Source organism: Apium graveolens, chromosome 7 (genome assembly GCF_009905375.1).
Source record: "Apium graveolens cultivar Ventura chromosome 7, ASM990537v1, whole genome shotgun sequence".
Lineage (NCBI taxonomy): Eukaryota > Viridiplantae > Streptophyta > Magnoliopsida > Apiales > Apiaceae > Apium > Apium graveolens.
In genome coordinates, this window is record NC_133653.1 from 117216919 (window position 1) to 117289007 (window position 72089).

Genomic DNA, 72089 nt, shown 5'->3' on the forward strand with positions numbered 1-72089 from the left:
TTGACGAGAATCAAACTCGTAAAACAGTGTTTACGGAAATATCGTAAATAACAATAACAAGAAACAATGATTATGGACTGAATTATAAACTTTATTCAAAACCGAACTCTTGATATTAATACTCATTTTATTGTCATATCAAATTAGATATTAATACGAACTTTGATGCTCACAACATCCCATACTGAAGTCAACATCAATCATCTATACTAATACCACCTTTGATATTTAACAATAAAGTAAGTATCAGCATAAATCAGAAACTGAATCAAAACTACATCTCACATTTAATCTAAAACAGAAACAGTTGATAAACCATTTATTCTATGATTATCAAAACAATTTAGAAACAACAATTTAGATGGGAACCAATTATATTTCATGTTGTTTCTGATGATCAGTAATGAAACAGCACTGGTATCCCGTGGCCATACTGTAAATATAGGTTCTACCCGTATCCCGCAGTCATACGGTACCTATAGGGCGCCAGAAAAGGTATATATTCGCCTTGAAAGATATTACAGCTGGACCAATATCTCGATCACTTTCGGTGTAACCAATAACCATTCCATCTTAAAACCTTTTTTATTAAAAAGAAGTCGACTCAATCGACATCCTAAATAAATTTATTCCCCCATTCACTTTGGCAGGAATACTCGCAACAAAATCATCTTTCTCAAAATCCAAAATGTTTATAAATCCAGTAATTTGATAAGTAAAAACATTTAACTATTCTGAACACAGAATAGAAGAGAGTACTTGCATAATAAACATTTAATTCAGCGATATGTAAAACATTTATCAATTCTGAACTGAGAATAGGGAAAGCAATACATGCATAATTGGATCTGCATCTATAATTAAAATATACAATTTTAATCATCTTGTCCAATCCTATTCTATTTCACTCTTTATCCATCGTCTTGTCCCGATCAACTCGAGCGATCCGCTTCCATAATTAAAGTATACAATTTTAATCGTCTAAACGATAATTACTCGACGAACTACGTGTCAAAACCCTATCGTCTACCCATGCGATAGCCCGCACATAAAGAAGACAGACAAATACAAGTCTCTTGACCCACGTACACACGTATTTCACATAGCATATAATCATATAACTCATGTATGACATAATTCATATCACATATGACTCAGTTCGTTTAAAACATTCGACTCGGTACGTTTAAAACTGAAATCGGGTCAAAATATGATTTATTGATCAATAATCGACTTAGAATGACTTGTAAAAAAATTGACCTTTCGAAACAAAAGGATTTGGGTCTCGAAAGTATTTTTAATGAAAGCGGAATATTTTTCTGAGTCTATACGCGCTCATTTCGCATTAAACGGACGAATAGTTTATTTATTACGATTAAATTAAGAATAATATGAATAAATCAATTAATAATAATATTAATTGATTTTTAAATACCAAAATATGATTTTTAAAAGTTTAAAATTAATTTTTAGGAATTATTTGAATTAATTAGAAATAATTTACATTTTATTTAATTATTTATAAATAAAATCAATTGATTAAATGATTTAATCAATTAATTAAATTCATAAATAATTAACTAAAATAAATTAGAAATAATTAAATCAAATTTTGGATTTTTGAAAATAATTAAATAATTAAAGAAAATAATTTTTGGAAATTAAAAATAAATAACTCAATAATTTTTTTGAATTTACAAATACTAACTAAATAGTTTTGAATTAAAAGAAATGAATTTTAGGAAATAAAATGAATTTTTATTTATTTAAAAACAGAATTCTGAAAAAACAATTGAGGATTTGGGGTTAGGGTTTATAAAGATTAAACCCGAGTCTGGATTAAACCCAACCGGGTCGGGCAAGAACAGGAATCCGGGTCGGGTTGAACACCACCGGATTCTGGGAACATCACCAGTTTCCGGCGGGTTCTTCGATCCCGGTGAACTCGATTCTGACCGTAACCACAGCTGTTCGAACAGGATTATCAGCCTTAACAGTTCACAATCATCCCGGCAACACGCCTGAATCAATAAACACACACAATCGTGCACGAGCTGTGATTTCCGATCGAAATTCACCACCATCGCAGGTGAACTCGAAGAAATCCGGCGAAAATCCGATTTTGACCAATACCAAACCAAACAACACCATTTTAGTGTCAAAACAAAGCTACAGATGCATAAAATCAATTACAAAAAACCAAATAATCAAACAATCCTCAACAAATTCGGAAAAATCAAAACAAAAATCCAAAAACCGATGAACTCGACTTACCTTAAATTGGACTTAAACATCAATAAAATCTATGTAATTCGATTGATATAAACTTGTTAAAGCTAATACTAACATCGAAATCATCCACGAATCCACACAACAGAAATACCCAATTATTGACGATTTTGAACAAAAAAATCGAATTAAAGATTCGGTTAACCTCAGATAAAACGGGTAACAGCACAAGGTAGAACATATCACAGCTTCAAATCGACTATATGAGCGTCACAAACGGATATCAAAATCACCTTCAATCTTTAAGTTTAATTCTCACCCTCAAGAACACCCCCACCTTTGTTCTTGATTTTTCTTTTTAATTTCTGAATTTTAATGAATTTAATGAATAAAATAAAAATAATACAGCTATTTATATTTACAGAAATTATATCCCCAAAATAAATTAAGGGTATTTTTATTCCCATAATTAAAATAATTAGGCCCAAAAATAATAATTGATGGGGAGTAATTTTAAAAGCAATAAAATACAAAATTTATACCAAAATTTCCCAAAAAAATGTGAATAATTCAAAAATGCAAGAATACTGGGTATTTGAAATACGTATAATTCTATAAAAATAAAAACATGAATTTGGTGGGCTTTGACGTCCCGGTGGGGTCCCGGTCCGTTGATTTTTTTGAAAAACAAGAATGATTTCTAAATTAACAAAATATCCCGAAAACACATAAAATATATTTAACACACATAAATGAGATAAAACGAGTAATTCGATAAAGATGCAAATAAGCATGCATTCAAATTACGGGTCGATTCATATAAATGCATATTAAACATGTAACGAGTATCCCATTGGATCCTATCGGATCCGAAAATAGATTACTCAACCGCTAAGTAACTATAAAAACGATACAATTTAATATCAGATTTGGATAATTATCAAAACTGGGCTTCTTATAAAACACTTTACACGAAAATAATGTAATAATATCCCACCTTTCGAGAATACGGGTTTTGTTGATTTATCAAAACGTTTATCGTATAGAAAATTTTGCGTCGGGACACGTACGGGTCAAACCGTAATCCGGTTCGAAAAAGTTAAAACACGGAAAATGTTCATAATATCCAGATTAGGTTAGGAAGGAGTTTTCCGAAGAGTTCCGGGTTGTAAAAACACATTAAAGTTGGACGATTCCCGGCTTTATAAAATAGTTTTATAATTACTTAGAAAATAATTATTAAATCTATAAATCCTTATAAAATCATATAACAATCCAAAAATTACCAGAGGAATACCATAATTATCTATACCTTATTCTGGACATATAAAAATTAGTATACTCAAAGAATATCTTATATAAACATCCAAAACATCAACTCCAATTATCATATAATTCACTGAAATTCACATAAAAATCACATAAACAACTTCAAATAATAATAATAATATCTAAAAAAATGGGATATTACAATCTACCCCCATTATAAGGATTCCGTCCTCAGAATCAGCAGAAGAAAGTACTAAGGGTTTTCTTACCAACTTTCCAATCTTGCATATGCAACTTTTCTCAAAATCTCAAATAACACTGAAATTCCTTATGCCACACAGTTATCATGTGAGCTTCACTCCGCATTATTGTTCCTTCCACTTAACTTTTTGACCAATTCTTCAATAGAATCACTTTTACTGATTGCGAGAAAGAAGAATAGAGAGAAAGATAGAGAGAAAGAAAAAGAAAGAGAGATAGAGATAAATAGAGAGAGAAATAAAGAAACAGACCGACTTCGGTATACGCCACTGATATTATAACCGCATCGCAGTCCACTATTGCTCTTGGTAATCCCATCACATAGCCTTATTTTGACTCGACCGGGATAACCCAGTTTACCTTGATTGGCATACCTTCGAATATTTGAGATGATAAAATCATGGAATTTCAAAGAGAAAAGAATTTCATATCATAACAGGAACAAAATTTGAATTTATGAAAAAGTAATGTTGAAATAAAAAAATAACTGAGAGATCAATATGATCAAATGAACTTGGTATTGCGTGCCCCTATTAATACACTACTAAAGGTTGTAATCCTTCTTGTAGTCACAACACACACACACACACAAGTGATGCGTTCCATCCAACTCCTATCACATTGATAAGTATACCTTGTGTCCCCTGTAGTTAGGGTTGCTCATCTCAGTCAGAGTAAAAGAATATGAAAGGAATTCAAAATCAAGTGAATAATCAAGGGTTTTTGAGAAATGACTTGTTAATGCAATCCTTGGATCAAAATTGAAAAAGTTTCAGAGCTAATATATCTGGAGAAAAATATCTTAAAAACAAGATTCTGGAATAAAATGATTAAACGGGTGTTGGGGATTATATCCTCTAACAGATACCTCTTTTGAGAGAGGTCAAAAGAAGTTATAGAAAGAGAAGGTATTTCCAAAGTCTTAATACTTATCTTCTATTTGAACTCTTTTATTAACTTATCACCCAATTCTAAACATTTCTTCACGTTCCAAGGATATCGATAATCTCCATCGTCGTCGAATCGTAGTCTTGGAAGATTACACAATAAAGGTTTGCAGCTGCTACGAGTTCTATCCAGCTCAGCACAACCAACTCAACCGAATATGCATTATCTTAACTTAATCGTTGGTACTATATCTGATAGTCCAACATGAACTCAATATGAGTTCAAACATCCTTACATAACTATACCCACTCCTACATACTCTCGTTTCTAGTTTACTATAACCTCGGCTCTAATACCAACCTGTAACGCCCCCAAATCCGGGGTCAGAGGATTTAGTCGTCACTATGAAACCTCAATCCAAAATAACCTATTAAATCAATGCATAAATACGAGCGGAAGATATTTAGTATCTATGCCCCAAACTAATCCAAGATCTTTTATGGTTACAGTTCTAGAAATAAGAGATCTAAATTTCAGAAATAAATTTTCACTTTCTTTTAAAACTCTTTTCAACAAATTCCAATTAAATACTAACCCGCTAGTATAACTTCGAAAAGAAGTATACTAGGCCCAACTATAAAATAACACAATTATAATATAATATAATATAAACAACTTTTCATAACATAACTTACACTAGCCCGCATACCCTGGACCAACCATCTTCTAAGAGCTTCTTCTTTGCTTCTTCGAATTACGCGGCTAAACAGTACCATCTAATCCTCACTAGAGGTTAAATTTAAAAACAGGCAAGTATGAGTGAAAGAAATGCTCAGCAAGTTCATTATAACATATATAGGGTCTTTTTGATATAAAACTGACGTCTGCAATAAAGCAGAACCTTTAAAATCATAATTGCTGAATCAGAAAATTTGGATAAGGAACCCCAGAATTGGTTCCTAAATTGTATTCAAAACCATTTTGATATTTTTGAGCGAAATGCTTCAGCAATACTTTGAATCTTGACGAGAATGAAACTCGAAAAACAGTGTTTACGGAAATATCGTAAACAACAATAACATGAAACAATGATTATGGACTGAATTATAAACTTTATTCAAAACCGAACTCTTGATATTAATACTCATTTTATTGTCATATCAAATTATATATTATTATGAAATTTGATGCTCACAACATCCTATACTGAAGTCAACATCAATCATTTATACTAATACCACCTTTGATATTTAACAATAAAGTAAGTATCAGCATAAATCAGAAACTGAATCGAAACTACATCTCACCTTTAATCCAAAACAGAAACCGTTGATAAACCATTTATTCTATGATTATCAAAATAATTTAGAAACAACAATTTAGATTGGAACCAATTATATTTCATAATGTTCCTGATGATCAGTCATGAAACAGCACCGGTATCCCGCAACCATACCGTAAATATAGGTACAACCCGTATCCTGCAGCCATACGGTACCTATAGGGCGCCAGAAAAGGCATATATTCGCCTTGAAAGCTATTACAACTGCACCGATATCTCGATCACCTACGCTGTAACCAGTAACCACTCTAATCTTAAAACTTTTTTGTTAAAAAGGAGCCGACTCAGTTGACATCCTAAATAATTGTATTCCCCCATTCACTTGGGCAGGAATACTCGCAACAAAATCATCTTTCTCAAAATCCAAAAAGTTTATAAATCCAGTAATTTGATAAGTAAAAACATTAAACTATTCTGAACACAGAATAACAGAGAGTACTTGCATAATAAACATTTAATTCAGCAATATATAAAATATTTATCTATTCTGAACTGAGAATAGAAAAGCAATACGTGCATAATAGGATTCAAAATAAATATCACTTGAATAATAAGTGATGATTGGAATACTTGCCTTTGGGTTTTTAGCAGTTAGTCACACTCGCAATAACACAATCCCTCATTCTGACATCTTATGGCCTCATCATCTTTTATTCCAACAATTCACTGATGTGCTGCTCCTGCAATTGCTAGAAGTCAGATATCCAAACCTATTCCATTTCACTCTTTATCCATAGTCTTGTCCCGATCAACTCGAGCGATCTGCATCTATAATTAAAATATACAATTTTAATCGTCTAAACGATAATTACTCGACGAACTGTGCGTCAAAACACTATCCTCTACCCATACGATAGCCCATGCATAAAGAAGACAGTCAAATACAAGACTCTTGACCCATGTACACACGTATTTCACATAGCACATAATCATATAACTCACGTATCACATAATTCATATCACATATGACTCAGTTCGTTTAAAACATTCGACTCGGTATGTTTAAAAGTGAAATAGGGTCAAAATATGATTTATCGATCAAAAATCGACTCAGAATGACTTTTAAAACAAGCGACCTTTCGAAACAAAAGGATTTGGGTCTCAAAAGTATATTTAATAAAAGCAGAATATTTTTCCGAGTCTATACGCGTTTGTTTCGTATTAAACGGACGAACGGTTTATTTATTACGAATAAAATAAGAATAAATAGGAATAAATCAATAAATAGTAATATTAATTGATTTTTAAATACCAAAATATGATTTTTAAGAGTTTAAAACTAATTTTTACGAATTATTTGAATTAATTATAAATAATTTATATTTTATTTAACTATTTATAAATAAAATCAATTGATTAAATGATTTAATCAATTAATTAAATTCATAAATAATTAACTAAAATAAATTAGAAATAATTAAATCAAATTTTGGATTTTTGGAAATAATTAAATAATTAAAAATAATAATTTTTGGAATTTAAAAATAAATAACTCAATGATTTTTTTGAATTTACAAATACTAACTAAATAGTTTTGAATTTAAAACAAATGAATTTTAGGAAATAAAATGAATTTTGATTTATTTAAAAACAGAATTCTGGAAAAACAGTTCAGGATTTGGGGTTAGGGATTATAAAGATCAAACACGGGACAGGATTAAACCCAACCTGTGGCCCCCCAAAATCCGGGGTCAGGGATCTCGGAGGCCACGCCATTTTAATCACTATATACCACATACCTCGTATCACAATATATAAATACTCACTATTTACGACCCCACACTTATCACACACACACACTTTTAGGTTATTGTCTTGAAAACGAACCATTCATTACTAGAGTAAATCAAACCACAAAGTGATAATTATTAAAACCCAAAAGTAATTTAGTCTTTTCGGGGAATAACCTTTAAGTAAGGCTAGTCCGTCGGCCAAATATTTGTTTCTTATTCATTACCTTACATAAGTCCTTACATAAGTCATACTTATAAAACAACTGGAAACCAATCCAGCTTATTCGGTCTACCTGTGGTACAGCACCAAACATCCTACGGAACAGCTAGCCATTTCCTACCCATTTCCTGGCTGTGAGTTTCATGATAGGCATCTTGATTCACTGTTGTGTTGTGTCAATTTTAAAAAACAAGTGTGAGCTATGATGCCCAGTATAATAATGTACAGTATGAAATGACTGTATGATAAACTCAAGTAAAACGTCATATATGATATTTATTTTTTATTCAAAAATAGTTTTCATTTGTGATACACACCTTCTTTTGAAAACAATTCTTTAATGGATTTATTATCCTGCAAATACCTTAATGGTAAACCCAGCACCTAGGCTTGGGTTACGGTATTGCATCACAATCCCAATTGGAAGAATTGGACATTCGTTGGAGCCACCGCATACGATGATCAGTCGTACTACGGAAATGGTAACCTTTTATGTCACACCCCCAACTTAAATAGCAAAATAATTATAGCTATTACATCATTTTAATGAGTATTACACAACCAAAATCCAAGATCTTACAGTTTAGGGTTTGGAACAGCCCAACACTACCAACTATTACATCTGATTACAAATACCGAGTCCTCACACAACTATTATTACTTATTCTACCTGAGCTCGAACATAAACATCAGCATCACAGGTCTTACGGGCAGTCTGCTTGAATCTAACCATGGCTGCTAGCTGTAATATCAGGGTAAAGCAAGAAGTGAGCCAAAAGCTCAACAAGTGCTAACAATACAACGCAAAGCATAAATCGAGATATACCTTTAGGAATGACAATGGAATGACATAATCAATGATAATCGAGAGATAAAACTTATGTGAGTTGGCATCATTTTGCTTACATCAAAACAAATTTTAAAACCATTCTTAATCAAAATCATTTTATGACGCTACGGATTACAGCCGGTGATCAGCCGCGAAGTAATCCCGAACCTCGCTGGGTTCTAAAACATTATTGGGAATCCCTAGGCAACTTTTAAGCCTAATATAAGTGTGGAAAGGACTCGCGTCTCAGTCCAGATCCACCATTCAAGAAAACATTTGTCCCCCTTTGGGACTGAAAAATCCACCTTTTATTCATTTCGAAAACTGATGCCGATTTATGACAAAATCTCTTTTGACTGAAATCATTTTTATCAGGGGATTATAGATCAACTTGAAACACTGGAATTCTGACTCTAAATCTCAGGGCCATGATCTACTAGACTTTACTATATTAGGGTAATCGAGAGATTTCCATAAACAAGAATTTTGACAAGGAAATTAAGCAAGGCTATTGGATAATATGAAAGAGTAATGCCAAACTAGGCTTAAAGCAATGGTTGTAGACAAGGTATAGGTATTAGAACATCAAGGAGATAAGCATCACTGGTTCCAATAGGATAGAGGTGCTAAAATATAAAGGAAGTGATCATCAGCTCAAGATATAACAGGGCATCAAGCTTTAGGGTAAGGATAGGGTTATCAAACAATCATGAATGAATTTAAGAAAAGATTGGCTTTTAGATATCAAGATAAAGTTTCTATCGAGGTTATTTCAAGAGTTGAATCAAAGCATCAGGGTGCAACATCAAGATTTCTCAGGGATCAATAGCATGATAATCAAAAGGATCAATAAGGTATTATAACACATCTCTATTTTATCATGGCATTAAACTATCATGAAAGACTTTTGAACTACTTGCAATACGTACTCGAGGGTTCATGGCATCTCTATGTAACTCAAAGATAAACAAAAGATACTCTTGATTTAAATATATCAAAATGACTCAGGATAATTGCATCGATATATATATGAACTGGTTACAGTAAATGCGAAGGTCAAGTTGAATCACTTGCCTTGAGATAGACTGGTCTGGTCTGACTGGTAGGAGCAACAACTGGAGCTTCACTCGAATTTTATGGCAAGTTTTCCCTCGTCTCGAGATCCTACATAAATAATAATAATCCTCATTATAATATATTCTTTCCATCTTAACCTATTTACAACCCGAAATTAAACATGGATGGCACTTAGGCCTATACACACTTAATTCATATCCACCATTTATATTTTCAAATGTACACTCGTAGCCACATAATCACATATCGTATATTAATACCAAATAACATCATATACACCATAATGCCACACTAGGCTTGGATGATCTCGACTCACCACTTAAGTTACTTGGTCGCTAACTAAACGAAGTCTTCGAATTTGGGCTTCCTAACTCAATGTGCCTTTCCTAAATTATCCAAAACCTATTGACCCTCACTTGTGCCTTTTGTTCTACTGACCTTATACTATCTTACAACTATGGTGGTCGACCTAATACTCACTTCTAAGTGTCCTAAAACTATGTGATAAGTGAAAGTGCTCACTGGTGCAAATTTCAGAATGGTAACTAAGGTTTCTTGAGTGCATTAGACACTCTTAAACTACAAGTTTTTCTTCAAAATTTTTACACAAGACTCTCCTGACCTAAGGGCATCTCTCAAGCTTGATGTGGCTCAAAGGCCTGGCTTGGGCCTTCTTGGGCCTAAGCTAAAAGTCCAAGGTTCCCCTGTTTTTCTGGGCAGAAAATGCCCTGACTTGAGTTAACTTGTGACACATGGTTCTAGCTCATATCCTATGAACTATGGTTGGATAAACTTCTCTGACATACCCTCTAACTAAGGCCCAATTGGGCCTAATGAGGGCCTACCCATGACATGGCCAAATCTCCCTATTTCTAAGTTGCAACAAAACTGTCCCCTGCTGGACAGATTTTGTTATTCTACTTGTGCACCTAACCAAATGACATGCAAACCTCCAACCAACTCCTAAAACCTATTATATACTCCCCATACTAACTTCTGGTGGCTTGGGCCTCAAAGTGCACATCAATGACATGGTCAAAACTCACTCTAAACTCAGGGTACTAAACTGATTTTTCTGCAGAAACTATAACTCTCATTTTCCAAGGTTTTGACTTGACAAACCCAATTATCAACAACTAAATACTTAAACCAAGACCTATACTTGGTGTTCTACTGAACTAACTCCCTTTTTCTCAAAATACCCTTGGTGAGATCATCCTTACCTATGGTGCAACTATGGCAAAATAAAAGAGACTACTCTTAACAAATCATAAACCTTTATGCTTTTGAAACAACAAGATATATATTTTTATAAAAGATAACCACAAATTATTACCATGCAACAAGAAGCATAAATCCATATTATCACATTATTCCTACTGAAATTAAGGCTCACTAACAAAATCTTTTCCAAATGGTCAAAATCTTACAACAAACTAAGAGAATTCCACATGCATGCATGCCTTCGGGTTTTTCAAACCAAAACAACATATTTTCTACATATATTCCATCTTAAAATTGACATGCAAGCCTAGCCTATGGTATACCTAGATGATCACTTAGCATGCAAGGAGTTTTATCAAATTTTCACCACCAAATTCAAGTCATTATCACATAAACATGCAAAAATTGATCAAAACTACAAGAATGATTTCAAGGACCATTCATTCGGCTCCCATATGGTCATGGCCGAATGAAATGGATGGAAATGGCCATTAAATCATCAAGATTTTCCTTCTCATGACTTGGCACTTATCCATTCATTGTAGTCCTCTCAAAAACAACCTTAAATCCATAAGAATCAAGATTGTATTTTGAGTTTCACTAAAACCTTTACATGCAACTTTAAAACTTAAACTTTTTACTCAAAACTCTTTGGAATATATGTGATCATGATATAGGAAGTAATATTTACTTGTATGGGAGGTGGGAACTTGAATGTGGAATGAAGAAAAGGGGAGGGGGTAGGATTTCGGCAAAAAAGCCGAGAGGAAAGGTGGGAGGAGGGAGAGGAGAGGGAGGAAAAATGTAGAAATGGTGGAGTGATCATCATGATTGTTTGGTTTTTATTTGCCCACAAGTGAGTGGATGTGAGAAGTTACAAGAGTAACCCTCTAGCCAAAGTTAGGCAAGTTTGCATGCAAGGTCAAGGAGGTAATTTGGCTAGCAAATTGTGAGTTAGTGGGGTGGTTATTGACTCTTTAGCCCTTTGGTTAAATAGAAGAGAGTTTGCATGCAAGGTTATTCATGTAATTTGATAATTATTAAGCAACTAATTTCCAAAGATTTATTTTTATATAATAAAGTACAAGTTCAAAAATTATAAAATTTATACCATAAAATAACTTGGATTTTTAGAGACTTTATAAAATCATTTTCAAAATTTGTGTACAAAATGTCTTTTAAAAGAAAATTTTTTTCCAAAGCTTAGAATATTCCTTATAAATCAAAAATAAAGAAATTAAATAAATTCTTGCTTTGAAAAAAAATCATATACTACCCAGAGCAAATTTAAAATGCAGAAATTTTCACTCACACAAACGTACAAGCATTGAATATATTTTTATTTAACTTAATATTATTCACAAATAATATTACATAAAATGCCGGTCGTAACATCCTCTCCCCCTTAAGGGATTCTGTCCCCAGAATCTAAGAGAACAGATGAGGATACCGGGAACGCATATCAGACTCTAACTCCCAAGTCGACTCTTCGACCTTAGGGTTCCTCCAAAGTACTTTTACTAACTTTACGGATTTATTTCTAAGACTCTTTACTTGCCAGTCGAGTACTTTAACCGGTTGCTCCACAAATGACAGGTCTGCCTGAATTTCTACAGGTTCATATTCTATCATATGGCTAGCGTCAGGATTGTACTTCTTAAGCAACGACACATGGAACACATTATGCACATGCTGATACTGAGGTGGTAAGGCCAACTCGTAGGCCACCTTTCCTACTTGACTCAAAATCTCAAAAGGACCTACGTATCTAGGTGCTAACTTTCCTTTCTTGCCAAATCTTATCAACCCTTTCCTAGGTGACACTTTTAGTAACACAGCTTCGCCAATTTGGAATTGAACATCCTTACGCGCTGGATCTGCATACTTCCTCTGTCTATCTTGAGCAGCAAGCAACCTTTTCTGAATTAACTTGACTGAGTCATGCAACTGTTGTACCAATTCTGAGCCGAGAATTCTTCCTTCTCCTACTTCATCCCAACTTGTTGGTGATCTACATTTTCGCCCGTACAAAGCTTCATATGGTGGCATGCCGATACTGGAATGATAGCTATTGTTATATGAAAATTCAATCAATGGCAGGTGGTCGTCCCAACTTCCAGCAAAATCGATTGCACAACTGCGCAACATGTCTTCAATTGTTTGAATTGTTCTTTCACTCTGGCCATCAGTCTGCGGGTGATACGCCGTGCTCATATTCAACTTCGTGCCAAGACATTCCTGGAATTGCTTCCAGAATCTTGAGTTAAATCGGGGATCTCTGTCTGAAACTATTGATACAGGTACTCCATGCCTTAATACGATTTCGTGCACATACAGATGAACCAACTTGTCCAGTGACGACTTCTCATTTATTGGAAGGAAATGCGCCGACTTCGTAAGACGATCAATTATAACCCATATTGCGTCATGTCCGGACTTTGTTCGCGGTAGTCCTACTATAAAGTCCATAGCGATATTTTCCCATTTCCATTCTGGAATCTTCAGGGGCTGAATTAATCCGCTTGGTCGTTGATGTTCTGCCTTTACTTTCTGACAGGTATAGCACTTCGCAACCCATTCTGCCACGTCTCTTTTCATATTTGGCCACCAAAAGTTCTTCTTTAAGTCTTGATACATCTTGGTGCTTCCCGGGTGGATTGAAAATTTCGAATGGTGGGCTTCATGGAGGATCTCATTCTTTAATTCAGATACATGGGGAATCCATATTCTGGATGAAAACCTTAGTATTCCTTGCTCATCCCTTTTAGTATTAATCTCTTCTCCAGATAACTGATTTTTCTCTTTTTCCATTACTTCCTCTTGATACTTCTTTATCTTTTCCAGTAGTGTTGGCTGAAAGGTCATTGCATGACAAACTTCTTTGACTTTCCCATAAGCACAAAGTTCCAATTCAAATTTTCCGATTTCTTCAGATAACTCTTTTGATGTTATCTTTGCATTCAATCTTTCCTTCCGACTCAGCGCATCGGCCACTACGTTCGCCTTTCCAGGATGGTAATTTATCGAACAGTCATAGTCCTTAATCAATTCCAGCCATCTCCTCTGCCTCATATTGAGCTCTTTCTGAGTAAAAATGTATTTTAAACTCTTGTGATCCGTGTAGATTTCACACTTTTCTCCATAGAGATAGTGTCTCCAAATCTTGAGTGCGAACACTATGGCGGCTAGTTCCAAGTCATGCGTCGGATACTTTAACTCGTGTGGCTTCAACTGTCTTGACGCATATGCTATTACCTTACTGTGTTGCATCAACACACAACCCAAACCCTTATGTGAAGCGTCGCTGAATATTACAAAATTCCCTTGATCATCTGGAAGTACTAACACCGGAGCTGTTACCAACTTCTGTTTTAACTCTTGAAAGCTATTTTCACATTCTGCACTCCATTCAAACTTTTGATTCTTTCTGGTTAACTTAGTCAATGGTGTGGCGATTTTCGAGAAATCCTTGACGAATCTTCTATAGTATCCGGCCAATCCTAGAAAACTTCGCACTTCCGTAGGAGTCCTTGGCCTCTCCCAACTCATAACTGCATCAATCTTCGCCGGATCCACTTTAATTCCATCATTTCCAATAACATGCCCCAAAAATTGAACTTCCTTTAACCAAAACTCACATTTGGTAAACTTGGCATACAACTTCTCTTGTCGGAGTATCTCCAAGGCTATCCAGAGATGCTGCATATGTTCTTCTTCCGATTTAGAATAAATAAGGATGTCATCAATAAATACCACGACAAATTTATCCAAATACTTCTTAAATACTCGATTCATCAGATCCATGAATGCGGCCGGAGCGTTGGTCAAACCAAACGGCATTACTAGGAATTCATAATGCCCATATCTGGTCCTAAATGCGGTCTTGGGAATATCTTCTTCCTTGATCTTTAATTGATGGTATCCCGATCTCAAGTCAATCTTCGAAAAACATTTTGCTCCCTTTAACTGATCAAAAAGGTCATCTATCCTTGGTAGCGGGTAGCGGTTCTTGATCGTTACTTTATTCAACTCCCGGTAATCTATGCATAGACGCATACTCCCATCTTTCTTCTTCACAAAGAGAACAGGTGCTCCCCATGGCGACGTACTTGGTCGTATCACTCCCTTATCCAATAATTCTTGTAGCTGGCTCGCCAACTCTTTCATTTCTGCTGGTGCCATCCTATACGGAGCCTTTGAAACTGGTTCCGTGCCTGGAGCAAGGTTGATCTCGAACTCAATTTGTCGATCTGGTGGTAAGCCTGGTAGTTCGTCGGGAAACACATCGGGAAACTCATTAACTACAGGAATATCTTCCATGCTGAGGCTGCCTCTCTCTGAATCCACTACATATGCTAGGAACGACTCACAACCTTTTCTAAGTAACTTCTTAGCCTGAATAATTGTAAGAAATAGTCGCTCTTGCCTCTGCCCCTTAAATACTACCTTCTCTCCACTCTTCGTCTTTAAATACACTCTCTTGGTCTTACAATTTATCTGAGCGCTATTCTCTCCTAACCAATCCATTCCTAAAATTATATCAAACTCTCCCAGCTTGAAGAGTATCAAGTCGGCCGAGAACTTATATCCTGAAATATCAATCTCACATTTTGGACAAAATTGATTCACAGGAATCTTCTCTTGGTTCGCAATTACCACATTTACTACCTCACTCATAACCGTTTTATCACATTGGATCTTATCAATAAAAGATTCTGATATGAAAGATCTTGTGGCTCCCGAATCAATCAATACTTTGGCTTTGACATTATTGAGTAAAAGTGTACCTGCTATCACCTCAGAATTCTGAACAGCATCTTTCATCTTTAGGTCAAATGTCCTTGCTGTTGCTTGCGGGGCTGGTGCGGGTGGTGGAGGTAATGCCAATACCTCAACTGGCACGCTTGCACTGGTACTTGCCACGTTCATCAGAGCTCTGACTGGTCCTGTTGCCTTACACTCCCTAGCCATGTGTCCAGTCTTCCCACATTTGTAGCACGTAACTCCTGGCTTCGGCATCTTGCACTCATTGGCCAAATGTCCCTTCTGATTGCACCTATAACAGGTCATACTCAGCTTATTGCATACTCCGGGGTGCCTTCTGCCACAGTGCTTGCATTCTGGCCTTTGGAACCTGTTTTCTCCAACTTGCCCTTGGCTTGCCTGATTGTTCCCTTTTGATTCTTGCCTTTTGCCCAAATTTCCTTTCCTTTGAAAATTTCCGCCCTTCTGGAAACCAATCCTCTTTACATTCCGATCTTGCGAACTTCCAGCTTCAGACTTTTCTCCATAAAATGGAACCTTCCTCTTCTTGTTATCCCTCTCTTTCCTTGACTGCATCCCATTATTCTCAATCAGAGCAGCTTTCTGTACTACTCCCGCATAAGTTTCAAGCTCAAACATAGCCACCCTATCTCTGATCCAAGGCTCCAATCCTTGCTGAAATTTCTTTGCTTTTTCTTCCTCAGTGTTAGTATACTTTGTCACAAACCTTGACAACTCAGTGAACTTCTTCTCATATTCTAGTACAGTCATGTTCCCTTGCTTTAACTCAAGAAATTTTAGCTCCATCTGATTCTGCATGTACTTAGGGTAATACTTGTCCAGAAATAACTTCTTAAATCTCTCCCAAGAAACCTGCTGAGTGACTTCCATAGCTTTTACTGATTCCCACCAATAGATGACTTCTCCCTTCAAGAAGTAAGTGGCATACGGCGTCTTCTGATCGTCTCCTAACTGTACCAACTCAAAAGCCCTTTCCATCTCCTTGATCCATGTGTTTGCTATCACTGGATCAGTGGTATCATGAAATACAGGTGGATTCACATTCTGAAAAGCTTTGAAAGTGACAATTTGTCTAGGTGGTACTGGTGGTTCAGGTGGTTGGTGTGGCTCACGGTTATCTTGGTTTTCAATTCGTTGTTGAAGAGTTAGTTGTTGTTGAGCTATAGCATTGGTTTGCTGTTGCAAGGTTTCCAGTAGTCGAAGAATATTTGGGTCTGTGGTGAAGGTGGTTGTTGGGTTCTTCTTTTTGGGAGGCATGATCCTGAAATAAGAGTTGTGTCAAAACAGATATGAATGATAAAATGATTCGAGGGTATCGCATGGCATTCTCATTTACATATGGGGTCAAGTTTCCAAATTAAGCAGATATGATGATAAAAACATAAAATAACAGTTGAGAGCAAATGGAACAATAGCACATAATTATTGAAATTTTAAAGGTCACAGTACATAGGATTGGGACATAGTCTGATTCTAGGAATAACAGGCTTATTTAAAGGAAAGACGGAAACAACTGGGGATTCCATAGAGTCTGATAGTACAACAACATGAAAGGTAAATGGAAAGAACTAAGGCTCCACTCCATCTGAACGGGGCTTGGTAGTCTTTTCCTCTCGAAGCGTCTTCACAATGCTCTGGAGCTCATCCGCCACCATCTGAATGACATACTGGCTGGTACGGTCCCGGTGCGCTGGCATCTCCTCAAGCTTAGTGTTGACGTACCCAACCAAGGTCTCAAGTCTCGCAATCATCTGCTCCTTGGGCTTCCCTTCATAGTTTCGGCTGTCCGGATACATGTTCTTCAGTCGGTCTATCAGTCGGTCGTACTTGCCCTGAAGCATATCGAACTCGCGCCTCAACTCAGCATACACGGAGAAAGCAATAGTGTCGTCCGACCCAGAGGATGACGAGGAATGCGCCCTTTGCTGACAACCAATAAGAGGAGTATTAATAATAATTTACTTTACCTACTCTCTCGCGTAGTATCTATAACCTACACACAAATCCTATAACCTATTTGGGCTGTCCAGGGACTCTAAACCGTAGCTCTGATACCAAAACCTGTCACACCCCCAACTTAAATAGCAAAATAATTATAGCTATTACATCATTTTAATGAGTATTACACAACCAAAATCCAAGATCTTACAGTTTAGGGTTTGGAACAGCCCAACACTACCAACTATTACATCTGATTACAAATACCGAGTCCTCACACAACTATTATTACTTATTCTACCTGAGCTCGAACATAAACATCAGCATCACAGGTCTTACGGGCAGTCTGCTTGAATCTAACCATGGCTGCTAGCTGTAATATCAGGGTAAAGCAAGAAGTGAGCCAAAAGCTCAACAAGTGCTAACAATACAACGCAAAGCATAAATCGAGATATACCTTTAGGAATGACAATGGAATGACATAATCAATGATAATCGAGAGATAAAACTTATGTGAGTTGGCATCATTTTGCTTACATCAAAACAAATTTTAAAACCATTCTTAATCAAAATCATTTTATGACGCTACGGATTACAGCCGGTGATCAGCCGCGAAGTAATCCCGAACCTCGCTGGGTTCTAAAACATTATTGGGAATCCCTAGGCAACTTTTAAGCCTAATATAAGTGTGGAAAGGACTCGCGTCTCAGTCCAGATCCACCATTCAAGAAAACATTTGTCCCCCTTTGGGACTGAAAAATCCACCTTTTATTCATTTCGAAAACTGATGCCGATTTATGACAAAATCTCTTTTGACTGAAATCATTTTTATCAGGGGATTATAGATCAACTTGAAACACTGGAGTTCTGACTCTAAATCTCAGGGCCATGATCTACTAGACTTTACTATATTAGGGTAATCGAGAGATTTCCATAAACAAGAATTTTGACAAGGAAATTAAGCAAGGCTATTGGATAATATGAAAGAGTAATGCCAAACTAGGCTTAAAGCAATGGTTGTAGACAAGGTATAGGTATTAGAACATCAAGGAGATAAGCATCACTGGTTCCAATAGGATAGAGGTGCTAAAATATAAAGGAAGTGATCATCAGCTCAAGATATAACAGGGCATCAAGCTTTAGGGTAAGGATAGGGTTATCAAACAATCATGAATGAATTTAAGAAAAGATTGGCTTTTAGATATCAAGATAAAGTTTCTATCGAGGTTATTTCAAGAGTTGAATCAAAGCATCAGGGTGCAACATCAAGATTTCTCAGGGATCAATAGCATGATAATCAAAAGGATCAATAAGGTATTATAACACATCTCTATTTTATCATGGCATTAAACTATCATGAAAGACTTTTGAACTACTTGCAATACGTACTCGAGGGTTCATGGCATCTCTATGTAACTCAAAGATAAACAAAAGATACTCTTGATTTAAATATATCAAAATGACTCAGGATAATTGCATCGATATATATATGAACTGGTTACAGTAAATGCGAAGGTCAAGTTGAATCACTTGCCTTGAGATAGACTGGTCTGGTCTGACTGGTAGGAGCAACAACTGGAGCTTCACTCGACTTTTATGGCAAGTTTTCCCTCGTCTCGAGATCCTACATAAATAATAATAATCCTCATTATAATATATTCTTTCCATCTTAACCTATTTACAACCCGAAATTAAACATGGATGGCACTTAGGCCTATACACACTTAATTCATATCCACCATTTATATTTTCAAATGTACACTCGTAGCCACATAATCACATATCGTATATTAATACCAAATAACATCATATACACCATAATGCCACACTAGGCTTGGATGATCTCGACTCACCACTTAAGTTACTTGGTCGCTAACTAAACGAAGTCTTCGAATTTGGGCTTCCTAACTCAATGTGCCTTTCCTAAATTATCCAAAACCTATTGACCCTCACTTGTGCCTTTTGTTCTACTGACCTTATACTATCTTACAACTATGGTGGTCGACCTAATACTCACTTCTAAGTGTCCTAAAACTATGTGATAAGTGAAAGTGCTCACTGGTGCAAATTTCAGAATGGTAACTAAGGTTTCTTGAGTGCATTAGACACTCTTAAACTACAAGTTTTTCTTCAAAATTTTTACACAAGACTCTCCTGACCTAAGGGCATCTCTCAAGCTTGATGTGGCTCAAAGGCCTGGCTTGGGCCTTCTTGGGCCTAAGCTAAAAGTCCAAGGTTCCCCTGTTTTTCTGGGCAGAAAATGCCCTGACTTGAGTTAACTTGTGACACATGGTTCTAGCTCATATCCTATGAACTATGGTTGGATAAACTTCTCTGACATACCCTCTAACTAAGGCCCAATTGGGCCTAATGAGGGCCTACCCATGACATGGCCAAATCTCCCTATTTCTAAGTTGCAACAAAACTGTCCCCTGCTGGACAGATTTTGTTATTCTACTTGTGCACCTAACCAAATGACATGCAAACCTCCAACCAACTCCTAAAACCTATTATATACTCCCCATACTAACTTCTGGTGGCTTGGGCCTCAAAGTGCACATCAATGACATGGTCAAAACTCACTCTAAACTCAGGGTACTAAACTGATTTTTCTGCAGAAACTATAACTCTCATTTTCCAAGGTTTTGACTTGACAAACCCAATTATCAACAACTAAATACTTAAACCAAGACCTATACTTGGTGTTCTACTGAACTAACTCCCTTTTTCTCAAAATACCCTTGGTGAGATCATCCTTACCTATGGTGCAACTATGGCAAAATAAAAGAGACTACTCTTAACAAATCATAAACCTTTATGCTTTTGAAACAACAAGATATATATTTTTATAAAAGATAACCACAAATTATTACCATGCAACAAGAAGCATAAATCCATATTATCACATTATTCCTACTGAAATTAAGGCTCACTAACAAAATCTTTTCCAAATGGTCAAAATCTTACAACAAACTAAGAGAATTCCACATGCATGCATGCCTTCGGGTTTTTCAAACCAAAACAACATATTTTCTACATATATTCCATCTTAAAATTGACATGCAAGCCTAGCCTATGGTATACCTAGATGATCACTTAGCATGCAAGGAGTTTTATCAAATTTTCACCACCAAATTCAAGTCATTATCACATAAACATGCAAAAATTGATCAAAACTACAAGAATGATTTCAAGGACCATTCATTCGGCTCCCATATGGTCATGGCCGAATGAAATGGATGGAAATGGCCATTAAATCATCAAGATTTTCCTTCTCATGACTTGGCACTTATCCATTCATTGTAGTCCTCTCAAAAACAACCTTAAATCCATAAGAATCAAGATTGTATTTTGAGTTTCACTAAAACCTTTACATGCAACTTTAAAACTTAAACTTTTTACTCAAAACTCTTTGGAATATATGTGATCATGATATAGGAAGTAATATTTACTTGTATGGGAGGTGGGAACTTGAATGTGGAATGAAGAAAAGGGGAGGGGGTAGGATTTCGGCAAAAAAGCCGAGAGGAAAGGTGGGAGGAGGGAGAGGAGAGGGAGGAAAAATGTAGAAATGGTGGAGTGATCATCATGATTGTTTGGTTTTTATTTGCCCACAAGTGAGTGGATGTGAGAAGTTACAAGAGTAACCCTCTAGCCAAAGTTAGGCAAGTTTGCATGCAAGGTCAAGGAGGTAATTTGGCTAGCAAATTGTGAGTTAGTGGGGTGGTTATTGACTCTTTAGCCCTTTGGTTAAATAGAAGAGAGTTTGCATGCAAGGTTATTCATGTAATTTGATAATTATTAAGCAACTAATTTCCAAAGATTTATTTTTATATAATAAAGTACAAGTTCAAAAATTATAAAATTTATACCATAAAATAACTTGGATTTTTAGAGACTTTATAAAATCATTTTCAAAATTTGTGTACAAAATGTCTTTTAAAAGAAAATTTTTTTCCAAAGCTTAGAATATTCCTTATAAATCAAAAATAAAGAAATTAAATAAATTCTTGCTTTGAAAAAAAATCATATACTACCCAGAGCAAATTTAAAATGCAGAAATTTTCACTCACACAAACGTACAAGCATTGAATATATTTTTATTTAACTTAATATTATTCACAAATAATATTACATAAAATGCCGGTCGTAACATTTTATACTAGTAGAAGGACGACACCTTTGTATCCCGGTTATCACTCTAGCCGCATTCGGGCTTTATATGCTTCCCCATTCAGCTCGGGTATATTTTGCATACTTCGTATGTCCTTCGGTACACATGGTACCTTCTCATACGAAACATAAATATGGTAGTCTCCCCATTTCACGAAGTACTGGATCTCTACCCCTCCCTTGTCCTTTTAAGAATCCTATCATCTATTTGGAATCATCGAACCATATCGAAGTTCCCCCAAGTGTTGTGCTTGGTTATAGGCACAGCTTTACCTCATATATATGTATATATACTTCCGAAAGTTTTCGGAGGAAGTACTAAGGATGTGAGTTGACCGTTGTCAACAGATAAGTAAATAATGGGGAGTTTCTTTTAAAACTATGATCAAAATATTTAAAATAAGTTGATATAATATTATCCGACGTTCTCAAATTATTCGAATGATTTTACGAAAATCAGAAAGTATTTTATATCAGGTTTTATGGTTTTTAAATCATAAATAAATTATTTAATAAATAATTAATAATTTAATCGATAAATAATTAAACCTCGAATAGTTATACATTTAAAGAATATTGAAATAATATTCCTCAACTTGTTTATGTTTAAGTAATATAATAACCTTTATTATTTAATCGAGTTTAAAGTAAATATTCGTTGTAGAATACTTCTCCATAATTAATGAATAGTTAATAAATATTTCTAAATCGAACGATAAAGTATAATTGAGGTAATACGATCTTTGGAAATCGTTTTTAATAAAAGTTCGAGGTGTTTAATATTTCGTAAGTGGACATTGAGTCCTTTAAAATGTACTACTATGGACTTTTAATCTTCCTATTATATCACCAGAATGATTCCCGGATTTTTATCTTAAAATCCCGACCGACTTTCGGTCTTATAATTATATGTCACGCTTAAAACGGAATTAAACATTTTACGATATATGATTATCGTACAACATCGCTTCATTTTGCGAAAAATTCAATTATTACGTATCATGGCAAGCAAGTTATTTATGAAATGATAATAAAAAAATCATTTCACAACACAACAGTAAATGGAGTTGGGTCCGTAAAACTTGCATGGTTATCTCGAGGTGGAGGATGCTCTAGGTTCCGCTCGGAAATCTATAATCATAAACAAAATTTGTTTTGTTAGGTCTCGTTCTAATTTACGGCGACTCGTACTCATGCGCTACTTATTATACACCCTCTAAAATTTATATTACCCTTATTATTTCCGTAAGTCCTTATTCCCATTATGGTCACTTCCTTTTTCAAAGTATCTTATGTTCGTTTTCTTTCGTTGTTGGCTCCGCTTATGGATTCTACGATTTTCTAATCGCGCGGGCTCGGCTCCGTATTTTTATAAAATTGAAAAATTATTATTTTCACTTGAAATTTTTATGTCAGTTAATAAAGTCAATTTACTACTCTCTTTAAAAATTTCATCATTTATGAACATTTTTAAGTCGATCCTTTTTATTATCAAAGTTTGTAATTCGTAGCAGTTTTTGTCGTGTAAATCACTTTTAGTAAAACGGTCATAACTTTTGATCCGTAAATCGGAATCACGCGATTTAAGTGCCTAAATGATCCTTATAAAATTTTATATCATAATTAAGTGTTATTTTTCAAAAAACTACAGTTTAAATCTTCGCGACGTTCTGGAGAAACTTAAAGTTACATTTTATCCGTTTTAGCGAGATTACGGTTACGATCCGAGTTTCGTTTATGCCTTAAATCTTTATACTACCACCAACAATCAACATATCATCATCACCACACTAACTCCTCTCAATAACATCATGTTTGTGAGGCAACAACAATCAACATTAAATCTAATTAGCTATCAAGATTACAACAATACTTCCACCAAAACTGGGTTTACTACTATGTTCTAAAAGAATCTTGAACTTAAATCTTAAGTAAGGATGGTTCAAAGATTTATACCTTTATTGAGAGCTTGAGATGTGTTCTTGATGATGGTGAAGTCTTGGGAGTGCTTAGTAGGGTTTTTAGAACCTAAAACAACCATTAAAATCAAGAAACCAAATAAAAGTTACTATTCATACTATTCACTATCATCTTTCTTGAATTTATTTCACCCCTCAAACCTTGATAAAAAGAGCTTAAAGATTTATCTTACCTTATTTTAGGTGGTATGAAGCTTGAGATTTATGGGGGAATTTTTCCATGGCTAGAGCTTGGTGTTTTGATTTTGATTTCTCCTTGTTTAATGATAGGGCCGAATGGAGCTTTTGGGAGAGAGAGGGAGAGAAAATGTGTTGCTTCCTTGGTTGCTTCTTGTAATAATGTTGTGATATCTTGTTTATTCTTCTAGTATAATTCGTAGGATTGATTTTTGTTGCCAAATCTCTAGACAATTCTAGCTAGGCTTTTTAGAATACAAGCTAAGCTAATTGGCTTAACCATTAGCTTCACTATTCTCTAGCCCTAGTTGATCATCCTACTTCCTTAGCTCACTATTTAATAATATAACCATGGTTACTTTTCTACCACGTTTAGTTAGTGCGTTACGTTTATTTAATCGTTTACGCGTTCGTTCGGTCGCTTAAATGTTTTCGTAATACTTTCTCGCAAACGGTTCACGACGTAAATCCTTTCGTATTTATTCCTCATGTTTTGAAGTATCGTCCTTTGTAACACCCCCAAATCCGGGGTCAGGGATCCGGGTTGTCACGAGTTCCATTTCCCTTAATAACATCCAATCTTAATAAATAATCAACTACTCTGTACTGTGACCCCACAATAAACACACACACCACAAGTTATAGTCTCAGAGATGAATATCCAAAAATAATCACAAGTCGTTTTATTCCACAATTATATGCCAATACACCTTAAACGGGTTTCTGAATAAATTTACATTTCTTTTCCATTATTACAATTGATAAAGATACATAAGTCTGGTACATCAAAAGTTGAAGCCTAGCCTATTGGTAGTTCCTACCTCAGCTACAACGACATCAATGCCTATAGGAAACTGCGGAACGTTTCCTATCCGCTCGCGAATTGGGAGCTTGGTCCTGTTCATCTTTTCCATCTGTTATTGTGTGATGAAAGAAGAAAGCAAGGGTGAGTAGCAAGCCCACCAAAATAATATGTATAATGATTTACAATATATGAGCATTCTCATAGTACTCATGAAAGTCTTGGTCAAGAAGAAATGAACCAAGTTTGATACCTTAATGTGATGAAGTCGCAAAATATTCAGTATATATACATATATTCTTCTCAAAATCTTGGAAGTCCTCTTCCATGCATAATATACACAGAGTTCCAGTTTATACTGTATAAAACTATCGTTGCAAGGTGATCTCATATATCTAACCTTGTCTCAACGTTTTTCTGAAAATCTTTGACATGCATAAGATAATCATTTACTAGATATAAGTTTAAAAGATGAAGTTACAAGATACTCCAATATACTTATATCTTTTCCAAATACTACTTGAACTACCACCGTTCAAGTTATAAATAGTTCATCCCATAGATTAAGCTATAAGACAAAACTTGTATAGAATCAATCTTTAAAATATCATCAAAATAAAATAAAGTTATGAGATACTTCATTTGATGCACACATCATTTTGAAAACTTGACCCTGCCAACACTCAACAATCGCCCAACCGTAGCCTTTCTATAGAAGTGCTCTGGGTAGTGTTGCAGAAATATCCAATTGGAAGATGAACTCATTACGGGAGTTTGCCGCGCCAGGAAGACCACTTACGATGATCAGTCGTAGTAGGACAACCCCACCATTTTCTACATGTAGAGGAGAACCTGTCGGATTTACTTGTCAACCGAACACTGAACTCCTAAGGAATGGATCGCCTTAGCGGAACTTCCAGGCCATTTGGGCCAATATAATAAGGCTGGGCCGGCGCCACTCGACCACTTATGCCACTCCTAGTTCAGATGAAATCCATGACTCAGAAACTTAAAGCTCGTCCCCCCTTTCCCCAAGTAGAAACTTGTTGATACGGCCCCACCAAGAAGTCGTATCTAGTTGGAAAGGAAAACTCACCGATATTTGCCAGGCGATGCCTGTTAATGGATTAACTTGTTCCAAGAATTTTACTTCCCGAGTGTTGGGTAAGTAATCAAAATTCTTTTATCAAGACAGCAACCTTGTTGCGAATATAAAACACACCACAGAGCCGGATCCCTCAGGTTTTGAGCGAGTATTTAAATCCCCTTCGAAAGGAGGATCTTAAATATAAAAATGAGTTTTGGGATCCGCTCTAACTTTTAAAAATCATTTTGAAGACTCGCAAAACATTTTTGAGAATGTTCGGAGTGATGCTGATTTAACAAAATAAATCAGTCCCAATATATTAGAAAATATTTGAATATTATTATTTAAATAATATTTCCATAAAGAATAATCTTTATAAAAATAATTGAAATGAGTATTAAATAACCAAAGATATACTTATACGAAAGTACTATCTTTATTCGAATAATCAAAAATAAGTTTGATTATCGACACCTTATTCTTTAATAAAATAAAGAATATATTTCAGTAAATAATCGGAGTCATAGGTCCTCAAATGAATATTCAAATAATATTCAATTAATAAAATAAGCTGAGTCATAAGCCCTCGAATGAATATTCGAAATAATATTCAATAATTAAAATAGGCTAAGTCATAAGCCCTCGGATGAATATTCGAAATAATATTCAATAAATAAAATAAAGTTATCGAATAAACTTTATTCGATTAATAGTTTTGAAAACTATAACCATATATATATAAATATATATATATAAAATCTACTCGGGATCCTCGACTCCCGGTTTTAGAAAATGTTTTCACCTTTGGGTCCCTATACTAAGGGTATATGCAAATTACCGCTATTCTCTAGCATAGGTATTATCAACTGAACCAACAGATATATATGGCAAGAATACGAAACAGGCATGCATACGTACCATATCACATGCTACAATATATCGCAAAATTTGCTAATTAACCAACATGCATCTATCACAAGATAATGCATATACATATATACATCACAACAACAGTATAACGGGTAGAAAACTTGCCTGAGCGACTGGGGGTTACGAATGGCTCGGGACGAGTCTGGTAACCTATAAACAACAAGTAAGTTGGAATTAAACCAAAGCTACTTGTAAATCTATACTCTAACCAACTCAGACTCTAACGCTCGTTTTGCGCTTACTTATTCTCTTAAGTCACTCGAGTACCCTCGGCTCCACCATTTTTAATAATTTAACCATTGCGAGTTTTAAGGAGATTCCTTCGCGAGTGTCTTACCAACTGCCTAACACACTTACCATAATTGTTTCATACATTAATTAACCCTTTTTGGTCTTTAACCTATGTTTCAAAGTAAGGCGAGGGGTAATGGTTCGTTCGCGAAACGTCGTTACTTAAAACGGCCGTTTCTCCTAAACCGTACATCAGAATCAAACGAACCACATATCAAAACGAAGCTTGTAACATGAACTATCTAAACATGGCAATGGTCAAAATCTAGCAGGGGGTTCTCAAGTCCTAATGTTATGAACAAAAGCAGTCTAAAGTAAATCGGACATTACGATGGCTATGTTTACGCGATTTCCCAATTTTATACCATTCCAAATCCACCACAATTCAACCCCAATCCATTCTTACAACCAAAGCCCAGCCATAACACACTACATCAGCCCCAAATCAACTCATTATAATCAATGTTCTTAATCCTAAAACTTGAATTTAAACTATACTACATTCTTTAACCAAATCATAAGATTTCAATAATTCATTCACCACCATTCCAACCCAACTCTAAACCAACCATCATTAAGCTACTCTAATATCATAACAACCAAAATCATCCTAATATACAAAGTAAAGCTAGGATTTGGAGATGATATACCTTCCTTGAAGTGGTGTGAGTAGCTAGGAAGCCTTAGGAAGCCTTGAGGAGTCTTAGGGATGCTTGGATCTTAAAGGAAAAACAAGAAAAATCAAGTTAAAAAACCTTGAAATCACTATTCATTGTCTTCTTCATTGATTTCTTGGAGAAGATAGAGAATGAATTGGTGGCTTAAACTCATAATATAGCCATAACTATACATAAGGAATACTAGGGAATTATCTTACCAATTTAGGAAGCTTGAATCTTGGATTTTGAAATTTTTTCCCTTTGAAAATGTAAAAAGCCGAGAGCAATGTTCTTGGTGATGAGAAATAAAAATTTTGTTTTGATGAAAATGATTTGTTTTGGCTTGGTGGATGTAGTTTTGTTTTTGTTTTGGTTAATTACCTTTTTAGCCTTGAACTTTGTGTGGTTCTAATTCAACCACACCTCCTTCCTCCCTATATCATGCTTATGTCATGCTCATGATGTCATCCTCCCCTCTTTGTCCTCTTCTCATTGGTTGGGTGACATCATCCCCTCTAATCTCTTTGATTAACTTCCTAATTGTTTGCCTAATGACCGCTGATCTGTTATACGGTTCGCTTAACTTTCGCTTTCGTTTATCGTTTGAGGGATCATACCCGGGATCTTATTACTTAGGTTCCCTTAACCTTTCTTAATACATTATATTCCTTTTTATGATCCTCTAATAAAATCCTTGAATTTAAATTCTTTTTATCCTGTTACCTTATACTCAATTCTTTCCGTATCTAGTGGATTTCCGAGAAAAATCAAAGTATTCGGAATTGGATTCTGACGATCTTTACATACACTTATATACCCTATAGAGTACCAATAAAATCTCAGAATATCCATAACAGAACCCCTACATAGTGTGGCATGAACAGTTTTCTTATTCAGCAATATCAGCAAAAATACTATTCATAAGGGTTACAAAGAGTTCAAAATTTTGGGGTTATTACAGTCTCCCCTCCTTAAAAGGATTCCGTCCCGGAATCAGATAGAAAACAAATGGGGGTACCTTTCTAGCATTGTACTTTCTAACTCTCATGTAAATTTTCCCACATTGTGGTTCTACCATCAAACTCTGACTAGTTTGATAACCCTTCTCCTAAGCACTTGTTCCTTTTCAATCTATAACCCTTCCTGGTTGCTCCATATAGGTTACGTCTGGTTGCATGCCTATGCGCTCATATGCCCCTATTTATCTGGCATCCGAATTATACTTCCTTAACATTGATACGTGGAACACGTTATGACTTGCTACATGTTCGGGGGTAGGGCTAGCTCATATGCTAACTTCCCAAAATGTCTTAATATATCCAAGGGTCCAACAAATTGTAGACGTAGCTTTCCTTTCTTTCCGAACCTCATCAATCCTTTCCAAGGGATACATATAACATAACTAGGTCCCCTATTTCATACTCTTTGTCCTTTTGAGTCAAATCAACATACCTCTTATGTCCATCTTGGGTTACTACCAGCCGTCCTCTGATTAGATCTATTATATCCCTGGTCCTTTGGACTACTGCGGGTCCGAGCATCTTGCGCTCTACAACTTCATCCTAACATAAGGGAGATCGACATTGTCTTCCCTCAAGGATCTCATAAGGCGATACCTCGATACTGACATACGATCGATTATCGTGAGATAACTTAATCCGCGTTAAGTGATCATTCCAAATTCTTTCAAGTCTATTGCACCGGCTCTCATCATAGTTTCTAGCATTATAGCTTTTGCTTCTCAATACCCATTCTTTTCGAGTTCGTAATCTCTATTACCTTCCGTTCCTAATATTATACTGGTTATACTTTTGCTCGTTAGCGTTCTATAACCTTTTAATAACCACATCAACCTTAGTATCACGAATGTGTTTCCATTCCGAATACCACCATAACTTTACTACTCCTTTTTCAGCTGTTTCTATTTTCCAAAGTTTGATCAATCATATAGAAGTAAAGGAATTTGTTGAGAGATCACTATGATCATGAACACTTGTTACATTGCATAGTTAGTACAGAAGGTGGCCAGCCTTTAGTACTTGACAAGCAATTAAACAATAGATGGTATCCTACTACGCTTCTATCACACAGATAGATAGTCCTTCGGCAATACCTCCCCTTCTGGAAGGGTTGTTCTTCTCAGCTTACATGAAATGAAAAGAAGAGAAAAGAACGAACTGAAGAGAATTGTATATATGTAAAAAAATATTGCCATAAAATATCTGGCTTGGAATCTACCTCTGAACTATAGAGGTTTGTCATAGGAGAACAAAACATATATGTATTTATATCAACATCAAGTATTATAGCATCGTATTTCACATGCCTAAATATTTTTGCTATTCGGTCCATCATTCTATGGACCCATGCTCTTCCTCGAGCTTATACACAATCACCTTTGAAACTCCCTCGACATTGAAAATCGAATCTGGGATCTCATTCTAGACATCATCGTTACTAGAATTCTATGCTTGCATCGCAACCTTCCTCGTATAGTAATACGACTCTCTATTGATAAGAAGGAATAAATATTCAATAGGTAGATACTCTACTTAATTAGTCTATCAATGATAACTTATACACTACCACGACCCGATTAGTGGTACTCAATCTCAACATTCATTCCAACACAACTCTCACGGTTGTAATCAGCTCATTACTCGCAGAATCATTGCTACACTACTATGGTCCACTACTGACCTACTATCGTCATTCATTTTCCATGAAATCTTAATATCTAACCATACGGAGTCCATACGTGTCGTATAGAATACTTCTAAGGAGTTAACATAATCACCAATCATAATTCATGAAGAACAATCCAAACTCTGACATACTTTCATGACATGAAGTAGATAAAATTGCAGAAGAGATTCAGTCAAAGCAACGATAGCAGGTGAATACCATTCTTAATCGTATCCCTTAAATAGAAGACTTAACTCAAGGTTCATTTAGTCCTTTTTGAAATATGGTCCTGGATTATTCTCAAGATAGTACCTTTTGAGATAGATAGCCCGCTCATGGATATTACACGAATTAAACCTTTACCAACTACTATTACGGTTGGGTATTGCACAGTCATCAGAAGGAATGTCAATCTTCCAAACCATAATACAATCTGCATAGCTTTAACCATCATCACTGTATTCCTTTGGCACAAGCGCCTATAATTATCCTCTTACCTTTAAAGTGTCGGCCACCTCTTTGGCCTTTCCTGATAGTAAAATTTCCTTACAGTCCATGTCATTTTAACCACCTCCAAATAAATTTTCTACCTTATTTCAATCACAGCTTATGTGAAGATGTTTTCCTTAAAATCTGATGAGTAAAAAAAAATATTACCATTTTTTCATAAGTTATTGCCTCAGTCTTTAGAGGTTAATCACTGTCACGACTGACTCTCAATCATAATTAGAACATCTTTTTATCTTAAGTCCTAATTGCCCTGAACAACTTCGACCATTACTGGTTCGATCCATACCTTCTCGTGGTTTAACACGTGCCCCACTTGGCAACATTATAATTACGTCATATTCCCTTCATCAACATTTCTATTCTTGAGAATTTTGAATATTACATTTCTCCTTGTAAAACCTCTAAGGTTATCCTTGAATCGTTCCTCCTGTATTCCCTAGATACAGGGCATATCAAAATACCATTTACTAATACCAGAACAATTGTCTATATACTTCTGAAAATTTCTCCACTGATCCTTAAAGGTTGTTATTACCTTAATCCTTTCCAATTCATACTGTCAAAACTCATACTATCCCTATTAAGGGTGAAATGCTAACCTTTATGCATCCCCCTAGGATTCATTTTAAGTTACCGATGTTCTATCCTTAATTCCACCTTTAAAAGGTACCTGCATCCTTCCATGGATAACTCAAGCCATATATCCCTGATAAGGGTGTCGTATTCAATCATTCCCACCTCGATAGTATATGCCTAATTTCACAATAACATCTGTATTCAAAATGAGGTCAATCAATTATGGCCTTCAGAAGATAACAACGGTTATCTGCTTTTCTTTCCCAATTTGGTAATGACAACAGGGATGTTCTGGAAGATATTGGTCATGTTCAACGTGAACTTCTTCTTAATAATTCCTCATTTACTTTTGTTGCTTATCTCAACAGTCTTCTCAATGTTGGGATATCTTTCATACCGGGCGTCTCCCTTTCTGGGTATCATGCCACCAGTCTTACACTTCACATTCTTGAAGGTCACTTCCTTCATCTAATTTTCCTAATTTCTTACTTTCTTGTCTCCTCAGTCTATCCGTGTCTCATTATTTATCTTCGAACTATCTCAAGGTTTCCTCGAATCCTCCCAACTTACAGGGGATAAAATATATGTATCTCTTATGCCTTCAACCATCAACTTTAACTTATGGTGAATCACCCTTATCCTGACGAATACATACTTTTCTATTTCTATTGCTACGAGTCTTTAGGGTTTCATCATACCCAACTCCCTTATCATTCCTCAAACTCTATTGCCTTTATATTCCTTTCCACTTCAGTTTCTTTTTATTTTCCTTTCTCTTCTCATTATTTCATGAACCAACACAACATAAGCATTGATTTCAAACATCCTTTCATTCTGGATTCGTGTCCTCAAAACGAATCTTGACAACTTTTACAACTTAGATTCATAATTCATCATACTTATCCGCTTTTGTTCTAGCTCCAAAGCTTTTACACTATCTCCTTATCTTTGGGAATTACTTTCCCGAAAACAATTGACTGAACTTAAATCAGTTTATCATAACCTCTTGCTCCGCCTTTCTTGGTCTTTCACCAGTGGATGGCCTCTCTCTTAGGAGGGTAAGTGATAAAAACAGTCTTTTGTGATTTGTCAATCATTCAGAATCTCAAATGATTCCTCTATTTCCTTTAGCCAGGCTCTTGCCTCGACTAAGTCAACCTGTTCCTTGGAACTCTGGGAGCTTAGAGACTTAAAGGTCCTGAAAGAATTTCCTACCGCATTGTTTCCTCAAGGTGGTGGTTGGGGATAATAGTCTAAGTTCTGTCTAGACAGGTCCATAAATTGCCGTATAGGAGTACCGTCTCGGGTCTCCTTTCCTTACTCGACTTTCTGTTTCCTTAGTATGAAATGTTTCAACCTTCTCCCATAATCGGGGTTATCTTATACATTAAAAACCTTCTTTTCCACTCTATTATGTTATGGGTTCTTTCTTTCTTGATGACAACCTCCCTGACTATCACATTCAGGATTTGCCCTAAATCTTATTCCTCAAACTATGGCTCTCATCTAAGTTCTCATCCTTAAGCTCTTGAACTTTTGGAACCGAATTTCTGTAGGAACACCTCACTATCCCCTTATCATCTTTCTCGGTATGGATCTCTTCTCCAGTCATTGACTCTCTGCCTTCATTCATCACTTTTTCTGGCACAATATGTTCTTTTCCAAAAATTCGGTCTGTATTGCAATCTCAAACAGCTTTTCGGTACCGGCTCCGGTTACCTTCACTTCTATTTCCATTTTCTGAAAATCTCTTATAAACTCTCCCAAAGACATTATTATCTTGAGTCTCTCCTTTTTACTAAGGGCATCAGCCACTACATTGGCTTTCCCTGAATGATAAAGAATCTCCCAATCATAATTCTTGATTAGCTCTAACCACCTCATTTGGCGCATGTTGAGCTCTTTCTGCGTGAAAATGTACTAGAGCACTTATGGCTTGTGTAAATCTCGCACTTTTCTCCATACAAGTAGTGCCTCCAATCTTTAGGGTAAAACTATTGCCATGAGCCCAAGCTCATGGGTGGGGATATCGAATTTTATATTTCCTTAATTATCTTGATGCGTACGCGATTACCTTGTTGTGCTGTATAAGAAGCACCCTAATTCCTTATGCGAAGCGTCACTACAACTCACAAAATCTCTTTTTTCCATTTGGCAATGCCAACATAGGGGCCATCACCAATCTTTGCTTTAGTTCTTGAAAGCTATTTTCGCGTTTCTCTGTCCATTCAAACTTCTCAGCCTTACGAGTAAGCCGCGTTAAAGGAGCTACTATCTTTACAAACTTGAACGAACCTCCGGTAGTGAGCGGCCAATCCTACCTCTGGGAGTCGACCTAACCATGGTCATCAATTCCTCAATGGTCCTTTATTCATTCTTGTTAGGATCTTCCACGAGATCATCCTCAGCAACAATCCCATCTAGGACAATATCCTCAACCATTACATCCTCAATATGAACATCATCCGCACCTGCGTTAGGACGCTCTATCGGATCCACAATCCGATCTCCAATTAGTAATAAAACATCATCGCGCTGTTACTCCTCAACCTCAGGGTTCGGAGTTCCGCTACCATATACGATAATGAACTACGCTACTATCACGATATTTATAAGGGTTCCCATAAGGGTTTTAACTGTCAGTACTACGTTAGGTAGTCCGACTATGAACTTGGCAAGAGTTTTTATTATCTTAGTGAACTTATTATCTTAACGTCACATCATCTCTGAGGTTTATAACGTTTAGCTCTGATACCACTTCTGTAACACCCCCAAATCCGGGGTCGGGGATCCGGGTTGTCACGAGTTCCATTTCCCTTAATAACACCCAATCTTAATAAATAATCAATTACTCTATACTGTGACCCCACAATAAACACACACACCACAAGTTATAGTCTCAGAGATGAATATCCAAAAATAATCACAAGTCGTTTTATTCCACAATTATATGCCAATACACCTTAAATGGGTTTCTGAATAAATTTACATTTCTTTGCCATTATTACAATTGATAAAGATACATAAGTCTGGTACATCAAAAGTTGAAGCCTAGCCTATTGGTAGTTCCTACCTCAGCTACATCGACATCAATGCCTATAGGAAACTGCGGAACGTTTCCTATCCGCTCGTGAATTGGGAGCTTGGTCCTGTTCATCTTTTCTATCTGTTGTTGTGTGACGAAAGAAGAAAGCAAGGGTAAGCAGCAAGCCCACCAAAATAATATGTATAATGATTTACAATATATGAGCATTCTCATAGTACATATGAAAGTCTTGGTCAAGAAGAAATGAACCAAGTTTGATACCTTAATGCGATGAAGTCGCAAAATATTCAGTATATATACATATATACTTTTCAAAATCTTGGAAGTCCTCTTCCATGCATAATATACACAGAGTTCCAGTTTATACTGTATAAAACTATCGTTGCAAGGTGATCTCATATATCTAACCTTGTCTCAACATTTTTCTGAAAATCTTTGACATGCATAAGATAATCATTTACTAGATATAAGTTTAAAAGATGAAGTTACAAGATACTCCAATATACTTATATCTTTTCCAAATACTACTTGAACTACCACCGTTCAAGTTATAAATAGTTCATCCCATAGATTAAGCTATTAGACAAAACTTGTATAGAATCAATCTTTAAAATATCATCAAAATAAAATAAAGTTATGAGATACTTCATTCGATGCACACATCATTTTGAAAACTAGACCCTGCCAACACTCAACAATCGCCCAACCGTAGCCTTTCTATCGAAGTGCTCTGGGTAGTGTTGCAGAAATATCCAATTGGAAGATGAACTCATTACGGGAGTTTGCCGCGCCAGGAAGACCACTTACGATGATCAGTCGTAGTAGTACAACCCCACCATTTTCTACATGTAGAGGAGAACCTGTCGGATTTACTTGTCAACCGAACACTGAACTCCTAAGGAATGGACCGCCTTAGCAAAACTTCCAGGCCATTTGGGCCAATATAATAAGGTTGGGCCGGTGCTACTCGACCACTTACGCCACTCCTAGTTCAGATGAAATCCATGACTTTGAAACGTAAAGCTCGTCCCCCCTTTCCCCAAGTAGAAACTTGTTGATACGGCTCCACCAAGAAGTCGTATCTAGTTGGAAAGGAAAACTCACCGATATTTCCCAGGCGATGCCTGTTAATGGATTAACTTGTTCCAAGAATTTTACTTCCCGAGTGTTGGGTAAGTAATCAAAATTCTTTTATCAAGACAGCAACCTTGTTGCGAATATAAAACACACCACAGAGCCGGATCCCTCAGGTTTTGAGCGAGTATTTAAATCCCCTTCGAAAGGAGGATCTTAAATATAAAAATGAGTTTTGGGATCCGCTCTAACTTTTAAAAATCATTTTGAAGACTCGCAAAACATTTTTGAGAATGTTCGGAGTGATGCTAATTTAACAAAATAAATCAGTCCCAATATATTAGAAAATATCTGAATATTATTATTTAAATAATATTCCCATAAAGAATAATCTTTATAAAAATAATTGAAATGAGTATTAAATAACCAAAGATATACTTATACGAAAGTACTATCTTTATTTGAATAATCAAAAATAAGTTTGATTATCGATACCTTATTCTTTAATAAAATAAAGAATATATTTCAGTAAATAATCGGAGTCATAGGTCCTCAAATGAATATTCAAATAATATTTAATTAATAAAATAAGCTGATTCATAAGCCCTCGAATGAATATTCGAAATAATATTCAATAATTAAAATAGGCTGAGTCATAAGCCCTCGAATGAATATTCGAAATAATATTCAATAAATAAAATAAAGTTATCGAATAAACCTTATTCGATTAATAGTTTTGAAAACTATAACCATATATATAAATATATATATATAAAATCTACTCGGGATCCTCGACTCCCGGTTTTAGAAAATGTTTTCACCTTTGGGTCCCTATACTAAGGGTATATGCAAATTACCGCTATTCTCTAGCATAGGTATTATCAACTGAACCAACATATATATATGGCAAGAATACGAAATAGGCATGCATACGTACCATATCACATGCTACAATATATCACAAAATTTGCTAATTAACCAACATGCATCTATCACAAGATAATGTATATACATATATACATCACAACAATAGTATAACGGGTAGAAAACTTGCCTGGGCGACTGGGGGTTACGAATGGCTCGGGACGAGTCTGGTAACCTATAAACAACAAGTAAGTTGGAATTAAACCAAAGTCACTTGTAAATCTATACTCTAACCAACTCAGACTCTAACGCTCGTTTTGCGCTTACTGATTCTCTTAAGTCACTCGAGTACCCTCGGCTCCACCATTTTTAATAATTTAACCATTACGAGTTTTAAGGCGATTCCTTCGTGAGTGTCTTACCAGCTGCCTAATGATAAGTGGCATTTTATACCACTTAGAACGTCTTAAAATGGCTTAAATTGGTGTCTTGAAATCAAGTATTATGTGTATTTGATGCGTTTTTCTAGTGTTTATGCATTTCAGGGTATTAGTTGCATTTCGGAGGAGGAATCATCAAGAATAAGCCTTGGCATGTGTTCACCATTGCGAGAGGAAAAGAACGGGCAGATTACAGTGAAGAAACGGAGCAAACCTGGAAATTTTCCAGTAGGGTCCTGCGCGCCCGCACAGCAATGCTGAGCGGCCGCGCAGCAGCCTTGCGCGCCCGCGCAGAAATGCTGAGCGACCGCGCAGGGTCGGGGAAAATAATATATTGTTTTAGACTTCTACTTCTGTTTGGCTTCCAACTTCTATGTAATCTGAGTTTTATAGGACTATTATATAAGTAGATTTGAGACGTTTTTCACAGAGTATTAAGAGGGGATTATGTTTTAGATTGTGTTTTGCAAGAAGCGAAGGAGATAAGGAAGAAGACCGATTTAGCACACAGCAACGAAGAGGAAGCATATATTCTTGTGATTCTTGTTTCGTTGTAACGTTGGATGCTAGTTTTCTTGCTTTGACTTATTTACTCTTGTGACGTACTCTGTTTTAATATAATTAGTTTAGTTGTTATTTTCTTGTGTTCGTTTATCATGATTTCATATGAACCCATGATGGCGAAAAGTTCTATTATGGGCTAATCGTGATCATGGGGTAGCAACGGATTTATTATGGAATTCTTTAGTTAATTGTTTAATACTTTAGTGTGTGATGATTGCATGATATCTAGTATTGGTTGTGCGTATTCGTCTTATGTGCGTCGCGAAGATATAAGATAGGGTGTTAATCTCTTGTGAAGCGACGGTGGATCTTGAGATTTAGAACTTGCCATGCTAGCATAGGTTCATGTACGTTGTGCATGATTAGTGGGTAACTCTAACAGTTTTATTTGCCCTATGTAATCAAATGGAATAACTTGTGCTTAAATCGTTGTGTTGTCAATTTCTGTAGACATATAGGAACTCAACATAATTGATGACTATTCAATTTCTATCTTAATTGTGGATGTTTGGTAGAATGGTATTAGTACAATGAAAGTTGGCTTTTATCAGTTTTGTGTTATTCGATTAATATCATCGCTGTCACATGCTAAAGGTAATAACTATGGCTATAGAAGGAAGTAATAATGAAGTTGTGATCTCATGAGTGTTTTATTATTGATAAATTGAAGTGTTAGTTAAGTGGTTAATTAAGTAGTTAATTATAGTTAATATTTAATCAACAATTTTAAGTGTTATTATCTTAACATTGAGAAGTAATCATACATTGGTGAGTGAGTTAAATTAGACAATAAATTAGTCTGAGTCTCTGAGGGAACGAACTAGAAAGTATTCTATATTACTTGCGAACGCGTATACTTGCGTGAATATTAGTGAGTGATTTCGCCCTAACAAGTTTTTGGCGCCGCTGCCGGGGACTCGGCGTATTTGTTTAGTTTATGTACTTACCATCATTGGTCATTAGGACTCAGTGATTAGGACGTAGTAGTTAATTACTCTTTTCGGTTGTGTTTCAGGTACTTTAGCAAACGTTTATGCAAACTCGTTCTCGTGCTCGCAAGAGGACCTTAGATACAGCTGAGGAGAAAGACGAAGTTCTCGATACCCCGGAGAAGTTAGATTTTGAGGATTCGGATTCAGGAACTGAGCAGAAAGAACCAGTAAACATGGGAGATCATATTGTTCAAGCTGATCCAGCTCTTATGGATTTTTCTCGGCCTAAAATTGATGACATTCAGTCAAGCATCCTTCATCCGGCTATTCAAGCTAACACCTTTGAAATTAAGCCGGGCACTATTCAGATGGTGCAGAATTCTGTTTCTTTTGGAGGAGCGGCAACTGAAGACCCCAACATGCACATAACGAATTTTGTCGAGATCTGCAGCACTTTTAAGTATAATGGCATGACTGATGAGGCTATCAAGTTGAGGCTTTTCCCATTCTCACTGAGGGATAAGGCTAAAGACTGGTTACATTCTGAACCAGCTGGGTCAATCACTACGTGGCAAGATCTTGCGCAAAAGTTTCTGGTGAAGTTTTATCCAATGGCAAAGACTGCTGCTATGAGGAGTGCTCTTACTCAGTTTGCGCAGCAACCTACAGAATCTATGTGCGAGGCTTGGGAACGCTACAAGGAAATGTTGAGAAAATGTCCACATCATGGAATGCCGGATTGGATGGTAATCACTGGTTTTTATAATGGTTTGGGGGCTCAATCTTGGCCCATGCTCGATGCAGCAGCTGGAGGCGCCTTATGGGCTAAAAGCTATACTGAGGCGTACAATCTTATTGAGACGATGGCTGCAAATGAGCATCAAAACCCAACTCAGAGGATGACATCAGGCAAGGTAGCAGGTATTCTGGAAGTTGATGCAGCCACCGCTATTGCAGCCCAGCTCCAAGCGCTATCAATGAAGGTTGATTTTTTGGCTACGTATGGAGTTAATCAAATAGCTATGGTTTGTGAGCTTTGTGCAGGTTCTCATGCTACGGATTAGTGTTCTCTTGTCAATGAATTTGTTCAGTATGTGAATAATTATCAGCGACAACAGCAGCCTGTGCCAGCGACCTATCATCCTAACAACAGAAATCATCCAAATTTCAGCTGGGGAAATAATCAGAATGCTATTCAGCCACCATATCAGCAAGGAGTGAGTAAACAGTTTAACCCACCTGGATTCCAGCAACCATAGCAGTATGCTACAAGACAATCATATCCTCAATAGGGAAGTGCAGCTGCACCTACTAGTGCTGATTTTGAGGAACTTAAGCTGTTGTGCAAGAGTCAGGCGGTTTCTATCAAGACCTTGGAAAATCAAATCGGTCAATTAGCCAATGCAGTGCTCAATCGTCAACCTGGCACTCTTCCCAGTGACACTGAAGTACCAGGCAGGAAGGAAGCTAAAGAGCAAGTCAAGGCTATTACCTTAAGGTCTGGAAAAGTAGCTGATGCTGAAAAGGCAAAAGAAGTCGAAGCTGAAGTTCGAGATGAAGAATCTAAGCAAAGGGAGAAAGCGGCGGAACCAAGGAAGACTACTGTTGAACACACTCTTCCTGAGGCTAATACAGGGGAGAAACAGCTCTATCCTCCGCCACCTTTTCCTAAGAGATTGCAGCAACAAAAGCTGGATAGACAGTTCGGGAAGTTTCTGGAGGTGTTCAAGAAACTTCACATAAATATACCTTTCGCTGAGGCTCTGGAACAAATGCCTAGTTATGCAAAGTTTATGAAGACTATTCTTTCAAGGAAGGTGAAACTGGATGACCTTGAAACCGTTGCTCTCACAGAAGAATGCAGCGCGGTTCTGCAACAAAAGTTACCACCAAAACTGAAAGATCCAGGAAGCTTCACCATTCCTTGCACCATTGGCAATCTAACTTTTGACAAGTGCCTTTGTGATTTGGGAGCAAGCATTAATCTGATGCCGTTGTCGATCTTTAAAAAGCTGGACCTACCTGATCCAAAACCCACATACATGTCGCTACAATTGGCGGACCGTTCCATTACTTACCCAAGGGGCATAGTTGAGGGTGTGCTCGTCAAGGTGGATAAGCTCTTCTTTCCTGCTGATTTTGTTATTCTGGATTTTGAGGAAGATAAAAAGATTCCCATAATCTTGGGGATGCCTTTCTTGGTGACTGGCCGTACCTTGATAGATGTGCAAAAAGGAGAACTTACTATGCGGGTTCAAGATCAGGATGTGACCTTCAACGTATTCAAGGCAATGAAATTCCCTACAGAAGATGAGGAGTGCTTAAAAGTGGATGTGATTGATTCTGCGGTTACTTCGGAACTCGATCACATGCTAATGTCTGATGCATTGGAAAAGGCCTTAGTGGGGGAATTTGACAGTGATGATGAAGATAGCAACGAGTAATTACAATATCTGAACGCTTCTCCCTGGAAGCGAAAGCTAGATATACCATTTGAATCTCTTGGTACTTCTGACCTCAAGAACGCTGAAGGGAAGCTCAAACCATCAATAGAGGAAGCGCCTACCTTAGAGCTCAAACCATTACCTGAACACTTGAGGTATGCCTTTTTAGGTGATTCATCTACGTTACCTGTTATTATTTCAGCTGACCTTTCAGGTAGTGAGGAAGACAAGCTCTTAAGGATTTTGAGAGAATTCAAATCGGCTATAGGATGGACTATAGCAGACATCAAGGGGATAAGGCCCTCATATTGTATGCATAAAATTCTGTTAGAGGAAGGTAGTAAGCCAACTGTGGAACAGCAGCGAAGACTGAACCCAATCATGAAGGAGGTGGTGCAGAAAGAAATTCTGAAATGGCTAGATGCAGGCATCATTTATCCTATTTCTGACAGCTCATGGGTGAGCCCTGTACAATGTGTTCCTAAGAAGGGAGGTATCACTGTGGTCGCAAATGAAAAGAATGAGCTCATCCCTACTCGAACAGTTACAGGATGGAGAGTATGCATGGATTATAGAAAATTGAACAAAGCCACAAGAAAGGATCACTTCCCTCTCCCATTCATTGATCAAATGCTTGACAGATTGGCGGGACATGAGTATTTTGTCTTCTGGATGGGTATTCCGGGTATAATCAGATTTGTATTGCACCAGAGGATCAGGAAAAGACTACCTTCACTTGTCCATTTGGCACATTTGCTTTTCGTAGAGTTTCGTTTGGGTTATGTGGCGCCCCGGCCACCTTTCAGAGATGTATGATGGCTATATTCTCTGACATGATTGGAAATAACGTCGAAGTGTTCATGGATGACTTCTCCGTCTTTGGACACTCATATGATGAATGCTTGAATAATCTGCGCGCCGTACTCAAAAGATGCGTGGAAACTAATTTGGTGCTTAATTGGGAGAAATGTCATTTTATGGTGCGTGAAGGCATTATCCTTGGGCATAAGGTCTCTAGCAAAGGTCTGGAGGTGGACAAGGCCAAGGTGGGAGTCATTGAAAATCTTCCCCCACCTAATTCAGTGAAAGGAATCCGTAGTTTTCTCGGTCATGCGGGTTTTTATCGACGATTCATCAAGGACTTTTCAAAGATATCTAAGCCGTTGTGCAATTTACTTGAGAAAGATGTGCCTTTCAAATTTGATGATGAATGTTTGGCAGCATTCGAGACTCTCAAGGAGAGTTTGATCACGGCACCAGTTATTACAGCACCAGATTGGACATAACCGTTTGAGATGATGTGTGATGCGAGTGACTATGCGGTAGGTGCAGTCCTGGGACAGCACAAGAAAAATCTCTTCCATGTGGTCTACTATGCGAGTAAGACTTTAAATGGGGCCCAATTGAACTACACCACTACTGAGAAGGAGCTTTTGGCTATAGTCTTTGGCTTTGAGAAATTTCGATCTTATCTGCTTGGTACGAAAGTGACAGTATTCACTGATCATGCAGCTATTCGCTATCTGGTTTTTAAGAAGGATTCGAAGCCGAGACTCATTCGTTGGGTGCTTTTACTTCAGGAATTTGAGTTAGAGATCAAAGATAGAAAAGGTACCGAGAATCAAGTAGCTGACCATCTCTCTAGGTTGGCGAATCCCGATTCTACTTCACAAGATAGGACGTTAATCAATGAATCTTTTCCGGATGAGCAGTTGTTTGCAATTCAGAAGGAAGAACCATGGTTTGCAGATATTGTAAACTATCTTGTCAGCAATATAATGCCTCCTAATTTGACATCCGCGCAAAAGAAGAAGTTTCTGCATGAGGTGAAGTGGTATATGTGGGATGAACCATATTTGTTTAGACAGGGAGCTGACCAGATCATCAGGAGATGTATCCCGTTCTGTGAGACGGAGGGGATATTACGAGACTGCCATTCCACGGTTTATGGTGGACACTATGGAGGTGAGAAAACGGCAGCTCGTATTCTGCAAGCAGGTTTTTTCTGGCCCACCTTGTTCAAGGATGCTCATCAGTTTGTTTTAAGGTGTGATCGTTGCCAAAGAGTGGGAAATTTGTCAAGGAAGGATGAGATGCCATTAAATATGATGCTTGAAGTCGAGGTCTTTGATGTATGGGGAATCGATTTCATGGGGCCTTTTATCTCGTCTTGCAATAATCAGTACATTTTGCTGGCAGTCGATTATGTCTCAAAATGGGTCGAAGTTAAAGCTTTACCGACAAATGATGCAAAGGCAGTGCTAAATTTTCTTCATAAGCAATTTTTCACAAGGTTTGGAACACCTCGGGTAATCATAAGTGATGAAGGATCGCATTTTTGCAACCGTAAGTTCACTTCTATGATGCAGCGTTATAATGTGAATCATCGAGTAGCTACTGCCTATCATCCGCAAACAAATGGTCAAGCGGAAGTGTCTAACAGAGAGATAAAGCGCATTCTAGAGAAGGTTGTTTGTCCATCAAGGAAGGATTGGTCTTTAAAGCTCGATGAAGCTGTTTGGGCTTACAGAACAGCATACAAAACTCCACTTGGGATGTCACCGTTTCAGTTGGTGTACGGTAAGGGATGTCATCTACCGGCGGAGCTTGAGCATAAGGCCTACTGGGCATTGAAGAAATTGAACCTGGATTTAGATGCAGCTGGTAAGAAAAGAATGCTTCAGCTTAATGAACTTGATGAATTTCAACTTCAAGCGTACGAGAATAACAAAATGTATAAGGAAAAGGTGAAAAGGTGGCACGATAGGAAGCTACATCCTAAGTTGTTTGTGCCAGGGCAATAAGTTCTGTTATTCAACTCTCGGCTCCGACTTTTTCCTGGGAAGTTGAAATCAAGGTGGTCTGGACCTTTTATTGTCAAAACTGTGTTTCCACATGGAGCGGTGGAAATTTTTGAGAATGATTCAGACCAAGCATTCAAGGTTAACGGTCAGCGGTTGAAGCACTACTATGGGGACATGGCAAACCGAGAGGTGGTTAGTGCCATTTTGTTGACTACGTGAGAAAGGAACGGAACGTCAAGCTAATGACGAAAAAGAAGCGCTGCGTGGGAGGCAACCCATGAATTGTTGTTACAGGAACCCTTAGAAGTTAATAACCCAGCCAATAATGAGTATCATCACTTTCCGGCGATCGCCATGAACAGGTATGCCCGTGCATGGAACGCATTTATATGTGCTAATATTTTGCCTTCTTCACATGCACACGAGGTCACAGTTGAGAGAGCACAGTTGTTGTGGGGAATTCTGAATGAGGAATACTATGTGGACCTTGGTGAGTTTATCTACCAAGGAATTCTGAAGTTTTTGAGGGGAGCAAAGCATATGAACATCCCTTATGCATCCACGGTTAAAAAGCTATGCCGTGCAGTAGGAGTGAACTGGCCGGCTCATGAGCAGTTGCAGTTGCCCGCAGCTCCTATAGATTCTGGCACTCTGAATGGGATGCAGGAGTGGACCGGTGGCGAGCCTGAGGAGCATGGGCTGGGTTATCGTCTTCCAGGAGGGCGTCCAGCACGAGGTGCTACTATGGCCAGGCCAGGGCGTGGTGAGGCTAGTTCTTCGAGAGCTCAGGAGGGTGCTGGGATGGGTGATGCCCAGTATAGGAGGCTTTCACGGCGGATGGATGCCATGTATGAGACGCAGAGCAGGTTTGCTCAGGAGCTCACCCTTGCGTTAGGGACTGCTTTTCGAGGCCTTGGAACTGATATCCAGTGGCCAGTTTTTGGTGAGGACTCTGCATACCCGCCGCCTGATACTCCACCCACTGAGGGTGATGATGATGATGCCTCCGAGTAGGTATACCCTGTGTTCCTTTCTACTACCTTCACTGGGGACAGTGAAGATTTTAAGTTTGGGGGTGGTAGTTAAGGAATATTTTGTGTGTGTCATATAGTTGCATATTCATGATAGTTAGTTCATATAGTTGCATAATTTTTGCCATATAGTTTTTATATATAACTTTATTTGTTATCATATCATATAGCTCATGCATATACCATGATCCCTTTTGCAATGATTTATCGACTGAATTGTGATATTGATGCGAGTGTAGTGATAGCATTAAAGTGATATTAAGTTGTGTATGTTGATATGCATGCTAGAAGCACTTGTATTGTCACTAAGTCTTAGAGAATGCTGAAGGACTAGATTGTTATTATGATCTGATTATTTTCGAGGATAATCTATTTATTATGCTTAGAATTTGATAATAGGTTCTTAGTGGTAAAGGCATGAAAAAGAAAAAAAATGGAGTAAAAATGGAATTTGTTGCTAGTTGTGGCTAGGCGTCAAATGGCTAGTAGCCGGCTCGCATGTTATGCAAGTAGTCTAGGGTTGAGCAAGATGGAGCGAAACGCACTTGCTCAGAGTTAAAAAAACCAAAAAAAAAAAATAAAAATTGCGTAATTGATCAAGAGTGGGCTCTTTGGTATTCGAGTTATTAAGTTCTTAGGGGACTTTGTGCCTAGTGACCTAAGGCTTTTAGAGTCTGGGATCCGCTAACCTAACGCTCGTTACATGGATACCATTGTATAAGTCTTTTGTGGACCTCACTCATTGCACGGTCAAATAAGCATTTGCGTTGTAAATAAAAAACACGATTCCGTAGTAAGCTCCAAAGTTCTTGTAGTGTTGTATATCACTTTGTGCCTAGAATTTTTATTCTTTGTATAATCGTAGGATTGCCTTGAGGATAGTCTAGTCATAGTAATTGGTCTAGTTCCGAAGCATATCTGTTAAGCATTTGCACACACCACGTTTCTAGCGGTATGTCCGTTTGCATGAGTTTCTTGATCTTTAGTGTCTAACTGCATTCGTTGAGATGTGACAATTTGGTTGGTTAATAGTAGTAAGGGGGATCGTTGCATTTTCATATAGATTGCATTCATGCATATTTTTATTTATTTTTGAGTCTGTGACGCTTGAGGACAAGCATCGATTTAAGTTTGGGGGTGTGATAAGTGGCATTTTATACCACTTAGAACGTCTTAAAATGGCTTAAATTGGTGTCTTGAAATCAAGTATTTTGTGTATTTGATGCGTTTTTCTAGTGTTTATGCATTTTAGGGTATTAGTTGCATTTCGGAGGAGGAATCATCAAGAATAAGCCTTGGCATGTGTTCACCATTGCGAGAGGAAAAGAACGGGCAGATTACGGCGAAGAAACGGAGCAAACCTGGAAATTTTCCAGTAGGGTCCTGCGCGCCCACGCAGCAATGCTGAGCGGCCGCGCAGTAGCCTTACGCGCCCGCGCAGAAATGCTGAGCGGCCGCGCAGGGTCGGGGAAAATAATATATTGTTTTAGACTTCTACTTCTGTTTGGCTTCCAACTTCTATGTAATCTGAGTTTTATGGGACTATTATATAAGTAGATTTGAGACGTTTTTCACAGAGTATTAAGAGGGGATTATGTTTTAGATTGTGTTTTGCAAGAAGCGAAGGAGATAAGGAAGAAGACCGATTTAGTACACAGCAACGAAGAGGAAGCATATATTCTTGTGATTCTTGTTTCGTTGTAACGTTGGATGCTAGTTTTCTTGCTTTGACTTATTTACTCTTGTGACGTACTCTGTTTTAATATAATTAGTTTAGTTGTTATTTTCTTGTGTTCGTTTATCATGATTTCAGATGAACCCATGATGGCGATAAGTTCTATTATGGGCTAATCGTGATCATGGGGTAGCAACGGATTTATTATGGAATTCTTTAGTTAATTGTTTAATACTTTAGTGTGTGATGATTGCATGATATCTAGTATTGGTTGTGCGTATTCGTCTTATGTGCGTCGCGAACATATAAGATAGGGTGTTAATCTCTTGTGAAGCGACGGTGGATCTTGAGATTTAGAACTTGCCATGCTAGCATAGGTTCATGTACGTTGTGCATGATTAGTGGGTAACTCTAACAGTTTTATTTGCCCTATGTAATCAAAAGGAATAACTTGTGCTTAAATCGTTGTGTTGTCAATTTCTGTAGACATATAGGAACTCAACATAATTGATGACTATTCAATTTCTATCTTAATTGTGGATGTTTGGTAGAATGGTATTAGTACAATGAAACTTGGCTTTTATCAGTTTTGTGTTATTCGATTAATATCATCACTGTCACATGCTAAAGGTAATAACTATGGCTATAGAAGGAAGTAATAATGAAGTTGTGATCTCATGAGTGTTTTATTATTGATAAATTGAAGTGTTAGTTAAGTGGTTAATTAAGTAGTTAATTATAGTTAATATTTAATCAACAATTTTAAGTGTTATTATCTTAACATTGAGAAGTAATCATACATTGGTGAGTGAGTTAAATTAGACAATAAATTAGTCTGAGTCTCTGAGGGAACGAACTAGAAAGTATTCTATATTACTTGCGAACGCGTATACTTGCGTGAATATTAGTGCGTGATTTCGCCCTAACACCTAACACACTTACCATAATTGTTTCATACATTAATTAACCCTTTTTGGTCTTTAACCTATGTTTCAAAGTAAGGCGAGGGGTAATGGTTCGTTCGCGAAGCGTCGTTACTTAAAACGGCCGTTTCTCCTAAACCGTACATCGGAATCAAACGAACCACATATCAAAACGAAGCTCGTAACATGAACTATCTAAACATGGCAATGGTCAAAATCTAGCAGGGGGTTCTCGGGTCCTAATGTTATGAACAAAAGCAGTCTAAAGTAAATCGGATATTACGACGACTATGTTTACGCGATTTCCCAATTTTATACCATTCCAAATCCACCACAATTCAACCCCAATCCATTCTTACAACCAAAGCCCATCCATAACACACTACATCAGCCCCAAATCAACTCATTATAATCAATGTACTTAATCCTAAAACTTGAATTTAAACTATACTACATTCTTTAACCAAATCATAAGATTTCAACAATTCATTCACCACCATTCCAACCCAACTCTAAACCAACCATCATTAAGCTACTCTAATATCATAAAAACCAAAATCATCCTAATATACAAAGTAAAGCTAGGGTTTGGAGATGATATACCTTCCTTGAAGTGGTGTGAGTAGCTGGGAAGCCTTAGGAAGCCTTGAGGAGTCTTAGGGATGCTTGGATCTTAAAGGAAAAAGTAGAAAAATCAAGTTAAAAACCTTGAAATCAGTATTCATTATCTTCTTCATTGATTTCTTGGAGAAGATAGAGAATGAATTGGTGGCTTAAACTCATAATATAGCCATAACTATACATAAGGAATACTTGGGAATTATCTTACCAATTTAGGAAGCTTGAATCTTGGATTTTGAAAATTTTTCCCTTTGAAAATTTTTCCCTTTGAAAATGTAAAAAGCCGAGAGCAATGTTCTTGGTGATGAGAAATAGAATTTTTGTTTTGATGAAAATGATTTGTTTTGGCTTGGTGGATGTAGTTTTGTTTTTGTTTTGGTTAATTACCTTTTTAGCCTTGAACTTTGTGTGGTTCTAATTCAACCACACCTCCTTCCTCCCTATGTCATGCTTATGTCATGCTCATGATGTCATCCTCCCCTCTTTGTCCTCTTCTCATTGGTTGGGTGACATCATCCCCTCTAATCTCTTTGATTAACTTCCTAATTGTTTGCCTAATGACCGCTGATCTATTATACGGTTCGCTTAACTTTCTCTTTCATTTATCGTTTGAGGGATCATACCCGGGATCTTATTACTTAGGTTCCCTTAACCTTTCTTAATACATTATATTCCTTTTTATGATCCTCTAATAAAATCCTTGAATTTAAATCCTTTTTATCCTGTTACCTTATACTCAATTCTTTCCGTATCTAGTGGATTTCCGAGAAAAATCAAAGTATTCGGAATTGGATTCTGACGATCTTTACATACACTTATATACCCTATAGAGTACCAATAAAATCTCAGAATATCCATAACGGAACCCCTACATAGTGTGGCATGAACAGTTTTCTTATTCAGCAATATCAGCAAAAACACTATTCATAAGGGTTACAAAGAGTTCAAAATTTTGGGGTTATTACATCCTTGGATATAAATCTATAGGGTTTTAAATTCATAATTATATTGTGATCCTCGTAATCCTCGATGATTCGTAAATCTGGTCATTTTTCAAAGTTCGTTTTCTTCAAAAACTAATAGCGTTTACATACACTCATTTGGTACGTATAATCATAATATCAACTTTGAAACTCATTTTCTCATGCACAACATAGTGTAGGCTAAAAAGTTTTTCCTGTCTATCAGGGTTACTATTCATTAAGCGTTTTACAAGGTCTCAAAAATTCGAGTTATTATATTACTATTCATAAAGGTCTTTTACTGATGTCAAAATTTTGGGTTTTTACAGTCTTCCCCCTTAGAAGGATTCCGTCCCGGAATCAGTTTAGAAACAGGCATGGATATGCTTCTTACATGACAACCTCGAGTTCTCACATTGGCTTTGCTGTATTTGATCTCTTCATAAAAGTTTTACTCCCCCGTCAAATATATTTCAAAGTACTTCTTATTGTAGATCCATGATCTCTACACGTTGTTCCACATACTTTAAGTCTGGCTACAAGTTTATTAGTTCATTTTCAGCCGTATATCTGGATTTGACGGTTAAATTTCCTAACCTCGATTCTTGGTATTCGTTATAAACTTGGCGACCGTTCGTCGATGGTACTAATTTTTAAGTCAACTTTCTTAGTCCTTTAATTCTTCAACCGGTCCAATAAATATTGGGTTCTCAGAAATGGTTTACGTTTGTCATAGCCAATCCTGTTGGCGACATTTCTTTCCCTTTCGAATTTCATCACTCCCTCCTCGGGAGGTACTTTCAATAATACTTGGTCTTTTACTTCGTACTTTTCGTCTTTATAAATCTAGCCCGCATATCTCTATTATTCATCCTGGGCTGCCACTAGCCGGGTTCTGATAAGTTCTAGGAATTTCTTTGGTCTGTAGACTCAACTATGGTCCAATATCCTCCGCTTACCAATTTCTTCCCAACCTAAGGGAGAACGATTCTTTCTTCTGTACAAAGCTTTGTAGCCGTTCCAATGCACGCATGATAACTCGTTATTGTCGGTAATTTGATTAACGTCAACTGGTCGCTTCACTTCCCTTAAAAATCTATATTATGGACGATTAGCGCATTTTGTTTAGAGTCATGCTTCAACTTATTCGTTTCCCCCTCCATCGCTCCTACTAGTGCTAGAGTTTCGTTCCTTAACGTTTTCCCATTTTGGCGCATCAACTCTGTTGATTATTTTATGTAGGAAGTTCTCATCGCATTTCTACACGCTCGTCTCATGTTACACGCTTAGTGTCAGATTTAAAATTTCTTCCTGTAGTAATGTAAGGCACATCATCGTCGTGTTGCCATCTTGAAGGAAGCACCGTTTCATACGCAATTGATTGACACGTTTTAGAATCGTGGAATGTTCAGCTTCCGTCATCATTCGGACTTCTTTAATCATTCCCCGTATAATATCTATAGTACTACGATACCTTTTGGATCATACTTGTTATTCTCTCTAGCGCCTTAGACATATTCACGTTTATTGGTACCTGCTACCAGTGGCCTTTATAGGGCGTGTACAATCTTTTTTGCCTTCTATCAGCTCTAATAATGACATCTTTCATTCTTCCACGTTGTCCTTCGTAAGGGATATCGGCGACTATTTTTCATATGCTCGCGTGGTAAGTACATCTACACGAATTTTCTGTCAATGATAGGCGATTCCCCTAACCGTTCCAAATAAAAGGTAAGCCGCTAGACGTATCTTTAATGGCCCGGATAGTCCTCTCATTCTACTTGTCGATTTGAGAACTCTAAGTCGTGCCTCTGTTCTTCCCTTCTCGTGAAATATCTTGGGTCCTTACGTGGCGCGATATCATGGGGTCTCTCTATCACCAATTATCTCTTCCGTGTTCATAATAATTTTATAGAGCGGAAAACTATCATTTGCATAATAAAATAAGCGGTCTTATTTACCCTATTACTAAAAATCCTAAAATAGCACGACGGCCTACTTGGTTCTTGATAATCCTCCTCCAGAATTTATTATAATAAACTCTTACTCCCATTCGGGTAATTTACAGGCCGCAATCACCAAAATTTTAATCCTCGGCATTCCGTTTTCATTTTCAACCATGTCAATCACATCCATTTTCATATCCGGTCATGACCAATATCTTTTACGTTTTTTTCTCCAACTTAAAGTGTCGGCCACCACATTGGCCTTTCCTTGATGATAATAGATTTCTCAATCACGGTCCTTGATCAATTTGACCAAAACTTCTACGCCGTGTCCAACATAAGTAAAAAACAAATTCCAAATTTTCCTCATATGTTAAACTCCTTTTCCCTTTATGCGATGCGTCGCTGTATATCACAAACTATCTCTTTCCATCGGGAAGAGCGAGCATTGGTGTTGGCATCAGTCTCTTTTTCAGATCCTGAAAGCTTTCCTCACATTTCTCTGTCCATACAAACTTTTCTGTTTTCCGGTTAAGTCTAGTCAGTGGGCCAGCTATCTTAGCAAAGTCTTGCACGAATCTCCGGTAATATCCTGCTAAACCTACAAAACTCCTGACCTCTGTCGGCGTAGTTGGTCTTTCCTAATTGAACAACGCCTCTATCTTTGCGGGGTCAACTAAAACTCCTTTTCTACTCACAACATGCCCTAAGAACTGAACTTCCCTTAACCAAAACTCGCATTTCGAGAACTTGGCATATAATTTCTCATTCCTCAAGATTTCTAAGACTATCCTCAAATGTTTTGCATGTTATTGCTCTGTCTTTGAGTAGATTAGAATATCATCTATAAAAACTATCACACATATATCTAGGTACTTTTTGAACACTCTGTTCATCAAATCCATAAAGGCTGTGGGTGCATTGGTTAGCCCAAATTACATGACCAAGAACTCATAGTGCCCATACCTAGTGTGAAAAGCAGTCTTCGGTATATCCTCAGGTTTGATTTTTAACTGGTGGTATCCTGTCCTCAAATCTAGTTTGGAAAAGTGCACAGCTCCCCTAAGTAGGTTGAATAGGTCGTCAATCCTAGGGGGAGGGTAACTATTCTTAATGGTCAGTTTATTCAACTCTCGGTAGTCTATACATAATCTCATATTGTCGTCCTTTTTCTTTACGAACAGTACTGGAGCTACCCATGGCAACACGCTGGGTCTTATCATCCTATTATCTAATAATTCTTGTAGTTGAGAAGCTAATTCCTTCATCTCAACTGGGGCTAGCCTATAAGGGGCCTAGGATACTAGAGCCGTTCCTGTGCTAATTCTATAGCGAATTCTATTTCTCTGTCGGGTGGCAACCCTGGTAAGTACTCTGAAAATACATCCTCAAATTCATTTACTATGGGTATGTCCTGTATGTTAGGAACTTCCTTCTTAGTATCCATCACATGCTCAATAAGCCTCATTACCTTACCTTAACAATCTTTTTTCCTATAGCATGGTCAGAAATTTCTGGGCCTGTCATTGACCTCTAAACACTACTTCCATTCCGTTTTGCACTCTTATCTTTACCCTCTTCCGCTCACAATCTATTTGCGCTCCATTACTGGATAACTAATCCATTCCTAAGATTACATCAAATTCTCCTAACGTAAATGGGATTAGGTCAACCTCGAAGACTTTCCCTTCTAATTTTAACTTGTATTTAGGGCGTACTTGATTCACAGGAATTATTTCTTTGTTTGCTATATCCACTTGTAATATCTCATGTAAGGGTACGGCGTTAAGTTTTAACTTTTTAGCGAAATCTTGGGATATAAATGACTTGGTTGCTCCAGAATCAAATAGGAAATTTGCATGTTCGGAATTCAACAGAAGAGTACCTATTATTATGTTAGTGTTTCGGACAGCATCCTGAATGGTCATGTTGAAGGTCCTAGCAGCTGGGGGTCGGTTGGATGCAGCTCTGCTCATCCCTGAGGCTGGGGGCTTCAATATCGGGCAATCCTTCCTCATGTGCCCTACCTTTCCACATTGGAAACATATCCTGCTGTGTTGGGGGCAGTTGTTGGCAAGGTGTCCGGGTTGGTCGCACCTGTAACATTTCAGAGGGGCTCTCGCCTGGCTGCACACTCCAAGGTGTCTTCTTCCACATGTTTGACATTCTGTTATTGGGGCGCGGGGCTGACTATGAAATGTTGCCCTAGATTGTCCTCCGCCCTGGACAACACTCTCGCTAGGGGCCTTTCTAATTTCGGGGCCTCTCACAGGTTGGGACACCACTCCCCTAACGAACCTGCTTGGAAGGCTCCTGTTCCCGATTCCTACTCCTCCTCTTCCGCCTTGGCTTCCTATCTTCCTCTTCCTATTTTTCTTTTTCCTTCAAATTTTGCTCACTGCCAGCTTCAACAATTGAGGCTTTCTGTACTAAGGTGGCGTAATCTATCAGCTCTAGTACTGCCACTCGTTCTGGATCCACTGTTTCAGACCAAGCTGAAACCTTTACGCTTTCTTCTCTTCAGTATTCATGAACTCAGGCACAAATCTTGACAGCTCAGTTAACTTGGCCTCATACTCTTCTACAGTCATCTTATCCTGTTTCAACTCCAGAAACTTAATCTCCATCTAGGTCTCCATAAACCTAGGGAAATACTTGTCTAAGAACAGTCGGATAAATCTATCCCATGGAATCACAGCATCAGTTTCTAGGTTTCGTCTAGACTTCCACCAGTAATTAGCTTCTCCTTTCAGCATGTAAGAAGCGAAAATGGTCTTGTGTCGTTCTTCCACACCTAGTATCTCGAAGGACTTTTCTATCTCCTTGAGCCAGGCCCGTGCTTCAACGGGGTCAGCAGATCCTAGAAACTCTGGGGGTTTGAGGGATTTGAATGCCCTGAAGGTAGTGGCTGCAGTCTGTTGGGCAGCATGCGGCTGTGGTGGGATGGGCTGTTGGTCCATATTTGCTCTTAAAAGTTCCATAACTCATTCATGGGGTTCTCTCCCTGATGGGTATCCTCAGCCTCTTCTTCTACATATTCTTCCTCATCATATTCATTATAGTCTAGGTCTTCTTCACTTCCTTCATTCACTACAAGGTTAGGTTCATTCCGTTGTTGGTTAACAGATTATGCGGGCTATGCCTTGGTTCCTCTTCAACGGGGTGACATTGTTCTAATAATGAAATTTGTCAATTTAGTTGCAAATATTTTACAATTGGATTAATATATTCATATGTAAGTATGTCACTTATTATCTAGCATGTTTTTATCAAGTGCAATAATATGGAAATCCATTTCTTACTAACTGCTAGATATATATACCATAGGGTCTCCTAATAATATCTTGGGGACAAAACAACTAACCGAGTTCATATATGGCCTGTTTATAATACATCATTACTTGTCTTGAATACTGAATGGAAATACATAAATTGTGTACCCTGAAGGGCTAGGAACGCTATCTACTACTAGCTATCCTATCAAAATTGGTGACAAGTCACCCAGCCTTCTTCAAGGTCCATAAATAGTCACTAGTCCCTCAGTTACTGTCACTGCGCGTGAGGTCACGCACCCTCCTCATCGCTCCCGCCAACATCAGCTCTACATCAACTACCGGGATGTATCCTCCAACCGCCGTCATCCTCATCTAAACTCGGCTACGGAGCTCGATCCCATCGATCTCTCTGCGGGCTATGGTTGGGGAAGCAGCTTTGAAGTCCCCTGGATATCCTAGTCTGATGGCTCTATCAGCTGTCAGCGCCTGTCGTAGCTCTATGATGCGGGCAGAGGCCGCGGTGAGCTCGGTATTAAGCTGAGCCACTATCCAATCATGTACAACTACATATATGGTCACCGGGGGTGGTAGAGGTGAGTCTGGGTCGCTAGAGGATATGTCATAAGCCTCCCAAGTCTGCACGTCCATCCCATCCCCCTTATCATTATCAGTATAGGGCAAAGGGCTCTGCATCCGGTATGGTGTAGGAGAGCGAACATTCGGGAGAGGGTACATCTTTACATCCCTCCAACCTAAGTCATCTCCCTGGGGCATCTCAACGTCATCAGCTATGGGGACAGGAAGGTCAGTCTCCTCCTCCGGGGCATCCTCAGTAGGGTCATCATCTGAGTCAATAATGGGTGGGTCCTCCGGGTCGGGAGTAGGGTCATGCTCAGGGACCATAACATCACCAATAGGGTCAACCTCCCCCATAGGCTCCACAGGTACCTGACACAATAGGCAAGGTGTTACTAACTTAGAGTCAGAATTCCCTTGAGGGTAAAACTGCCAAGACTACCCATGTAGCCTGGCGATGAACTCGATTTGAGCTCTAATTGATTATTTATTATTCTTATGTCTACGTATTTTATATCTTATCATTTCCAAGATTTGATAACCTAAGGCTCTAATACAATTTTTCTGTGGCGGCCCAAAATCCGAGGTCAGGGATCTCGTAGGCCACGCCATTTTAATCACTATATACCACATACCTCGTATCACAATATATAAAGACTCACACTTTATGACCCCACACTTATCACACACACACACACACTTATATGTTATTGTCTTGGAAATGAACCATGCATTACTAGAGTAAATTAAACCACAAAGTGATAATTATTACAACCCAAAAGTAATTTAGTCTTACTGGGGAATAACCTTTTAAGTAAGGCTAGTCTATAGGCCAAATATTTGTTTCTTATTCATTACCTTACATAAGTCATACTTATAAATAAGCCGGACTAAAAATAATTGAAAACCAATCCAGCTTATTAGATCTACTCGTGGTACAACACCAAACATCCTACAGAACAGCTGGCTGTTTCCTACCCATTTCCTGGCTGTGACTTTCATGATAGGCATCTTGATTCACTGTTGTGTTGTGTCAATCTAACAAAACAAGTGTGAGCTATAATGCCCAGTATAATAATGTACAATATGAAATGACTGTATGATAAACTCAAGTAAAACGTCATATATAATATTTATGTTTTATTCAAAAATAGTTTTCATTGGTGATACACATCTTCTTTTGAAAAGAATTCTTTAATGGATTTATTATCCTGCAAATACCTTAATGGTAAACCCAGCACCTAGGCTTGGGTTATGGTATTGCATCACGATTCCAATTGGAAGAATAGGACATTCGTTGGAGCCACCGCATACGATGATCAGTCGTACTACGGAAATAATAACCTTTTCTACTAGTAGAAGGACAACACCTTCATATCCTGGTTATCACCCTAGCCGCATTCGGGCTTTATATGCTTCCCCATTCAGCCCGGGTATATTTTGCATACTTCGTATGTCCTTTGGTACACATGGTACCTTCTCATACGGAACATAAATATGGTAGTCTCCCCAGTCCATGAAGTATTGAATCTCTACCCCTCCCTTGTCCTTTTAAGAATCCTATCATCTATTTGGAATCATCAAACCATATCGAAGTTCCCCCAAACATTTTGCTTGTTGATAGGCACAGCTTTACCTCATATATATGTATATATACTTCTGAAAGTTTTCGGAGGAAGTACTAAGGATGTGAGTTGACCGTTGTCAACAGATAAGTAAATAAGGGGGAGTTTCTTTTAAAACTATGATCAATATATTTAAAATAAGTTGATATAATATTCTCCGACTTTCTGAAGTTATTCGAATGATTTTCCGAAAATCAGAAAGTATTTTATATCAGGTTTTATGGCTTTTAAATCAGAAATAATCATTTAATAAATAATTAATAATTTAATCGATAAATAATTAAACCTCGAATATTTATACTTTTAAAGAATATTGAAATAATATTCCTCAACTTGTTTATGTTTAAGTAATATAATAATCTTTAATATTTAATCGAGTTTAAAGTAAATATTCACTGTAGAATACTTCTCCATAAATAATGAATAGTTAATAAATATTTCTTAATCGAACGATAAGTATAGTTGAGGGAATACGATCTTTGGAAATCATTTTTAATAAAAGTTCGAGGTGTTTAATATTTCGTAAGTGGACGTTGAGTCCTTTAATACGTAATACTATGGACTTTTAATCGTCCTATCATATCACCAGAATGATTCTTGATTTTTATCTTAAAATCCCGACCGACTCTCGGTCTTATAATTATATGTCACGCTTAAAGCGAAATTAAACATTTCACGATATATGATTATCGTACAACATCGCTTCATTATGCGAAAAATTCAATTATTACGTATCATGGCAAGCATGGTATTTATGCAATGATAATAAAAAAATCCTTTCACAACACAACAGTAAATGGAGTTGTGTCCGTAAAACTTGCCTGGGTATCTCAAGGTGGAGGATGCTCTAGGTTCCGCTCAGAAATCTATAATCATAAACAAAATTCGTTTCGTTATGTCCCGTTCTAATTTACGGCGACTCGTACTAATGCGCTACTTATTATGCACCCTCTCAACTTTATATTACCCTTACTATTTCCGTAAGTCCTTATTCCCATTATGGTCACTTCCTTTTTCAAATTATCTTATGTCCGTTTTCATTTTCGTCGTCGGCTCCGCTTATGGATTCTACGGTTTTCTAATCTCGCGGGCTCGGCTCCGGTATTTCTCCGGTATTTTTATTGAAAAATCATTATTTTCACTTGAAATTTTTATGAAAGTTAAGAAAGTCAATTTACTACGCTCTGTAAAAATTTCATGATTTATGAACAGTTTTAAGTCGATCCTTTTTATTATCAAAGTTCGTAATTCGTAGCAGTTTTTGTCGCGTAAATCACCTTTAGTAAAACGGCCATAACTTTTGATCCGTAAATCAGAATCACGCGATTCAAGCGCCTAAATGATCCTTATAACATTTTATATAATTATAAAGTGTTATTGTTCAAGAAACTACAGTTTATATCTTTGGGACTTTCTGCAGAAACTTAAAGTTACGTTTTATCCGTTTTAGAGAGATTACGGTTACGATCCGAGTTTCGTTTATGCCTTAAATCTTTATACAACCACCAACAATCAACATATCGTCATCACCACACTAACTCCTCTCAAGAACATCATGTTCTTGAGGCAAAAGCAATCAACCTTAAATCTACTTAGCTAAACATCGAGATTACAACAATACTTCCACCAAAACTAGGTTTACAACTATGTTCTAAAAGAATCTTGAACTTAAATCTTAAGTAAGGATGGGTCAAAGATTTATACCTTTCTTGAGAGCTTGAGATGTGTTCTTGATGATGGTGAAGTCTTGGGAGTGCTTAGTAGGGTTTTTGGAACCTAAAACAACCATTAAAATCAAGAAACTAAAATAAAAGTTACTATTCATACTATTCACTATCATCTTTCTTGAATTTATTTCACCCCTTAAACCTTGATAAAAAGAGCTTAAAGATTTATCTTACCTTAGTTTAGGTGATATGAAGCTTGAGAATTAATGGGGGAATTTTTTCATGGCTAGAGCTTGGTGTTTTGATTTTGATTTCTCCTTGTTTAGTGATAGGGCCGAATGGAGCTTTTGGGAGAGAGAGGGAGAGAAAATGTGTTGCTTCCTTGGTTGCTTCTTGCAATAATGTTGTGATATCTTGTTTATTCTTATAGTATAAGTCATAGGATTGATTTTTGTTTCCAAATCTCTAGACAATTCTAGCTAGGCTTTTTAGAATACAAGCTTAGCCATTAGCTTAGCCATTCTCTAGCCCTAGTTGATCATCCTACTTCCTTAGCTCACTATTTAATAAAGTAACCATGGTTACTTTTCTACCACAGTTAGTTAGTGGGTTACGTTTATTTAATCCTTTACGCGTTCGTTCGGTCGCATAAACGTTTTCGTAATACTTTCTCGCAAACGGTTCGCGACGTAAATCTTTTTGTATTTATTCCTCATATTTTGAAGTATCGTCCTTGGATATAAATCCGTAGGGTTTTAAATTCATAATTATATTGTGATCCTCGTAATCCTTGATGATTCGTAAATATGGTAATTTTTCAAAGTTAATTTTCTTCGAAAACTAATAGCGTTTACATACACTCATTTGGTACGTATAATCATAATATCAACTTCGAAACTCATTTTCTCATGCACAACATAGTGTGGGCTAAAAAGTTTTTCCCGTCTATCAGGGTTTCTATTCATTAAGCATTTTACAAGGTCTCAAAAATTCGTGTTATTATATTACTATTCATAAAGGTCTTTTACTGATGTCAAAAATTTGGGTTCTTACACAACTGGGTCGGGCAAGAACAGGAATCCGGGTCGGGTTGAACACCACAGGATTCTGGGAACATAACCAGTTTCCGGCGGGTTCTTCGATCCTGGTGAACTCGATTTCGACCTTAACAACAGCTGTTCGAACGAGATTTTCATCCTTAACGGTTCACAATCATCCCGGCAACACTCCTGAATCAGCAACACAGACAATCGTGCTCGAGCCGTGATTTTTCGATCGAAATTCACCACCATCCTTAACAAATTCGGAAAAATCAAAACAAAAATCCAAAAACTGATGAACTGGACTTACCTTAAATTGGACTTAAACATCAATAAAATCTATGTAATTTGATTGATATAAACTTGTTAAAGCTAATACTAACATCGAAATCATCCACGAATCCGCACAACAGAAATACCCAATTATTGACGATTTTGAACAAAAAAATCGAATTAAAGATTCGATTAACCTCAGATAAAACGGGTAACAACACAAGGTAGAACACATCACAAGCTTCAAATCGATTATTTGAGTGTCACAAACGGATATCTGAATCTCCTTCAATCTTTAAGTTTGATTCTCACCCTCAAGAACACCCCCACCTTTGTTCTTGATTTTTCTTTTTAATTTCTGAATTTTAATGAATTTAATGAACAAAATAAAAATAATACAGCTATTTATATTTACAGAAATTATATCCCCAAAATAAATTAAGGATGTTTTATCCCCATAATCAAAATAATTTGGCCCAAAAATAATAATTACGGGGAGTAATTTTAAAAGCAATAAAATACAAAATTTATACCAAAGTTTTCCAAAAATTGCGAATAATTCAAAAATGCAAGAATACTGGGTATTTGAAATACGTATAATTCTATAAAAATAAAAACTTGAATTTTGTGGGCTTTGACGTCCTGGTGGGGTCCCGATCCGTTAATATTTTTGAAAAACAGAAACGATTTTTAAATTCATAGAATATCCCGAAAACCCATAAAATACATTTAACACACATAAACGAGATAAAAAGAGTAATTCGATAAAGACGCAAATAAGCATGCGTTCAAATTACGGGTGGATTCATATAAATGCATATTAAACATGTAACGAGTATCCCATCGGATCCTATCGGATCCGAAAATAGATTACGTAGCCGCTAAGTAACTATAATAATGATATAATTTAATATCAAATTTGGATAAATATCAAAACCAGGCTTCTTATTAAACACATTATACAAAAATAATGTAATAATATCCCGCCTTTCGAGAATACGGGTTTTGTTGATTTATCAAAATGTTTATCGTATCGAAAATTTTGTATCGGGACGCTTACGGGTCTAACCGTAATCTGGATCGAAAAAGTTAAAACATCGAAAATGTTCAAAATATCCAGATTAGGTTAGGAAGGAGTTTTCCGAAGAGTTCCGGGTTGTAAAACGCAAAAACGGTTGAAGTTGGACGATTCCCGGCTTTATAAAATAGTTTTATAATTACTTAGAAAATAATTATTAAATCTATAAATCCTTATAAAATCATATAACAATCCAAAAATTACCAGAGAAATACCATAATTATCTATACCTTATTCTTGACATATAAAAATTTGTATACTCAAAGAATATCATATATAAACATCCAAAACATCAACTCCAATTATCATATAATTCACTAAAATTCACATAAAAATCACATAAACAACTTCAAATAATAATAATAATAATATTTGAAAATATGGGATATTACAACAACTGCCAGCAATAATGTATTCAGCTTCAGATGTAGAAGTAGAAACTGAAGTAGAAGTATAAACTGAATTTTGTTTCTTACTAAACCAGGACACCAGCTTATTTTCTAGAAATTGACATGTCCCTGTTGTACTTTTACTGTCAATCTTACAACCTGCATAATCTGCATCTAAATAGCCAATTAGATCAAAACCAGAATCTCTAAGGTACCAAATGCCAAGTTTTGGTGTCCCTTTGAGATATCTGAAAATCCTTTTAATAGCTACTAAATGAGATTCCTTAGGGTCTGCTTGGAATCTAGTTTGTGTTAAATTCATGTTTAGTGGTAGTGGCCATGGGAGTTTTTGCATATGTGTAATCCATTAGATCAAACTTATTTAAAAGATCATAAATATATTTAGTTTGACTAATGATATTCCATCACTAACTTGCTTAACTTGTAAACCAAGAAAAAAAGTTAGTTCTCCTATCATGCTCATTTCATATTTACTTTGCATTAATTTTACAAACTTTTTGGCAAAGTTTATCATCTATAGAGCCAAATATTATATCATCTACATAAATTTGAACAAGTATACTAGAGGAATTTACATTTCTAAACAAAATAGTTTTATCAACAATACCTCTAGTGAAGTGATTTTTTAAAAGAAATTTTGACAAGATTTCATACCAGGATCTAGATGTTTGCTTCAATTTATAAAGTGCTTTCAAAAGATAATGTACATAGTCTGGAAAATTCGGGTCTTCAAAATCTGGAGGCTGACTAACATAGGCTTTCTCCTCCAATTCTCCATACAGAAAGACACTTTTTACATCCATTTGATAGACTTTGAAATTGGTATAGGCTGCATAGGCTAGGAAGATTCTGATAGCTTCAACTCTTGTAACTGGAGCAAATGTCTCATCAAAATCTATCCCCTCTTGCTGAGAATATCCTTTAGCAACCAAGCCAACTTTGTTCTTTATGACTATGCTATTTTCATCCATCTTGTTTCTGAATACCCACTTAGTATCAATAGAATTCTTGCTTTTAGGTTTGGGTACCAACCTCTATACTTTGTTTCTTTCAAATTGGTTTAGCTCTTCCTGCATAGCTAAAACCTAATCTGGATCCATTAGAGCCTCTTCTACCCTCTTTGGTTCTTCCTATGATAGAAAGCTACTATAAAGACATTCATCTTGAGTTGCTCTCCTTGTTTGCGCTCTAGATGTTACATCTCCAATGTTCAGTTCAAATGGATGATTGTTAGTCCATTTTCTTTGAGGTGGTAGATTTGCTCTAGATGAAGTGGCCTCATTGGTGTCTTGATGTGTGACTGAGTGTTGACTAGATGGTACTCCCTATGAGTTGGTGGATCTTTGATTTGAAGATAGAGTTCTGTCAAACAGTGATCTAGAATGACCTGCAGTTCCTATTGATGAATGATCATCAACGAATGCTGTATTTTGTCTTTCAACGGATGATGCACTTTGTTTCAACAGATGTTGCACTTTGTCTTTAACGGATGCTACACTTTGTCTTTCAACGGATGTTGCACTTTGTCTTTCAACCAATGCTGCACATTATCTTTCAAAGGATGCAGCACTTTGTGCATCAACTGCAATTTCTTCATTTGATGACAAGTCTGAATATCCTTTTGCCATTCCTTCTAGACCACATTCATCATCATTATCATCACAGTACATCTCAACATTGTCAAATTTGAGGCTTTTTTAGAAACCTTTATCTTCCAGTCCTTCAATCTTTTTATCATCAAACACAATATGTACAGATTCCATAACAATGTTGGTTATCAAATTGTTTACTTTATATGCTTTTGTAACATGATATCCAATAAAAATACCTTCATCAGCTTTTGTATCAAACTTTCCATTTTGGTCAGCTTGATTCCTTAGAATATAACACTTGCATCCAAAAGCATGAAGAAAGTTCAGTGTTGGCTTCCTTTTCTTGAACAAATGATAAGGAGTCATGCCTTTGTATTGATTGATCAAAGAAATATTCTGAGTGTAACATGCATTGTTGACAGCCTCAGCCCAAAAATAGGTTGGTAACTTTGATTCTTCTAGCATAGTTCTTGCAGCTTCAATCAATGATCTATTCTTTCTCTCAACCACTCTATTTTGTTGTGATGTCCTTGGAGATGAAAAATCATGCATGATTCCATTTTCCTCACAAAACAACCTCATTATAGAATTCTTGAACTCAGTCCCATTGCCACTCCTGATTCTTCTGACTTTGAGATCAGGATGATTGTTGACTAGCCTGATGTGATTGATGATGATTTCACCAGGTTAATCCTTGGATCCAAGAAAATATGTCCATGAGAATTTTGAAAAATCATCTACAATCACTAGGAAATACCTTTTCTTGGAAATCGACAATACATTGACTAGCCGAAATAAATCCATATGCAATAGTTGTAATGGTTCATCAATTGTTGTTTCAAGTTTCCTTTTGAATGATGCTTTCTTTTGCTTTCCTTTCTGAAAAGCACCACATAATCCATCCTTTGAAAATTTAACTTTAGGAATGCCTCTAACAAGGTCTTTCCTGAACAACTCATTCATTATCTTGTAATTCAAATGAGATGGCTTCTTGTGCCATAGCCAACTTTCATATTGACTTACTTTGCTGAAGAGACACGTAATTGAATCTGCATTTGTGGAGTTAAAGTCAGCTAAATACACATTTCCTTTTCTTATTCCATTAAGGACCACTTTGTTATCCTTTTTGCAAGTGACAACACATGTTTCTGAATTAAAGGTAACTGAGTTTCCTTTATCACACAGTTGGCTGATACTCAAAAGAATGTGTTTGTGTCTATCAACTAGTACTACTTCATCAATAATGATATTTCCTTTTGAAATCAAGCCATATCCTATAATATATCATTTGTTGTCATCTCCAAAGGTAATGCTAGAGCCAGCTCTTTCCTTAAACTCTGTAAGCAGGGTAGAATCTCCAGTCATGTGCCTTGAGCATCGACTGTCTAAGTACCATAGATTCTTTATGTTTCCATGCACACATCAAAACCAAATCAAGTTGATTTTGGTACCCAAGTTTCCTTGCGTCCTGCCTTGTTAGCTTTCTTCTTAAATTTCTTAGACTTTCCACCACCAGATTTAGGTGATTGAAGATCAACCTTTATCTTGGGAGTAGAACTTTAAAATACGTAATTAATTTGAGATTCATCAAGCACATTATGATTAACATGGTATGGCATAGGTTGTGCATACATCTTATTCCAGAAAGGCGTGCTATATGGCATTTGTGGCATATTAAATGCAGCATAATAAGGATTATGTGCAAATGACATATTAGAAAAATGTGCATGTAAATTCTGTGGAGGCATAATAGGCATGGCATGCATAGGTGACATAAGCATGTTAGGAAAAGAAGGAGGTATAAACATGGGTGCATTCATAACAGGCTTGCAATTAGTAGACAGATGATTAACACTACCACACTTCACACATATATTTCTAGGTTCATACTTATCAAGAGTGTAGTTGTTATGTTTGCTAATCCCTACTTTCCCATTTTTATTAGTTTTCTTTTTAGGTTATATTTTAACCTCAATCTTTTCTAACATGTCATTCAATTTCTTAACTGACAGATGCCCTACATTCACTTTACTAGCATTTTTGGTTTTGCTTGACTCTCTTGAGACACAATTCTTTATTATTGAACCATATTTTTCATTTAGCTTTGCTAGCTTTCCTTGAATGATGGCATTTTTATCCTTCAATGGATGAGCTTCATCATTCAACGGATGAGCTTCATCATCCGTTGATAGACCACCAACTAAATCTAGGTTAAGTTTCTTTATGTCTTTCTTCCAAGCTTCTTCACAAAATGATTAAATCCCTTGAACTTTAGAGATTTATGCACTAACATCCCTAGAGGATTTCCAGGCCTTAATGACTTCTTGTTCTCGTTCAAGCTGCTTTCTCAGAATTTCTTCTTTCATCAAAAACTCTGTTAACTCTTCTCTAGAAATTTTACACTGAATTTTTTAATTTTTCAAACTCAATAAATTGATTTTCTAACACAACATTTCTATCACTCAAAAACAGATTATTTTTCTTTGATTCTATTGTCCTCTTTTGTGAGTGATTTAAGTGTGACACGGAAATGATACAATTCAGTTGATATTTCATTAATAGAATCATTGCATTCATCATTAGAAAGCTGTGAAAGATCAGTAGTGATTACCTGATTTCTAGATGAGCTAACCTCTGTTTCATCTGACTTGGCCATGAAAGCAAGGTTGACATAGTTCATGTCTTCTACATTATCTTCATCTGCTGCCCAGTCATTTTCTTGAGTTATGAATGCCTTCTCTTTCTATTTGAGCAACTCAAAATATTTCTTTTTGTAGTCTATAGGCTCAAACGTTTTCTTTTCAGAATTTGGCTTTCTGCACTTATTTGCAAAATGACCACTTAGCCCACACTTGAAACATTTAAATTTGGTTTTGTCAACTAAGTTTCTGTTAGGCTTCACAGCTCCAATTTTTTTTAAAAATAAGCTTTGAAAATCTTCTAGACAAAAAGCCCAGGTGCTCATCAACTTCATCTATGGCATCTTGACTTGGACAGTCTTCATCTTCAGCCATCAACCTTTTTCCTTTGCCTATCTCATACCTGCCTTCATAAACATTAATGTTTGGTGCAGTTTTAAATGCTTCAACCTTCATTTCCATCATTCTCTCATGCTCAGCTACCAATTACACAGACCCACCTTTCTTTCTTCCTTTCTCTATTAGCTCATCTTGTTCCATTTCAAGCTCATAGGTCTTCAAAATTCCATACAATCTCTCAAGAGTAAAATCCTTGTACTATCATGTGAATTTCTGAGAGAGATTGTCATTAGCTTCCATTCCTTTGATGAAGACCTTAGAAGTTTTAGGTTGGAATCCTTGGTTTGGTGGACTCTTTCATACAACTTTAGTCCATTCAACAACTTTTGAAATTTACTGAAAGTATCATTCATGGATTCACCATCTTCAAAATGGAAGTATTCATATTTTTGTATGAGAAGTTGCATTTTGTTCGCTCTGACTTGCTCAGTTCCCTCACATAGTACTTGAACTGTGTCCCAAACATCCTTAGCAGTTTTGCAATTTATGGCATTGTCAAACATGTCTTGATCAAGACCATTGAATAATATGTTCATGGCCTTTTTGTCTTTATGGTCTTCTTCAATATCTTCATGGGTCCATTCTGCTTTAGGCTTTGGAACAATTTGCTTATTTCCAGTAGTATCAACAATATTTGTGGCAACCTTGCGAGGAATATGAGGTCCATTTTCTATGCAGTTGAAATAGCTTTCATCTTGAGAGAGTAGATGAAGGTGCATCTTCACTTTCCAGTGATGTTAGTTGTCTTTGTCCAGAATTGGAATCTTCACTCCAACATCCTTCTTGCTCATATTGTTTGATTGCTTTAATCTTTAAACTCTTTGTATGTTCAGAGCTTTTTCTGATACCAATTGTTATTTCCCAACAATACAACAACATAATTACAAAATGGGGGTTAAATGGAATTCTGGTTTCTTTTTGTTTTATGAAAAAATCTTTGTAAAATATACAACTGTGTTTTTGAATAAGAAAGAATACAGATAAAGCTTTTAAAGTATTCTACTTACACAAAGTAAATAGACACAATGTTTAAAAACTTTCTGGTGGATTTGTCTTTCCATCAAAGATGTATATTTGTAGAAATCTCTGTGATGCAAATTACACACAGCTCCTTACAAGTATTTTCTTACAACTTTGAACTTGAGAGTATTTTTTAAAGATATAGCTTTCTGAACTCTTGAGTTCTTACTTGTTATCTAAATACTTGATACACTTGATTTATATTGAACCAAGTTTACATGTGGAATAAAACAAGAATAATATTCCTAACGGCTAGGTCTATGCACATGCTTCTTCATCTCTCTTTTTAATACAATCCAAGAAAGATATAGCATCTTTGAACGTCTTTGTTTTGCATGGAAAATGCTTCATTTTCTTACAGAACCTGTAAGTAGGCTGCCACATTCCTTTTGTGGACTTTCAACTCATGTGACTATGTCAGCCTCTGTCAAGTCACTATCAACTTAAATCTTGTTGATCATCTATTGCAGCTTCATTGTTGTCATCCGTTGACACTATACTAGTGTCATCCGTTGAAGCTTCATTGTTCTCATTCGTTGACACTATACTAGCATCATCCATTGAAGCTTTCTTGATAGCATCAGTTGAAGCTTTATCTGATATAAGTTGAAGACCTTTTGACTAGCTTACATGTTAAAGGCATATTAAGTCATCTGTTGAAGCTTGTAGATTAGCAGTTGAAGGTGTTTCCTTAGGAGTTGATATTCTTTTACTTATACAAAATTACAAGGCATTTTATATCTACACTTAGCCCACATATTTTGTCTATCTTGCTAGGAGTCAACATTACTTAGAAATCACTAAAACTCCCAAACTCCTCAGCTATCATAGTGTACAGAATGTGCTACATACTTATTAATATAAGCTCTCCTTCTGGATAGACAGACCGTGGTTATCCATTGAAGGCTTCTAAATGACACTTAACAATTCTAATAAAGGTGTTTTGGTGAGTTATCATCAAGACGACAACAAATTTCTAACAATATCTTAACGCGATGAAGTCACAAAATATTGCAATATATATTCTTTTCATAAATCTCTGAATTCCTCTATTATGCATAATATAAACATAGTTCCAATATATTCTTAAAGATGAAGTTACAAGTTACTTAAACATATATCTTTTTGTATCACCGAAAATCTCTATTATACAAGTATAAACAGAGTTTCAAAATATAAACTGTATATTATAACTTTACAAGGTGATCTCATACATCTAACCTTGTCTTAACGTTTCTCTAAAAAACTTTGCCAACATAGGGTAAGTTTATCTTGATATATGTTTAAAAGATGAAGTTATGAGATACTTCAATATATTTATATATCTTTCTCGTAAAAATCCTTGAAAATTACTGTTCTTCAAAGTATAACAAGTTTTCAAAGATTCATCATATAGATAAAGTTACAAGGTGAATCTTGTATAAATCATTTTCGTAAAAACTCTTAAGGGCTTTTGTCCCCTCAAGTAAAATAAATCCTTGAAGTATCCTTTAAAAGATGAAGTTACAAGATACTTCATTTTCAAAACATCATTTTGAACGCTTGACCCTGCCAACATTCATCGGTCACCTAGCCGTAGCTTTCTGATCGGGGTGCTCTCGATAGTGTTGCAGAGAATATCCAATCTGGATGGTAAACTAATTCTAGAGTAGTGTCGCATGAGAAGTACAACTTACGATGATCAGTCGCAGTCGTACAACTCCACTTAATACCTACATGTAGGGGAGAACATTCATATTTACTTGTCCACCGATCGCTGGACTCCTAAGGAATCAACCGCCTTTTCGGAACTTCCTGGCCATTTGGGCCTAATACATATTGCTGGACCGGCGCCACTCGACCACTTACACCCCTCCTAGATTGAATAAAATCCATGACCCTGAAACGTAAAGCTCTTCTCTCTTTTCCCACGTAGAAATTTGTTAATAGGACTCCACCAAAAAGTCGTATCTAGTTGGAAAGGGGAAACTCACCAATATTTCCCAAGCGATGCTTGTCAATGGATTAAACTTGTTTCATGATTTACTTCTCTAATGTTGGGTAAGTAATCAAAAACTCTCTTGCTTTATCTATTCAGCAACTTTGTTGTGAATATAAAATATATCTGTAACACCCCCAGATCCGGGGTCGGGGATCCGGGTCGTCACGGTCTTTCTTTCCACAATATCACTTAACTTAATTAATAATAAATAACCTCATGCTATGACCCCACACTAACACAGACCACAACACGTTATAGTCTCAGAGATGAAATTGAAATAAGTACAAGTCCTTGAATCCACAATTTAAAAGTTATTACAACCCAAAATGATTACTTGATAAGTTTACAGTCAATTATCATTATCTGCCACAAGTTATAATGATACATAATTGATTCCCAAAAGTAGAATGCCTCATCTACAAATAGATCTACCTCTGCAGCTATAGCAGCTACGATATCAACGGGAAGACGCGGGACGCTTCCCACGCACTTGCGCTGGGTCTGCTTGAGTCTGGCCATCTTTCCTAACTGTTGTTGTGTGATGAAGAAATGAAGCAAGAGTGACCATTACATCTCGCAAGATAATATATAGTGTAAACAATAATGCAAGTATCTAAATGGATAACTTACTAGAACCCTTTATTAAGTATAAGGTAATTACTTACTGGATATAAGCTTAAAGGAAGATGAAGTTACCAATTACTTCACTATACTTATACCATTTTAGAAAACTACTTGAACTACCACTGTTCAAAGTATAATAGGTTTCAAAAGTTCATCCCATAGATGAGACCACAAGTTAAGACTTGAATAGATTAAATCTTTGAAATATTATTGAAGGAAATGAAGTTACGAGGTACTTTATTAAGTCCCGATATATATATATCCACATATATATCTCTTATACATTTCCTGGAAACCTCTGTTATGTAAAGTATGAACAGAGTTTGTAATATCCAATGAATTTTGGAAAGAAAAGAATTTTGGCATAAACCCGATATCTTGCTGATCAGGCAAAGATACCAATAAATAACCTTTTCTACTAGTAGATGGATGAATCCCTCACCGGTCATCACCCTGGCCTCATTAGGACCTTGTGCTAGACCGCCACCCGGCCTCTTACGCGTTGATGGACTGCCACCCAGCCACTTACACTTTGATAGACCGTACCCTGGCCTGTCGTTTATGCCGACTCAAATAGATGGGCTTACTTCCCGAACGTTGGGTAAGTAATCAATTCATTTGTCAAAACAACAACCTCGTTGTGAATATAAAATACACCACAGAGCCGGATCCCTCAGGTTTTGAGCGAGTATTTAAATCCCCTTCGAAATGAGGATCTTAAATATAAAAATGAGTTTTGGGATCCGCCCTAACTTTTTTAAAAATCATTTTGAAGACTCGAAAACATTTTCAAGAATGTTTGGAGTAATGCTGATTTAATAAAATAACTCAGTCCCAATATATTTAGAAAATAACTGAATATTATTATTTAAATAATATTCCCATAAAGAATAATCTTTATAAAAATAATTGAAGTAGAAGTTTTAAAACTCATACTTGAAATGAATATTAAATAACCAAAGATATACTCATACGAAAGTATGATCTTTATTTGAATAATCGAAAATAAGTTTGATTATCGAAACATTATTCTTTAATAAAATAAAGAATATTATTTAGTAAATAAGCGGAGTCATAAGTCCTCGAATGAATATTCAAAATAATATTCATTAAATAGAATAAACAGAGTCGTAAGTCCTCGAATGAATATTCAAAATAATATTCATTAAATAGAATAAACAGAGTCGTAAGTCCTCGAATGAATATTCAAAATAATATTCATTAAATAAAATAAACGGAGTCGTAAGTCCTCAAATGAATATTCAAAGTAATATTGATTAAATAAAATAAAGTTATCGAATAAACCTTATTCGATTAATAGTTTTGAAAACTATATCAATATATATATATATATATTATACTCGGGAATATCGACTCTCAGTTTTAGAAAATATCCACCTTTGGGTCCCCTATACTAAGGGTATATGCAACTACTGCTTATCTCTAGCATAGGTATTATGCAACTATAAGCATTGGAATCAACAGATAGATATAAAGATTATAAAACAGACATGCATATATACCATATCACATGCTCCAATATATCGCAATATTTGCTAATAACAATCATGCACTTATCACAAGATAATGCATATACATATATTTACATCACAACAACAGTATAACGGGTAGAAAACTTGCCTGAGCGACTGGGGATGGTAAAAGTCCTAGGATGAGCTTGGTAACCTATAAACATCATATAAGTTGGAATTAAACCAAAGTCGCTTAAGAATCTATACTTTAACCAATTAGACCCTAACGTTCGCTTTTGCGCTTAACGATTCACGTAAGTCGCTCGAGTACCCTCAGCTCCACCATTTTTAATAAATTAACCATTAAGAGTTTTAAGGTGATTCTTTCGCGAGTACCTTACCAACTGCCTAATCCACTTTACATAATTTTTTCATAATCCAATTAGTCATTTAAGGTCCTTAACCAATGTTTCAAAGTAAGGCGAGGGGTAATGGTTCGTTCGCGACGTTACTTAAAACGGTCGTTTCTCCTAAACCGTACATCAGATTCAAGCGAACCACATATCAAAACGAAGCTCGTAACATGAACTATCTAACCATGGCAATGGTCAAAACCTAACAGTGAGTTCTCGGGTCCTGATGTTAAGAACAAAAACAGTCTAAAGTAAATCGGGCATTATGACGGCTATGTTTACGTGATTACCAAATTTTATCCTATTCCAAATCAATCCACAATCATTACTACAACCAAACTCCATCCATACAATACTATAACAGCCCCAACACCTCAAGTTCTCCAATTTATATTATTCTCAAACATGAACTAAAACTATTCTTAAGTTCATTAACCAATAATCCAAGATTTACAACTCCAAACTCATTACAAAACCAGCCACACTCTAAGTCTACAAGAATCATGCTTCTCATGAACCATACCAAACACAAAAACTCTAAATATACAAAAGTAGGGCTAGGGTATGAGATTCTACCTTCCTTGGTGAGTAAAAGTAACTAAGGAGCTTGGAATCACCCTTGAAAGTCCTTACCAAAGCTTAATCTAACCAAAAACACAAGATCAAACAATTTAAATTTCTTGAAAACACTATTCACTCTCTTCTTAAATGATTTATTGAAAGAGATTGTGAAGGAATTTGGAGCTTAAACTCCTAGGATAGCCATAAGTAATCATAAGGAACCTTGGATAATTACCTTGCAATTTAACAATGCTTGGATCTTGGATTTTGAATTTTCTTCTTTGAAAAAAAGGAAGAAGCCGAGAGCTCTTCTTGAAAAATGGAAGTGTTTTGTGTTTTTGATGTTATGATTTGTTTTTGGCTTGGTTAATCCACTTTGTTTGTTAATTAGATTGTTACCATGGTAAATTTTGTGTGGTTCACAATTAACCAACAACACACTTCTTTTTTCATG

General features: G+C 36.5%; 1 non-coding gene across 1 annotated transcript; it reads right to left on the minus strand.

Moving 5' to 3' along the window:
- Positions 1 to 39210: 39210 nt before the first annotated feature.
- LOC141675566 (small nucleolar RNA R71) lies at positions 39211 to 39317 on the minus strand. Its single transcript, XR_012556213.1, has one exon. It is a non-coding gene; the product is annotated as a small nucleolar RNA R71 (small nucleolar RNA).
- Positions 39318 to 72089: the final 32772 nt, after the last annotated feature.